Raw genomic sequence first — 55563 nt, 5'->3', positions numbered from 1 at the left:
GGTTTAAGGCCTGACAGCCACCTTCTACTGGGAGGCTATAATTGGTGGCATCCCCTCCTGGGCTGTTAGGGGATGGGTGCAGGCCAGAAACTTGTGATGGTTTATTTTCAGAGATCTCATTTCCTGGAGGCAGGATGAAGCAGTGAGACAGCCCTCGGGGGCTGGGCAGATAAGAGGCCTGAATGCTGCTCTGCCTGGCCTGGCTGTGATGGTGGGCAATATTTAGGGGAGAAGCTCCTACAGCCCTGGGTTGTTGGGAAAACAAAACAAGACTGAGAATCAACCCCAACCCCTCCCCATAGCCCCTGAGGCCCTGCAGGGTGGAACTTTGTTGACCTATCCCTATCAACCTTGAAAACACCAGGATTGATCCTGCCCCTGGGCCTTTGCACCGACCATGCTATTGCCCAAACACAGGGCTGTCAGCTCACTGCATAGCCAGATCCCTATGGTAGGTGAGGTCTCAGTGCAGTCCCCAGTTAGGTCCCATCAGGGTCCCCATTTTCAGATGAGACAACACACAAGAGGTGGGCTAACAAGCATGGCTGGGTGCCCTGAACACATTGCCCCTCTTCTTCAGGCCTCAGGTCCCCCCCCATCAAGTGGGTCTACTGTGGCTGGAAAGGAGACACCCCCACTCTATAGTCCTGGCTCAGCCACATCCATGGTGCTGCATGGCCCTGGTTGTGCCACAGGCACAGGCTCCAAGTGACAGTGAAAGAAGGCCCCAGAGCCAGCAGAGTGCGGGGTGGAAGGCTTTATTTCATTGATGTGGAGGGTGGGGGTGAGAGGGGTGGAGGGTAGAGGGCAGCAGGCTGGGCAGGAGGGGTTGGTGCTTGGACAGGGACTGGGTTGGGGAAGGGCTGCCTCCAGGCCTGTTGGGAAGGAGAAACTGAGGCTGGCCTTTGTTGAGACCTAACCCAGTGGGGTCAGGTCCGGGTAGGAATTGAGTCTGGAGGAATGAGGGCCACCTCCCTCTGGGCTGGACGTGGGGCCCGGGCCCTGCCTCACTTTCCTCTTACAGGGCCTTAGTCCCTCTTGCTCACTGGGCCATGTGAACCCCAAACCTCACTGCCCCCACCCCAGAGAAGGGGCCTAGGCCAGAGAGGGCAGTGGACAGGGAGTCTGGGGGAGTTAGGGAGCATGGGGTGGGGTCCATGGTGTGTGGAGAGGGTGGCAGCCATCTGGGTGGTCAGTTCCTGGCAGCGATGACCACAGAGAGCGCCACGCCCCCCAGGGCAATGGCAGTTGCCCCAAACAGCCACTTCCATGGGATAGACTGTGGATAAAGGGGAGAGATGAAGGGGCTGGTGAGCAGTCAAGACTGATGTCTTAGGTCTCAGCTACCAGTATGGTCCAAACACACCTCCCAGCAAACCACAGCCTGACAATGCCTTTCCTGCCTCCTGGCAAACTCCTATTCATGCTTCAAAACTCAAGCCAAATGTCCCTTCCTCTGGGACACTTCCCACTTCTTCTGCAAGAATGATCATTCCCTACTCTGAGCCCTCCAGATTGTATTCCATCTTCTGTTCTAGCCCTGATCACACAGGGCTGGGGCTTCTCTGTGTCCTCAGCATTGTAGTTCAGCCCAGTTGATGAGGACATCAACGCTTGCAAGATGAAGAAAACTCCCCCAGCATGGTGTACCCTTCCTACAGTCCCTGGCCCTTCTCTGGGAGCTGCCCTGTGCCTATCAGCCCCAGCTCACCCAGGCACCCTTGCCGGGACACTTGGCAGGCAGCCGACTGGGGTTGCCCAGCATTTTCCGGTACAGGGTGGTCTCTGTGTTCCTCTGGGCTGCGTACTTCTTCACCAGTTTTGAGAGCTCTGTCTGGATTGTCTGCAAGAGGCAGTGCCAGCTGGGCTAAGAGCATGCATGCGGACAGCCAACCTGACCATCACTGCTGGTGCTCTTGCTGAGGCCTTGGGTTGCTTTGGGGCTGGGACCAACGGGGGTTCCGCCAGCCCCTCTCTGGGCATCAGGAAAGTGGTGCTGTCTCCATCCCCCTAAGGAGCCAAAAGATGGGGCAGAACACAAGGCGGCCAGGAAAGACAAAGGTTCTGGGAGGAAAGCAGAGGCCACTGGCACTGGACCAGGTGGTGGCACTCTCAGTCTCTGGGGCTCCTGGTGGGGTGGTGGTGAGCCTAGACCATCTATGCGGAGGTCATGAGGGTCTCAGCAAACTGACGGGCCCTTCAGCCACTCACCCCCTGCTACTGCCCAAGTAGGAACACCACAGGGAGAGTCACAGCAAGAAAGACAAGGGCCAGATCACAGGAGGGATTTCCCGGACAGGCTGGCAGGGCAGGTCCCCAAGGCGCCCCTGCTCTGCTCACCTTGTTGGAAGGTTCCAGCTTCAGGGCTGCCCTCAGGATGATGATGGCCTCACCGTACTCACCTTGCTGGGCCAGCACCTGAGGGAGGGAGTAGGCGGCATCACTCTGGAACCACACCGGACCATGCTCTCCTTCAGGCAGGAAAACCAGCCCTGCCAGGCACCTGGCCACCCTGACTGGTCCCATATCTATCTCCAACAACTGCCCTAGGGGTCCAGCCACCCTCATACAGCTCCCCTGCGCCCTCAGACTACACAGGCACCCCACGAGGCTTGGTGCTGTCCCCAGTCTGCTCCATCCCTATGTGCCTGTCTTGGTCCATGCAGGAGAATGGGCAGCTCGCCTCATTGCTCTTCCCTTGCCACCTTGGCCAGCTCAAGAAGCCAACGGGATGTTTCCAAAACCCTGGCCACAATGAATGATTCAGAGCCAGGCATGTGACTCAAGCCAGCCAATGGGATCCAGCCTGCTATGCTGGTATCACAGGGAGGTTGCCTGCTAAATGGGGATGGAAGCCTGGAGCTTTTTTTGTGGGGGGCAGGAGAGAACATCTTGGTCACCCTGAGAGAGAAGCATGCCTGAGAGGAAAATCCACAGCAGACGGACACAGCATCCCCACAACTTTGCTAACGCCTGGATCCAGCCATGCCTGAAGCCACCACCCTGAGCAGCAGTTCCGCAAGCTGTCAATTCCTCCTTTTGCTTGAATCTATTTTGAGTACATTTCCATCACCATCAACCAGCAGATTCAAATATGTGAGGCTACATAAGCAGACAGTTCCATTGCCCTCATGAGGATTATAAATCCCTGAAAAAAGGGATAATATCTTTTACATACATCAGGTGCTTAAAAAGTGCTGGCTGGACATAAAAGTAAACAAATCCTACCATTTGCAATAACATGGATGGAACTGGAGGGTATTATGCTCAGTGAAATAAGCTAGGCAGAGAAAGACAAGTACCAAATGATTTACCTCATTTGGGGAGTATAACAACAAAGCAAGACTGAAAGAACAAAACAACAGCAGACTGACAGAACCCAAGAAGAGACCAGCAGTTACCAAAGGGGAGGGGTGGGAGAGGGTGGGTGGGGAGGGAGGGAGAAGGGGATTAAGGGGCACTATAATCAGCACTCACAATATAAGCAGGTCATGGAGAAGGCAGTACAGCATGGAGAAGACAAGTAGTGACTCTACAGCATCTTACTACGCTGATGGACAGTGACTGCAGTGGGGTGGGGGTATTTGATAATGTGGGTGAATGTTGCAACCATAATGTTGCCCATGTGAAACCTTCGTAAGATTGATTATATATCAATAATACCTTAATTTTTAAAAAAAGTGCTGGCTGGAGGGAGGCCCTACTCAAGCCTCTCACAAACACACCAGGTGATCCAGCATTTACTTGTACCTTGGTTTCTTCGATTTACTACTAAAAAGTGCTGCAAGTCCCCCAAACACACACATACAAGGTGGGGATGAACAGGGGTAGGGGTGAAAGCAAATAGTCTTCACAGGTCAAATTCATGTCTATGTTCCACCAACACTTACTGAGCACCTGCTGTGTACCAGCCCCTGTTTGCAGGGTTAAGAGTTAGCTGAGTAAGACAAAAGTCCCACCTTTCAGTATGAGAAACAGATGAGAAGCAAGACAGCTATCTGTGCTGATGGCAACATGGGAAACACAAAGACTAGGCAGGGGTGGCAGGGAGGGCTTCCCAAGGAAGTGACATCAGAACAAAGGCCTGCAGGAGGCAAACAAGGGCCCCATGGGGGGCAATCTGGGGTATGGATGTCTCAGGCAGATGGCATAGCCTGTGCAAAGGTACTGAGGTAGGGGTGGGGGTGGACAGCAAGCAGTGAGGAAGCTGAGCAGGATGGAGAGAAGCAAGAGGAGGGGTGGAAGTATCACCTCACGCCACTTAGGATGGCCAACATAGAAAAGAATAGAAACAATAAATGCTGGTGAGGATGCAGAGAAAGGGCAACCCTCCTACACTGCTGGTGGGAATGTAAGCTAGTTCAACCATTGTGGAAAGCAGTATGGAGGTTCCTCAAAAAAATAAAAATAGAAATACCATTTGACCCGGGAATTCCACTCCTGGGAATTTACCCTAAGAATGCAGCAGCCCAGTTTGAAAAAGATATATGCACCCCTATGTTTATCGCAGCACTATTTACAATAGCCAAGAAATGGAAGCAACCTAAGTGTCCATCAGTAGATGAATGGATAAAGAAGATGTGGTGCATATACACAATGGAATATCAGTCAGCCATGAGAAGAAAACAAATCCTACCATTTGCAACAACATGGATGGAGCTAGAGGGTATTATGCTCAGTGAAATAAGCCAGGTGGAGAAAGACAAGTACCAAATGATTTCACTCATCTGTGGAGCATAAGAACAAAGCAAAAACTGAAGGAACAAAACAGCAGCAGACTCACAGAACCCAAGAATGGACTAAGTTGCCAAAGGGAAAGGGACTGGGGGAGGGAGGGGTGGAAAGGGAGGGAGAAGGGGAATAAGGGGCATTACGATTAGTACACATAACATAGGAGGGGGGCACGGGGAAGACAGTGTAGCACAGAGAAGACAAGTAGTGACTCTATAGCATCTTACTACGCTGATGGACAGTGACTGTAATGGGGTATGTGGTGGGGATTTTTGCTTTGTTCTTATGCTCCACAGATGAGTGAAATCATTTGGTACTTGTCTTTCTCTGCCTGGCTTATTTCACGGAGCATAATACCCTCTAGCTCCATCCATGTTGTTCCAAATGGTAGGATTTGTTTTCTTCTTATGGTTGAATAATATTCCATTGTGTATATGCACCACATCTTCTTTATCCATCTTTGATGATGGGGGGAAATCTAGTAACCACAATGTTGCTCATGTAATTGTATATTGATACCAAAATAAAATAAATAAATAAATAAAATAAAATAAAAAAAGGAGAGGTGGAAGATGATAGCAGGAGAAAAAGACCAAACAGCTCAGAGCCCCAAGGGTGCAATGAAAATGCAGCTTCTGCTCTGAGGGTAAGAGGAACCACGGAGAATTATATACAAGGAGCAGTCAACAATGACCCATAGGGCAGTATTGGGGAGCAGAGAGAACCTAATATCTACAGTTCGAGTCTAGCCTCAATGAACTGCTATGACCCGGGATGTACCCTACACCTGCCTGGGTGCTGGTTTCCCCACCTGTACTCAACAGAGCTTGGCTGGCTGATAGCTATGCCCTTGTCAAATACAGAGTTCGGGACCAGCCCTGCTGCCTGGGGTAGGGGGAGCCAGCTTGCCCACCCGCCCGCGATCTAGAGTCCCTCCACCTGAGGCCTGCAGCTCACCTTGCCCTTGCGGAAGAGCGCCTTGATGTTGTCAGGCTGGTGCTCAAGCACAAGGCTGCAGGAGCGCAGGGCTGCGCGGTAGTGGTCCAGTTTCAGCTGCGAGGCCGCCAGGTTGTTGAGACACTTTACCTTCAGCTGCAGGAGCTGCTCCTCCTCCTCGAATGTCATGTCCACTGTGAGGGAACAGTGCTCAAACATGGCAGCCGTTGTCACTCTGCAAGCCCCCACAACCATGCATCTGCGGAGGGCTGGCCACTTTTTGCCTTGGGGAAATGCCCCGCACCCACTGTGTGACCCGGGCCCAGGTGCACCCCTTCTGCACCTGGTGATGGAAGGGATCAGGTGCTGGGGGGCTAAGTCTCCGAGTGGCCCAGTCACAGCACACGGGGCTGCTCTGAGCTCATGGTACTGGAACCTCCACCACCTGTGCTTCAGAGGACCTCAAGCCTCTTGATGGCCTGTTCCCCCACCTCTAACACAGACCAAGACCAGCACCTGAAGAGTTTCTGAGGTGCTCCTGAAGAGTTTACAAAATGGAGCCTAAGCAAAGGGACAGCCTAACCACAAGGCACATGGATCGACACTGCTGGCAGTCTTCCCACACCTCCCTGTGAACATCCTGCAATATCCCACTGATCTGGGCTACACAAGTCTGGAGTGGACCTTGGCCTAAAGGTTAGGGATGGTTGCGTATCTGGAATATTCTAGAACATTCTGAGTCTGCAGCCCTCTGTGGCTTGAGATTTCTGGCACTAGAGGATGCCTTTGTAGGGGAGGTGGTGGGGTTTGACCTGGCAGTAACCTTTGGCGCTGGAGGTGATGGCCTTGATGGCGAGGTCGTAGGAGTTGGCGGCCAACACAAAGTCTGCCCGCTGGTAGTGGGCATTGCCACACTCCCGCTTCCTGTTGGCCAGGGCCACACGCTCCTGCCCTGTGAGCATCTCCAGGTCAGGCCCGTCCACGGCAGTCTTCAGGGTCACCTCTAGGCACAGGGCTGCGTGCGGGGGGATGTATGGGCTCCTGCTGGGGGGTGGGGCAGGAGTAGCACTCAGACCTAGCGGCCACCGTGACTGAACCCCAGGAATACTAGGGTGGCTTAGGAGCAGGCAGGAAAGGGCTCAAGTCTTGGAGCTGGCCTGACCATCAGGTCCTCCTCAGTAAAGCACAAGGTAAGTAATTCATGCCACCCTCAAATTAAGTGACTTGGTGAGTGAGTTCCCTTCCCTGACTTTCCTTTTCTATAAAATGGGCAGGCAGACCGTCAAGATGAGGGGGGCATCCATCCACCCACCTCCCAGACCCGGCTGGGCTGGTGGCAGCTTCTCACCTGCCTTGGGGGCCATAGCAGTACTTGGAGTCAGCAGTGACCATAGCCGTCTCCCCCACTTCCATGAGTGGGACACTGAGATCCAGCGCCTGGGAGTCAGGGGACAGGAGGGGGTCAGGCCCAGGTAGAGTGACTGGCACCATGTCTGCACCCTGCCCCACCCCCACCATCCCACTGCTCTGCCAGAACCACTCCACCCCTGATCCTCCTACCTGGATGACATCACAGTCACCCAGCGTGAATACCAGCTCAGATTCCTCCTGAACCCGCGTGCCGTTTTCCAGCGATGTCTGCAGTTGCACAGTGACCACCTGGCCCTGGACCGGGAGGCTTGAGCCAGGCAGACCCGGGACCAATGTCTTCTTCCTCAACAGCCCATTTCCTGCCAGGGACCAGAGACAAGCAGCCTGTCACTGGGTGGCTCAGGTAGGCACCTACTCCCCAAGCATCCCTGCCCAGCTACCCAAGTCCCGGGGGTGGCCCAGCAACAGGGCACAAACTGAGCTTCAAGTGGCTGCTCTGTCACTTCCTAGGCAGGTGACCCCAGCCTCGGAGCGTCAGCATCCATGGCTAGATACTAGGCACGGAAGGATGGATTTGGGGGGTGATCTGGCTGGTCCCAGGGACGGGCTCAGTGAACACTGGCCGGTCTGACCTTTACCTTAGGAAAATCAAGGCTTACGGAGGGCAACCGGTTGAGAAATGTCATCCTGCCCAGTTCAGGAAGGGTGGCAGGGATCCCAGCAAAGAGACTCGGAGCCACCTGCCTCTCCCTCCCGATTTCAATCCCAGCCTGTGACATTTGGGCCTTGATTTACCCAGCTGTGAAATGATAGCCAGCAAGCAGTTTGGTTAGCAGAGTGCCTGTAACACCAGGATGTGTCCCTACCAAAGCCAAAGCACCATGTTGCTGCATTTACAAGTTAAATAAAGCCAAAGGGCCTGTAAAAGTAGCCCAAGATGCCCCCACTGGAGGGGACCACTGTATTTCCCTCCATAAGCCAAGAGATAGCATGAAAGGCCAAACAGCTATACCCAGCCACCTACTCAGAGCCAGGCACAAGGCCCAGGCCCTCAGAATTCACCCAAGGAGCCTTTACAATGACGACACCCACTGTCATCCCACAGCAACTGCTGGGGCAGCCAAGGGCTTACTCCTGTGGGGCAAGTCAAGCTGACATCACCTGATGTCACCCACGTTCCAACATGTACCTGTGTTCTGTAATATTCCACTGCTCTGGAATATACCACAGGTCTGAGCAGACCCTACTATGAAGGGCAGGGGCAGGGAGGTACCTATTCATGTTCTGGAATATTCTAGAATGTTCCAAATTTCTGTGCTGCTCCCAGACAGGTCCCCACATCCAGTCCGAGAACCACTGATCTACTGAATCCCAAGGGAACCCTGGATCACAAACAGACACTGCCTCTCATCAGGATGAACTCTGGGCAAATCACGTCCCCTCTAAAGGCCTCAGTTTCCTTGTCTAGAAACCCAAATTCTGACCTCAGAAAGTGGCTGGTTCAAATATAAATGGACAGAGCCAGCCTCATGCTCAGAAGGGGAGCAGGACAGCCCTTAGTATCAGTAGGAAGGAGCCTCTCAAACTCTAATATACCCAAGGAGGCTGTGTGACGTTGGGTAAGTGCCTCTGCCTTTCTGAGCCTCAGTTTCCCCATCTTTAAAACAGGGATATGATAGAAATGACATCACAGGCTTGTTGTGAGGATAAAATATGATGATACACAGACTTGGTGCAGAACTAGTGCTCAGTAAATTACCTGGTGTGATTTTCAGAAGCAGAAACATTTTACCAATGTCTCAGTGGGGATGGTATCAGCAACACAATTCTGTTGTATCAGTGTCACTATTATTTGATATTACTGCTTTTTAGCAGTAATAATGATATTACTACTATTTAGTATTAACAGTAGAAGTAATGATTTTTTTACTGTTACCTCTGTGGACACTAGCATCATTTAGCATGTTAGATATCAGAACTAGTAGCAGTATGTTTCACCTAGCTGTGAAGGGGTACATGGGTGGAGGTCATGCATTTGAGTTCTCCTAGTTTCTTCCCTGGAGGACCTCTCTGAGCGATTCAAACGCTAATAAATACTGCAAACCAAATGGATGAGCAAAATGGGATGTTCTCTAGATCTATGTGACCTCAGGACACATTTTTCAGGGGCATTTGTCATACAAATGGCGAGAAAAGAAGCAGTGGGGGTTGGGACCTGCTGGTAGCTGGCATGCTGGCTGTGTGGTCCTGGGCAGGTGACTCAGCCTCTCTGAGCTGCGGTGTGCAGCTTTGGGAAACAGAATTATTAAGGCGTATGCGAGACAATGAACATGAAGTATCTCAAAGCAGTTGCCTGTGGCCTGTGGTTACCACAATTTACTTCCAAACTCCTTCACAGCAGCGATGGGAAATGAGGCTCAGGGAAGGAGAGGGCCTGGGCCAAGGTCACTCCTGAACCTGAGCTGTCTGGGCCCTGTGGGTCACCCCGAGCCACCCCTGCTCCTTACCCAGGATGTCCAGCCACTCATCTGGGGTTGGGGCAGGCTCCGGCTCGGGCTCCATGGCAGCCAGGAACTCTCGGGCCAGGGCCCCAGGCGGCTCAGCCTCCTCCAGTGGGGGCTGCCCCAGGTCCTCAAGTGGCGGCAGCTCACTCAGGTCCTCCTCCTCCTCCTCCTCTTCCTCCTCACCCTCTGCGTCTTCCACCCCATCCAGCACCTCGAAGTCTTCAAGCGGTGGGACCCCAGCAGGCGGCAGGGCAGTGGGCTCAGGGCCCATAGCAGAGGGCTCAGCACAGGATGCCATGCTGCTGGGGGGACGGGAATTGGCCCTGGTTGGGGGTAATGGATGGGAGTCAGAATCCTACCCAACCTTGCATCCATTCACCACACTGGCAATCACTTGCTTTGTGACTCCGATGCTCTAAGCTTCAGAGCAACAACCATGCCACCAGACCCTGGGCATCAGGCTCAAAGAGTGATAGCTATTAATAGAGCTAATTTCTCAGGAAATAGGGAGCATCCCCCACATTTTGCAGAAAAGGAAACTGAGGCCCAGAGGGGCAAAACCATTTGGCCCAAGATCGCTGAGCAAGCCAAACACAGGGGTAGGGTTTGTACCCAGGGCTTTATCTGATTAAATGCTCAGAGGGGGAACTGGGATTATTTTAGGGAGGATAGCCCCTGAGTTCTCAGGGAGGTTATCTTTAAAGCCTAAGGGAAAGGAAACTGAATCTTTACCAGGACTCCCCACCTCCAGCTTCCTCTACTCCTAAGAGGAGCCACCCAGCCTTTTCCTTCCATACCCTGAACCTAGTTTTTCACCCCCCAAAACCAGGGACCCTGACCCAAACCCTTACCTGGGAGCCTTCTCTACTCAGGCCTCCCGACCACCCTCTGGAAGTAGCCTCCTCTACATAAGTGGTCGAGACCCCCACTACCTACTACAGCCTCTCCCCTGGGTCATCAAGAACTGCTCCCCTCCCCCAGGCTCGGAGGTCGTAGAGCCTTACTGCATTCCCCCCCAGCCCTCACCTGCCTGCTCCTTCAGGGATCCGGCCCCATTTTCTGAGACCCTTCCAGCTCTTACCCCCACAATCCCCTGCGCTCTCATAAACCGCCCTCCCCCATCCCCCCCAACCGCCCCCAGCCGGGACCGACTCCGTCGCCCCGTAAACACCCCGGTGTCCCTAGACGCCCCGCTCCCGATCCCATAACACCCTACGCCCTCCACACGCCGTCACCCCACCGCCCAGCCCTGGCCCTCCGTCAACCTCCCATCCAGGCCCCCAACGCCCCACGCCAGTTTGACGCCACCAGACTGGGGCACCCGACTCCCCACAAACCGCGGGCGCCGCCGGCCCTGCAAGTCTCTGCTGGCAGCGCCCCCACCTGCTCCCCTCGGACCCCCGTGGCCCCTACACACGGCCGCGCCCCCTCTGGCACTCCGACCCGGGCGCCCCCGGGCTCTCCTCCCCCGCGGCCCTTCGCCCCGCCCATCAGCCGCAGCCCCCGCCGCGTCGGCCCCTGGGCCAACGCAGGTCCAGGCAGCGCCACCGGCCGGCGGAACCCCGCCGGCACCCCGGGACACGTGCCTCCGGCTCCGGGACCCCCGCCTGGGGTCCTGCGCCCCCCTCCCCGCCCCCAGCCGCGGCCGCCGCGCCTCGGGAACTAGGCTTGCGCGCCCGGCACCGCCCCCACCGCGCCTATTTGCAGCCGCCGCCGAGACTGCAGCTCCCATTGGCCCGTGCGCACATCTGTCTCGGGCTCAGGCACCGCCCCCTTCCTGCTTGTATTCCCGGAGCGTTCTTAAAGGGGCAAAGGCCGCAGTGCCATCCGGCGGGGGCGGAGGCGTCTGGAGTCGAGTCCCATTAGCCGGTGAGCTTGCGCAAACTGGCCCAACTCACCGCTTCTCATCTGCGAAATGAGGATAAGCACCGCCATCCACGCACTCTCACCTCGGGGGCTGTTTGGAGAACAGCGCTAAATGGTGTTTCCTTAAGGAATTCAGGCATGACGGTCAGGACAGCTCGGGCCCTTCGCCCTGACGCCCTAGTCACAGACTTGGACCCAAAGCCCAAGTAGGGAGCGACGTGCACAAGGGTACATACAAGCCCCGCACCCCGCGTGGTCTGTCTAATCCCCAGAAGGGTGCCTAGTGCATACAGGAGGAGCTCAATTAGGGCTAGTGACCGACTGAGCAAGCGTGGTCGCTGGGAGGAGTTCCTTCTCCCTGTAGTCTGCTGGAGGATGATAAGAGGCTCAAGGTCCTGGGAGAAGGTGACGGGATCGATTAGACGGGGTTTTATGGATCTTGTTTTGAAAGAGGGAGGGGGCACTTACTCCTCGCGCGCTCTGTTTTATTTCCTTCCCAGCAGTTACCCCCTTCCAGAATGATATTACTCATCGTTTTGCTTCTCCCCCTTCCCCCTACTCTGCTCCATCCTGTTAAGAATTTTGCCTGTTCTGTCCCCACTACTTCTTTGAATGATGCCTACCACCTATGGGAGTTCGATAATGAATGAATAAATGAACGAATGAATGAGGACGCTGGCTTCTGGAGGTCGCTAACACTGGAGAAAGAAACTGGCTTTGTGAGATAACCAACTTGTCTGATGGGAGCTCTGAGGTTACCTCCTACAGGAAGCCTTCCCTCACCTCCCCAAGGTAAAGCCAGGTGCCCTGGTTAGCTGCCCTCTTGACAAGATGAACCCCCACTTCAAAACTGATTTACTTGTGTCTGTGCCATCATTTGACTTACCTCTCCCTCCCCCTACTAGATTGGAAGACCCCTAAGGTCTGGAAAGGGTCTGTTGTTTTCCATGGTTTTAGCCCTGAGGCCAGCACAGTACCAGGCACAAAAGAGGCGGGGGGAGGGGAAGTGGGGGGGATTCAGAGAAATCATGGAAGGGAGGGAGGCAGGCTGGCTAGAACATCAAATAAATCCTGGGCCACTTCTGGTTCTGAGGGAATTGGACTATTCCCTGTTTACTTCTGAGCCTGTTTTATCTGCATAGCAGAGTTACTTGCCTGTCCAGCCCCACCTCTGTTATAGGGGCTGGAGGAACTGTAGTAAACAACTTTAGTAAATAAACAGCTAAAGTAAGCAAATGTAAGAACACCAGCAATTATAATAATAATACTGTCCCTCAGGAATCAGAGGTATAGGCAAACACTACACGTATTTAATCTTCACATCGGCCTTGAGACAAATACTCTGATATTTGGAGGTCATGTCATTGGCTGTATACAGAGTTGCAATTTTCATATTTTCCTGGTGGACTGAACTTTTTATTGTTGTGACATGTCCTCTTTATCTCCATGTTCTTGTCTTAGGGTGGACTTTATTGACATTAAGATTGCACACCTGTCCTCTTTTGGTTCGTGTTCTAAACGCTCCATCCTTTTCCATCATTTACCTTCCACATTTCTGTATCCTATGTTGTACATGTGTCTCTTGTAAGCAGCATGGAATTGGGTTTTGCTTTATGATCTAGTCTGCCCTTCTTTGTCTATAAACTGGGGGATTTGATCTATTTACATTTAACATAATTATGGAATCTATTTGGACTTAAATCTTCCTTCTTATGTATTTTTTTTCTCTGTCCCACCTGCTCTATGCACCTTTTCTCTCTTCTTTCTTACCTTCTTTGGGATTGGATGCTTGTGTTTTGGTAAGACTATGCTCATTTTACAGATAGAGAAACTGAAGCACAAAGAAGATAACAACCTTGCTCATGACCACAGGGGAGAAGGACAACATAGGCCAGGTATTTTTCCCTATTAACTTCTATTCTAGCCAGGGAATTGGATATTGCCCAGTGATGCAGGTAAGTATCTAACTGCAGCTGTGATGGGTGCCACATAGGAAATGAAACTGGAAAAAGTGGCAGAGAAAGGCTTCCAGTCCCCAATCTTAGTCCTCTTACCCCACCAATGTCTTTATCACTGGGCTGACTGAGCATTCCCATCACTTTCCACCCTCTCACTTGAACACAAAGAAGGAAAATATTTTGTCTTCACTCCTCTGTGCACAAAACATCTGGGGCCAGCCAAGTCCCTTTTGGCCTCGATATGCAGTCTACACCCCTTCCAGGACCCTCATCAATGTTTCCTGGCCTCCAGTAGAGCCCAAGGGACCTATAGAAAAGCTTGGTTTCTCCATCCTTGGCCTCTTCTGCTGTAGCCTGCAGAAAGAGGCATGGTTCTGCTTTTCCCAGCAGCCCCACCTGGGCTTTTCTGTCAGTGGCTGCTGCTTGGCTCACTGAGCTCCACAATTCTTACAGAGATCATGTCTACATTATATGCATTCCCACCATCCTGCCTTTGCTCCTAGGATTCACTCAGCCCTGAGTAATTGTCAGCAACTAGAAAACTCCTAATCCTACCTCAAAACCTCACCCACATGTGCCTGCTTCCTTGCCCTTAAAATGAGCCCATACCCCACTCTTCAAGTTCTTCCAGCCTTGTGTCTCTCCTTTCTCTAGTCCAACACTGTTCCTCTTGGGATTGGCAGGATCTGTTTCAAACTCTGTCTCCTTTCATCCTCCAGGGCTAGACAGAGACTGAGTACTTGCTGGATCCCCAAAATATGGGTCACACCCAGAGTGGGTGGCTAGAGGGTATACTGAGCAAATTTTAAAGCTGCTTGTTGAACTAAATATATAAGAATCCTGGTTCTCATTAACTTCCCAATGAATAAAGACAGCAGACTATAGGAGTACAAATACAATTTACTTTCAGTTTACCAAGGGCTTACAGTGGGTCAAGCCTTATAAAAATTAACCTGAATGATTTCATAAGGTTAAGACACTTGCCCAAGACCACACAGTTAGGATGTAAGAGCTGGAATTAGAACTCAGATGTGCCCGATTCCAGGGCTATTAAAGACTCTTCCATGTGCTCAAGGACATGAATATATCTTCCAAGTTCCCAACAACTACAAAAAGCAGACATTGTGAACATCCAGCATCAGAGTTAACAAACTGAGACCCAGAAAAATAAGACATATAATATGTAAGACCTCAATAATTAATAATAATTGTGAACATTGAGTAATTACTATTTGTTTCATTTTGTTCTTGCATTTAACTTGAATTATCTCAATTAAAAATGCAACCTCATATTAGTATGAACGCATGGTTCTCTGTATGTATACAAGGGTACATATATAGAAGTAAACAGAGATGTGTGTATGCATGGGTTAGTAGTCATACATGTATTCCCTAACTCTGATTGCCAAGAGGGTCTTTAAGTAATGGCACTCCAGTAACAGTGAGCACACCCAGCATCCAGATCTTGGTTTCTAAATATCACTCTTCAAGAAAAGGAACCAGGCTCCTTAGAAACATGGCTGATTCCAGGGATAGTCCAAAGCAAGCCTGGAACATTTCGTAGTGTCCAAAGTAAAAGTACTGAGAGAAAGGTGAAGACATATAAAAGGACAGAGTTACAAGCCCTAACTTAAAGGGGCATCAGAAGAAATAATATAAAATTAATTATAACCCACAGAATAAAATAAATATTCGTGAGTTTGTAGTGATATAAATACTTGCATAAATATGTAATTGGAGAATGGACAGCTCTTGTTTGTGACAGAATTGCAATTACCAATTAATAAACAAAATCACCGTTACACAAATACCATAGTAATTGTTGTTGGCAAGAGCCATGGATGGATACTAAAGCTAGTAGGCGAAAAATATGTTAAAAACAAAACAAAACTAGGGTATCTGCACGGTATTTTAAGCATCTCCCCATAATATATTTAATTATTGCAAAGGGGAAAATTGTAACTTGAGTTGAGAAACTGGCACATGCTTTAAGCAAGTAATCAAAGTCAGCATCACCAGTGATGAGACACAACAACACCTGTACCTCCTGATATGATGCCCTGAGGACACAACATCCCTTCTGGGGGATCCCGCCCAAACTGTTCAACTTCAATCTCATCAGGAGGAAACACTGGAAAACCCATATTGATAGGTATTCTACAACAGTACTCGTCATAAGTATTAAGCTAATGAAAGATTAGGAAAGGCTGAAAAACTGTCACAGAGCGGAGAACGAGGAAGTATGACTAAATGCAACGTGGTATCCTTCTGGATTAGAAAAGGTCACTAAAAGTGGATCAGGTATTTTCGAACCCGGTAAGTCTGACTCCGAGCCTGGAAAACAGGATACCTGAGTCTGAATGGACCATGGGCCACTCCAGTATTGTGTGAATTGTGGGGAGTGTCTGCCGTTCTCGTATCTCAGTCTTACCATCAATTAAACTGGATAACTTTCAGCTTCTCCGACCCCTTCCGAGTTCGAACTTTGGAAACTACGGAGGCGCGAGAGAGGCTGCTTGATTGGCTCTTCTCTGATACGTACATGCAAACTGAAGAGGCGTCTAAGCCCCGCCCCTTCCGGCCGCGCCTCCATTTACGCAAATCGTCCCGGGCACTACCCCTCCACACTCGCTCGTACGTATGGGGCGTGGTGACGTTGCGGCTGCTCGGGCGCCATCCCGGAAGCGCGAGCAAGGCCGCCAGATGTGCAGGTGCCGCTGTCACCGACGCCGGGGCCGAGTTCAGGGTTGGGCTGGGGCCGCCGGGTCGCTGGGGAGCCGGGCCGGGTTGGGCGCAGCCTTTGGGCTATCGCGGGTGGGGCGCGCCGCTGGCCACATCTGGGCCCTCCTCCTGCGCACAGATCTGTTTTCCCGTCTGCTCAGTGGAAGCGCGGGCAGCGCCTCAGGCCGGGTCCGGATTCGAATTCGGGGTGTTGGAGCTTGGGTCTGTGTTCAGACTGTCGTGTGTTATCCTGTAACCGAAGATCAGGCGTTATCCTGCTTGGGTCTCAGTTTTCCCACTTGGCAGGGACGGGGCGTGACGGGATTCGCGACCCCTCCGTACTTGGGGGTTTTGCTGAGCTTGGGTCACCAAACTAAATTATGTAAATGGACTCGGTGGGATCGCGGCGCCTCCCCGCCTGGTTGCCGCGTGACTTGATAAACTGAACCCACCCTTATGAGCTTTAGTTGCTGTCGAAGATGATAGTGTCTGCCTCCTGGGGGTGATTGTGGATCAAATGAAGCCTTATACAAGTGTTTGCTCATATTCCTGGAAGCACCGAGCAGTCCCTCGTAAAAAATGACGACTCCCCGTCCTTGGACTTACATCTCATTCCCCCTTGGAGAAACAGCCTGCTCGGAACCCAGCTTCTTACCCCTATTGGTTTCAGCCCCACTGACAGCACTGGTAGATTCTGATTCTTTGTTATTCCTATTTTCTGTATAAGAAAACTAAATTCAGGAAGGTGAGATGACTCTCCCAACGTCTCGCAGCCTCCCTCTGCGTATTTCCCTCATAAATATATTTGGTGCAGGGACCAGAGACCTTGCTGGGTCATTTTCCTGTATGTGGGCCAGACTGTTAGGGAAGGCTTCCTGAGAGGCAGCTGGGCTGGTAGTGTGCCTTGAATCCCTCAGCCCTCACATCTGGCAGCCAGAGACAGGAAAGGGCCCTACTTTGAGGCAGAACTGTTTCCCACAGGTCCAAATCCTGTGCTTGCCAGGCTTTAGCTGTGGGCTTCCCCCCACATGACTTTGCCCTTTCGTTCAACTGCTCTTTATACATGATCACACTTTGGAAATGTGGAGACCGTGGGTGTCCATACCTGGCACATAGTGGGAGCTCAATAAACTGATTATAGATGAGAATTTCACCAGCTGTGGTTGCTTCTATCGAGAAGGCATGTAGGAGCTGCAAATTGCCAAACATATTCAAGGAAAGATGACCTTGGCCTCTGATGTTTGAGGGAATAAAAAGTATTAGCTGCTAACACTTGTAAATGAGGCAATTTCTCACGCACAAAAAAACCATATTTCCAGGGTTTTTTTTCCTTGAAAAATTAAGTCTGGCAGAAATTAGTCACCGTAAGAAGCAGCTGCCTTCACGTGGGTGGATACTGAACACCTGTTCAGATTCACACCTTTGTGGATCCTGGGGAACATGGGCATTTGAATTGTGACTCAGTGTCACTGGCTGTGTGACAGTGGCCCAGTTTCTCAGAGTCTGTTTTCTCAAAAAAATAAGGAGCATAAAAGTTCCCAGTGCATGAAGTTGGTGCCTTGTTTAGCATATGGTAGGTGCTCAATAAAGAGGGTAGATTAAGTGGGCTCAGAAAGCTCTTCTTGATCCTATATGTCTATCCTAACCAGTTTCAGGTGGGTCTTTCCATCAGCTATTTAGTATGTGGATCCAAGAGCCAAGCTATGTCAGGATTCTGGGTTTTTCTTAAACCACCCTGGGAGGGTCAGTGCTGAAGCTTTTTTCTGGAACACTCCCACCCTCCCACCAGGTTGGTCATCTGTGTGCCAGAGAAGCTGGAAAGTACAGAGCCATATGGGTTCCTAGGGCCCACAGCCTGGCTTCGAGTGCCTGGAATTCTTGGCTTTAATTTCCTAATAAAAGTCTAGTGTCAGAGCTTAAGTTAGAAAGGTTCTGTTTGCCCCTGCCAAACTAAATTGTGGCGATCCCTTGCCAAGAGGCAGGTTCTGGGCTGGACTCTGGAGACAGCATCAAGGGAGAGAAACATGCCTCTGCTCTCTTGGAGCTTAACATTGCTGTGGAGCAACAGACAAAGGGACAGCTGATGGTTAAGATCATTTCCAGAAGAGACAAACAGTGACACAATAAAACATGGTAAGAGTGAATGGAGGAGTCATCAAATGCCCCTTTGTAGAGAACAGGTAGTGATGTTTCTAGGGGGCAGCCATGTATGTTCCACCAGCAGGGATGGCAGGTGCAAATGCCCTGTGATAGAATGAGCAAAAGCAGGGGATGTGGGAGGAGCCTGGCAGGTCTATGCAGGTGGAATGTTCCTGTGGCCTTGGGTACATGGAGAATGGGGGCCTTGGAGGTAGGCGGGGTGATGGGATTCAGATATGCTTGGGTATAATTTACAAATTTGACATCCTGTAGGTTTTCCAGCAGCCCCAAATTCTCATGATGACAAAGTGAGACCCAGGTAACATGACGGACTCATGGTCATGCAGCCTGTGAGGTTTCCGGCTCCTCTGTCCCACCTTCTCCAGTGCCTCATGCAGACTGAGGACTCTTTCTTCCTGCCTGTTTCAGGCAGTGGAGGAGGAGAAAGAGATGGACCCCCAGGACTCGGCCTCAAGGGTCTTCTGCAGCCGCATCCTGAGCATGGTGAACACAGATGATGTCAACGCCATCATCCTGGCCCAGAAGAACATGTGAGTGGTGGCCAAGGGCTGTGGGCCCAGAGCGTGGGAAGGAATCCACTTGCTGGCCAGCATTCTTGCCCTGCCTGCCCTTACCCTGGGCCCACACTGGTGATAAAATGAAGGAAATGAGCAAATCTGCCTTCTGGCTCCAGCAGAAAGTGAATTCCCTCCTGGCCTGGAGGCGAGACCTTGGCACAGGAAGCAGGGTTTGGGGATGGTTTTGCAGCTGTGGGAGGCTTGGTGGGAGCCTTAGCAGCTTCTGTCCCAAGGGAGAGTTGGGAGGGATAGGAAAAGGCTGCTGGGGAATTTGAGGGAGCTGGGGGGCTGACTCCATTGGAAGGCTGATCTCTCAGAACGCAGGTGTTTTCTGCAGCGCACCCAGGATCTCTTGGAGAGGCTGTGAGCAGCCTTTGTCCTCCTTGGGGCTTGGCACTGTGGTCTTCACAGCCTCACCTTAATTCCTGGTTGCCCTGTGGGGAAGAAGGGCTGACACAATCTTAGGATGGAAGCATAGCCTCCTGTGGCTTTATATTTGGTTCTTGAAGCTGAAGGCTCTTCCTTCCATTTACAACACAGCACAAACCTGATACCCTTACATTTCTTTCACCCTGTGACAGGGGTGGTGGGTGTGTCTGGCCTGGGGATTTCAGTCCTGGCCTGGGGAACTCCAAACTGAGGGTAGACTAAACCAGACACAGACCTTCCTGTCCCCATGGTATCAGGATTGGGCCAGAGGAACAAGCTGGGGCTAGGGAAGTCAGGGAGTCAAAGAGTCTGCTTGAGGAAGGGGGTGAAGGCCACATGAGGACACAATGAGTAGGGTTTTGAAGGTTGAATAGGAGTTTTCTAGTGGACTCACATAGCAGGTAGAGCTCTGCAGGATAAGGGAACAGCACATGCAAAGGCCATAAACAGGAAAGAGCTTAGTGTGATTATTTGGTAGGGCATGGTCATTAGTAGGGCCCTGGAGGCTGAGCAGAGGAGCTGGTGCCCTCTCTCTGCCACTAGGCTGGACCGCTTTGAGAAGACCAACGAGATGCTGCTGAACTTCAACAACCTGTCAAGTGTCCGCTTACAGCAGATGAGTGAGCGCTTCGTGCACCACACGAGGACCCTGGTGGAGATGAAGCGGGACCTGGACAGCATCTTCCGCAGGATCAGGTGGGTGCTCTGGCCTCTGAGCCTCAGGTTCCTACACCCTTAAAGAAGGGCCGTCTGCTCCACGTAACAGGGCAATGGGGAGATTTGGCTCATTTGTTTTAAGATGCTTTATCATGTACTTAGCATCCAAGATCTGAATTTTGGGATAAAAATTTTGAAGTTTCTGAATTTCACTTTTATTTATCTTTTAAAAAATGCAACATAGCACTGGATGCATAATTCAAAAGGTAGGCAAGAGCAGACAATGAAAGGCAAGCCTCAGGTCCCCCTTACCTCCCAACCAATTTTTCTTTTAAGAGGTAAATGAGATTGCTGGTTTCTGTGAGAACAGCCAAAGAAAGATGATGTCCAAGGAATAGGCCAGCCCTGCAGCTGTATTTCCAGCTGACGGTTGCTTCCTCTGTCCTGGGGGCAGCTGGACCTGCTGGCCGACTCGGAGCAGCTGCCAAAGATTGAGTGGAGTATGTTTCCTTGAGCAAGCTCTTTGCAGAAATCATGAGATGGGCCATTTAAGTCCTTTATAAAAGCACATCTTTTCTGGGGTGTCTGCCAGGCTAGCTGCCCAAATGTGGCATGGGGGGCAAGCAGGAACCCCAAGTGTTGGCACCTCTTACGTGTATCTGTATCACCCAGGAAAGAGGTAGGGGTGTCCACCTAGTCACCTCATGGGCAGGGGCCCAGCATTGGTGGTACTTCTGGAGGGGGACTGGCTGGCCATGGGGTGGGAGACTGTTATTAAGGCCCCTTTGCCATTCTTTGTAAAGGAGACTGCGTTACTTTGGAAAAAAAAAGAACATCTGGTTAAAAACGGAAGTGCATCTTTAAGCTGCTGTGAATTTCAGTATAACAAGTCCCAGTAGTCAGTGTTTGGGGAGTGGTTAGACACGAGGCAGGTAGAGGGCCCAGCCAGTGTCCAGCCCCAGTACTGAGGATGTGAAGAAGTGTGTGACAGCTGGGTGACTGGCATCCACCCTGGGGGTGGGAGGTCCGTGGGGCTGAGTGCCTGGGCCTCCTTCCAGCCTGGCAGCAGAGTGTGACGAGCAGCAGTGGGGAGTTCCCACAGCCTGCCTGCCCGGAGCTGGCAGCAAGGGTTCCAGGCGTGTGCCAGGCCCAGCCTGTCCGCTCAGCAGGTTCAGCCCTGTGTGCCTTCCCTTCCCCCACAGGACACTGAAAGGGAAGCTGGCCAGGCAGCACCCGGAGGCCTTCAGCCGTAAGTGTGACTCAGGGCTCCTGCACCCACAGATGCCAGGGCCCTCAGCCCAGGGCTGGCTTGCAGGTCGTCACCTCAGGGCTGATATGGCCCTGGAGAACAGTGGGTCCAGAGAAGCAGGGGGCCAGGGAGGGGTCTTCCTGGCAACCTGTCAAGGTTGCACTGGGGGACATGGACAAGAATGATAACAGTCCTTGCCTGAGTGAGTGCCTTGTACCCCTACAAGCCAGACTATTGCTGACAACCCCCCATGAAATGGGGGCTATGAGTATCCCATTTCACATGGGGAAACTGAGACTCAGAGGGACAGTGACTTGTTAAGAGGAAGCACAGTGTTCTCCCATGTTGAGCCTCAGTTTAACCCCTCTGCCAAATGGGCCAACAGCTCCCACCCCAGGGCTGCTGACAACCACAGGCACAAAAGCAATACTATCATTAGCTCTGGTTTATAGAGCAGGGAGTTGAGGCAAGGGCAGGTCGGGCCTGACCCTGGTGACACAGTCAAGAGGGCAGAGGTAGGCTTGGGCTCACCCCCAGGGACCATGTGGGCTGGACCCCAGAGAACCTTACCTCCCCTCACCTTGAAGGGAGGCCTCTTACATGCTTGGGCCTCAGTTTCCTTGAAAAATGGGCCAAGCCCCATGTGATGAGGGTACTGCCAGGGGGTCCCAGGCCCAGTAAATCCCCTGATGCCCAGCACAGCAACGAAGCAACTCCTGGAGCCTCCTTTCCCTAGACATCCCAGAGGCATCCCTCCTGGAGGATGAGGATGAAGACCCCATCCCGCCCAGCACCACGACCACCATCGCCACCTCGGAACAGAGCACAGGCTCCTGTGACACCAGCCCAGACACCGTCTCGCCCTCCCTCAGCCCTGGCTTTGAGGACCTCTCCCACATCCGGCCTGACTCTCCTGCCATTAATGGCCGTAGCCAGACAGATGAGGAGACACCGGATGAGTAGCCCTGCTCCCTGGGCCCCAAGGGCTCTCAGGGCAGCAGTCCTCCCCTGGTGTCTGATGTGGCAGCCAGTAACCCTGCCTCCAGCTTATCAGCTTTGCCACCCTGGTCTTTTATCCAGGGCTGCCGGGGGACAAGGCACCCTTTCTGGGGGTGTGGAGTTCTGGGGGTGAGGGTCCTTTCATTCCCATTTCTTCCTCACTGAGAACACCTGTTCTGCAGATCCTCTGCTAGGCTGCAGGAGGACCAGCCCAGCTGGAGTCGTTGGGCTGAGCCCAGGGGAGCTTTTCCAGAGCCAGGTTCAAGTCTGCTCTGAATAACACTTAAAGGGTCCCAGAGCAGGTGACCCCTGCCCCAGCACCCCAGTCAGGACCTCCTCAAGGCTGACAAGCACCATCATGTCTGAGTTCACCCCAGCCCACCCCTACACCTACTAATAGTCATCTCTCTGCCCCTTCCTCCAATGAAAGTATTGAATACTTTCTCCAATGAGTATCTCTAAGGAGGTTTCTGAGATAGTTATAGAAGGCTTGAGACAAAGGCTGGCCATCCACTCATTCCCGAGCCTAATGAGGCCCACGTTTCTTTGACCAGAGGTGTGAACCCTGAGGGTCTGCAGGCCTCTCCCAGTGCCTCTATGGAGCAAGACAAGCCACCTTGGAAAACAGTTAAATGGAATATTTTTGTACCCGGTGTTTACAGATGCTGTTTGGAAATTATCAATAAAAAGACTGTTACTAAAAAGGGAAGGGTGGGCCTTGTCATGGCTTCCTTCCATCCTTGGGCCATCAGCCCAGAAGGGGGAACAAATGCTGGTTATAGGACAGGAGGGTTATGGACAGCCAGGAACCACTGGGTTAGAAACATGTTGCTGCTCTTAGTGGGAGTCGCTCTTGGTGGAAACCATTATAACCTAAGTTCCTATCACCAGGTAGCCCCTTGCACATGCTGTTGTGACTGCTTACAACATTGTTCCCTTACCTTCTTGACTAATTCCTCCAGATCTCAGCCCTAGCATGGGCCCCTCAGGGAGCCAGACTGGGTCCCGTTCCCATTAGACACTCTCACAGAGACATCTCATCTTTCAAGCGCCTAGAAATTACGTAATTAAAGGCACCTTAGTAGACCTGCTTTTCCACTTTTGCCTGGTCCATAAGGGGTGCTGGGAAGTGTTCAAGGAAATAAAGACAGGCTGCCAAGCCTACAGGTAACTTATCTGTCCCACATCTTTCCCGCGCCTGGCTCTTTTTAACCATCCACAAGTTTCCTTGGTTTTACATCCAAAACAGACCCTGGCTTGCACTCTGTTTTCTTAAGTGAATGCACCAGCCCCATCTGCTGTTGCTGTCACTTTAGCTACGGCCTGAAGGCCACCTGCGCAGAGCGACCAGAGTTTTGAAATAACTGACTCGGGGTGTTTGGCTCCCAGGGTGCCCTCACGTCCCATCCCTCCATCCTGGACATGCAGACGCTGTGCTTAAAACAAGTCTTCCCTATTCTATTCAACAAGTATCCTGGAGCCCCCGCTGCTTGCCAGCCCAGAGACAAAGGGTGTAAACACCTGGAAAGGTGCGGCCGCGTCCTCGCGTGGCCCACCTGGAGGCAGGCTGGAGACGCTCGCCCAAAGGTTTGCGACTTCATTCACCAGCCTCCAACATGGCGCTTGGGTAGGGCGGGGCAACGACACGCTGTGACGTACGCTCGCAGTGTGATCGGTGCGCAGGCGCGCTCAGCGGCGACTCGGTGGCTTCCGGTTCCGTCGCCCTCTTTGATCAACGAGGCCGCCGAGACGGTTTGTGGTAGCCCCCGTGCGGGTCGGCATTGGGCCGGGGATGGGCGGGAGCATGTGAGAAGTCGCGGGTGGAGGAGGGGGCGGCCCTGAAACTTCGCATGGGCCAGGTTCCGCGGGACGGCCGGGGCTGGCGGAGCAGGGAGCTTGGGGCCGGAGTTTGGAACCCGGCCTGGGCCCAGGGAGGCAAACCGACCTTTGGGAGAGGGGGCCTGGCCGCTCCTCCCTCCCCAGCTGTCCCACTAGGCCTCGGGGCTTGGATGGGAGTTCTTGGGCCGATCCCAGTTAATAGGGGAAAGGTATTGAGTAGCTTTTCTCTGTGATGGACACCGTTCCTTACCTTCTAAATGTACTAACCCCCCGCAAGCTGGGTCTCTGTCTGCCTCCCTTAATATGTCAGTAAGGACAGGCTGGTAGAGGAGTCTATCTCGTAGGCTTCTTGTTTTCTTCCTTTGGAAAATTAAGTGTTACGTGTGAATAAGGACCTGGCACGTGACTGGCAGATACTATTTATAGGTTAGAGTAAAGGCAATAAGTGTGTTCTGGCGAGTTTGGGCATAACCGAGAAGGCAGCCAGACTGTTGGGTATCCAGGTTGGAGTTGGAGAGGAAAAGAAATAAAGGGAGGAAAGTGTATTGGGATTTTCGCTGAGGCTGCAGGAAGCTGTGGAGCAGCTGGGGGGAGGGGGGAGGGGGGAGGGGACCTCCAGACCACGCTTGGGGAAAATGTGCTTGGCAGGATAGTGCCCTAGCCCTGTACTTATCCATCAGCAAAGTTGACAGTCCTCCTCTGCCAGGCCCAAGGAGCATGACCACAGTCCTTATTCCCATGAAGTACAGTCGTGCCATGGGTCCAGGGAGAACGTGTTTGGGCTGCAGGCTCGGTAGGTGGAAAGAAACAGGCATTGAGAAGGGCCTGCAGTTAGGACTGTTGCAGGCACAGGTCTGGCACTCAGGGCCAAGGGTGCCCAGCTCCAGAGCTCCAGCTGCTCAGACCTGTAATGCTCACAACTCCATCCCCTTTTCCTAGCAGACGCAGAGATGCAGATCTTTGTGAAGACCCTGACAGGCAAGACCATCACCCTTGAGGTTGAGCCCAGTGACACCACTGAGAATGTCAAATCTAAAATCCAAGACAAGGAGGGTGAGTTGGGCTGGGCCTAGGGGCTCTATTGAACCTCTCAGCCCAGGGGAGCCACTCTTGTGTGCATAATGGGTGTTGGGCTTGGACAGACCTCAGCCTTGCCAGTGCTTCCCCTGTGTAATCTCAGGAAGGCTCTTTTCTCTACCTGTTTCGCTTTTTGACAGATTGGAGCTAAAGCCTGAGCAGTCCTGCAGGCAGGAGTAGGGAGCTGCCAGTAAGTAATATGTTCGCCAGAGCCTCAGTAACTTGAGTTTCTCTTTCTCCCCAGGCATCCCACCTGACCAGCAGCGTCTGATTTTTGCAGGCAAACAGCTAGAGGATGGCCGCACTCTCTCAGACTACAGTATTCAGAAAGGTACTACAGGTGGGGTGGCTGGACAGGGCCCCATGAGACTTATGACTGGGATGGAGCAGATAGCCTCATTAATACGAGGAGGTTGTGGTGTGGGGCAGCATCAGATGAGGGCGGGGAAATCTTGTTTTATAAGGTAGTTCTCATTCACAAAATCTAACGATCTTAATCTGTGCTTCTAACTAGTAGTGGTTTCTCCATTCTTCATTATTTTTTAAAAATATTTTATTGTTTTAAAACATGGTAAGGGAAATTACTGCTATTGTAAAGGAAAACAGTACATGAGATTTTTTGAACTATTTTGTCTAGCAAAATAAAAGGTCATGTTTACACTACTGAGAGATTGCCTTCCCTGTCAGGAAACCCAGATGGATACCATGGTTGGCACAGATTAGCCTTAGACCCCCTGAGGGCTGGTGGGAAATGACAGTGAGGTGCAGGTTCTGTTGGGTAGGCCAGTGTGTCCAGGTACATGTAGAATACCCAGGGGATTCTCTTGTGTTCGTTCGTCACACTTGAGCTCCAGTCTACAGGGAGCTGGAGGGCCCTGCTCTGTGCCTGTGGGACTGCGGTGCTGGGACTAGGCTTAGACACTGTCTTTCTGACCCTCTCCCTGTAGAGTCCACCCTGCACTTGGTGCTTCGCTTGCGGGGGGGCATCATCGAGCCTTCCCTCCGCCAGCTAGCCCAGAAATACAACTGCGACAAGATGATCTGCCGCAAGTATGAGCTCAGATGGGGGAGGCGGGCTTGACTGGTTAGGGGGCGCGTCAGGGTTGGGATGTGCTCTCACCAGTCCCTCCTGTCCCTGCTAAGGTGCTATGCTCGCCTGCACCCCCGTGCTGTCAACTGCCGCAAGAAGAAGTGTGGCCACACCAACAACCTGCGCCCCAAGAAGAAGGTCAAATAAGCCTCTCCACTGGCTCTTCCTTTGCCCTTAGGGCGGCCTCCTGCCCTTGCATCATGGCCTTGGGGGCTCAATAAAGTTTCTCTTCGTTGACTGCAGCAGTAACTAGTGTCTGAGTGGCTGGTTTGTGCAACGGGGAAGTGGCTGAGTTGTGGGTATCTCCCTTAGGGACTCCTTGCCATTCAGTTCTGTGTAGCCTTAGGGGGGGTCTTCTTTTGGGTCCAGTTGTCTTAACTGTAAAACTTGCTGTGGTCCCTGCCTTTAACATCTAGCAGGGTTTGTGACAATGGCAGCATTAACAAGTTTCAGTCCTAGCCCTGTCACATACCCCATGAGCCTGCACATCAGGGTTTTGTCATATGCAACACGGGAATAAAAACCCTCAGCCCCAGTAGAGAGAAGGGGGAGATTCTGAGGAAGGGTGTCCCGAGGAGGGGGCGGCCATGGCAGCTGCGTGGCGGCTGCGATAGAGCGCGCGCCCAGCTTTGAATGAGGGGCTAGGACTGGACGCGCAGAGCGCGCGACTTGTGGCAGCTCAGAGTTTCTGCCGGCTGGGCGGGGAAGGGGCAGGTTTTGATTCCCACCATGCCTATCACACAGTTTTGATTATATTTAAAGTTTATACCTGCCTAGCAACAGTTTTCTTCCTAAAGAGATTAATATGCAGATCTGGCAGAGGACGAAAATTAAGTGGAGACCCAATAACTGCGAACTACAATTTGATGATTCCTCAGTTCCAAAACAGATGTTGAAGAGTGGACTTCCTGGGATGAAGACACACCCACAAGTGTAAAGATTGAAGGAGGGAATGTGAGTGTGCCAACACAACAAAACGCTTTGGGACAGTTGGAACCTGTTTTGACATGACACTAACTATAAGGAAAACTCGGAAAATCATTATTAAGAAGAGAGAACCATTAAATTTTGGCATCACAGATGGTAGCACAGGCTTCTCTAGTAGATTAGCAGCTGCACAAGATAATGCCTTTTATTCATCAATCTTCCTGCATTAGGTGACTTAGGTGCCTGGCAGGAAAATACCAATGCATGAGAAGAAGATGCAGCCTGGCAAGCAGAAGTTCTGAGGCAGCAGAAGATAGCAGACAGAGAAAAGAGAACAGCAGAACAAAAAAGGAAGAAAATGGAAAAAGAAGCACAGAGGCTAATGAAGAAGGAAGAAAACAAAATTGGTGTGAAACTTTAATAACAAATTTTCTTTAAATGTCATAGTGCCAGTAGGAGAATATGTGCTCCACAACCCAAGGAACATTTATGTGGACTTGAGAGTATTTTCAGATTACAGAAACACTGCTTCCTTTTAATGCACTCATCAGATCATCCAAGACATGAGAACTCTCTCACAGTACCTTGAATTCTCAGTGATTGAAACTCAAAACAAAAAACTTAGGAGACAATATTTTCTTCAACATGCTCCAAGTGTAGGACAATTGTTTGCTGTAGAGAAATTTTGCAAGTTGAATATACCAGTACCGCTTCAAGCTAGTGTTTCTAGCTCAGTAAATGGGTGTAAATAATTTTATGATGGGAAAGAACTCTGCTGTCTATAATGCTTTCCTTCAGTGTGCATAATGATAAAATAAATAATTTTAAATATTCTTTTGTTTCCATGGTTATCTGACCTAAATCAGACTGCAGAGCTTGAACTTTTTATTTTTGTTGTCAGAAGCTGATTGGCATATGTTTCCTCTTGTTGGAACTGGTATTGTTTATGTTTGATACAACATTAAGGAATTTCATGATTTTGGTTTTCAAGAAAATGACATTAAATGCAATAATTTTATTTATAAAGTTTTTGTACATTGTTTTACATGGTGTAATGTTATACTTGTAATTTATATTGCATGTATAAACATTGAAAATCAGTTAAAATGACAAATTTGTTTTACACTGTTACAACTTGTGAGTTTTAAAAACTACAATTTGTAGTTAATCCCTTTTGTTGTAGATTTTAAGATGTATGGTGTCCTTTAAGTACCTTAGTTCCTCCCCGGCAAAAGCCATTAATTTAAAAATGCAGAAAGCCTTCAGTTCAACTGGTGGTGTTGGTTAAGATAATATTGATTCATTTAAGTATAAACCAAGATAGGAATAGTAATATTTTTATTTTGGGGTATTGAATGACTCCAAAATAGTTTTAAGGAAATAGATACATATTGTATTAATAGGGAAAAACAGATTTGATAGTTTAAAATCCCATTAAATTTTACTCTACAATTAAAATACTTCTAGCTGATTTTCTATGGCTTTAGGATTTTTAAAGATTTTTACTTTATTAAAAATTATTGCCCAAAAGTAACATTCTGTTTTTAAAATGTCATAGATACTCTATAAGACAAATACTGCTAATATATTTGAATTACAGTGATATTTCATAATAAAATCACAAACTATACAGTGGAAGTCCCCTAAGTCCTTAGCCTAGGCTTCCCGAGGAAATGCGACTGTAGAATCAGTTGAAATTTAACTTTGTAAAAAGCCTCTTATTACAGCCCCAAGCCACTTTTTCAGTTACCATGTTAACTAGAGTTCCTGCCATTAAACTCCCAATGAAGTAGAATTAGACTCAAATTTTTAATAATGAATGTATTCTCTTTCCTTATTTGTATCTATTTTTAGTTATGGGAATGCTACATGATTTGTCTAAATTTGGAGTTCATAAAGGATAACCTTTCTATTAGCACAGTAAATTTTACTGCTTTTTGCCATCTAGTTGACAAATAATTTAAGTCTGCTTTGGTCACGATTTTCAAGTGTGTGAGATTCTGGTTTTTGTTCGTCTTTTTTATTTTTGTTTATTTAGAGATAAAGACTGGTTAGAAATTTCAGTTTGTATGACTAATTAGGAAGATTTTTCTCATGGAAAGAATAAATAACAATTTGGGAATTAAAAAAAAAAACCCAGCCCAGACTCCAGTGCAGCTGTGTATTAGCCATATCTCTGGCTGGGCCCTGGTTACGTTGATGACCCTCATGCCTGTGTCCTAGAAGTGTCCAAGTGTGGGTGGGTGGGTGGGTAGAAGGGAACATCCCGAGCATCTGTTCTCAAGTGTAACTTGATACTAGCACCTGGGCCCCACCTGAGACTAATCATGTCAGTCTCCAGGGTGCAGGTCTTGGGGTTAATAAAATTTGGGTTGCTGCTCCTTGTAGCACCCTGGATTGGCCCTGAGAAGGCCATAATTTTGTCTTGGAACTAGGGACTTGGTGTAGGTAATGACTCAGGCCTGGACAGTTCCAGGGTCCTGCCGAGACCTGGAGTGCCAGCTAAAGGCTGGTTGTGTCACTGCTTCAGCTAGTTCAGCTTTATCCGTCAACTGCCCCTGCTCCTTAAGCCTGGCCACAACTTTTTTCTAATGTTCCCCATGTCTATCCCAGAGGAGGAAGCTTCCCAAAGCTCAAACTAGGTGGTGTATCCCCAGCAGAAAGCAAAGGCCTCGCCCTGCCCCAAATTCCTACCTGAGGGCCTTTGCACAAGCCATGTACACAACTCATTTATGAGAAAGTCAGTACCTGCCAAGTTTGTAAAGAACTGAGTTCAGCCACTTGAGCTCTCCAATGTCAGAACCTGCATTCATGCATTCATACCCCGCTCTGACTGGTTATCACCTCTTGGACTCCGTTTTCCTTGTTTGTGGACAGGATGAAGGTGGAATGAAGTTGATACTGAAGTAAGTTGAATACAAACATGGAAAAGGAGAGACAACCTTGCTGTGTTTACAGAGCCATATGTTCCACGACAAACATGACAGGAAAAGGCAGGCACTAGACGGGAACAATCAGAGGGGGCCAGTGGGTGGAAGTCCTGAGAATCCCCTAGTCTTTCCCCTTTTCTCTCCGGAGTTTCCAGGTTTTCGGGTTGGTTGGCCACAGGCTGTGGTGGGGTGACACCTCCGGGCCTGCAGGGGGCGCAGGCGCAGAGAATCAGCCTAGTACCGGGTGGGGCCGGCGCTGCGCAGTCATGATCGTCGCCGAGGTGGCGGTGGAGTCCGCGGTCCCAGTAGTGGCCGGTGCTGAGACGGCCGCCGTTGTCCCGGAGCACGAAGAGCGGCTGTGGCCCTGGGTGAGCCCGGGCCCGAGCGGGAACAGGCGCGGGGCGGGTGGTGCTGGCCTAAGAGCGCCGGCTTCACGCCACAGCCGTGCCTCCCGCCCCGTAGAAAGATGCCCCGATCCCGACGCTGGTGCAGCGCATCCACCAGTTGCAGGCTGAGCGTGCGCAGGCCTTCCGCCGACTGGAGAAGTGAGTGAGGGCGCTGGGGCGGGCATGGGTCGCAGGGCTCAGCCCCTAGCCCGCTCCAGGGTGGGCTGCCCAGGGACGGAGCTGGGTCCCTGAGTGGCTGCACTCTCAGAGGTGGGGCGGGGTTTGTAGGGAGACCAGACCTTTGCTTTCCCTCGCTGGGACCCAGAACGCGTCCCCACTGCCCGACGTCCCACTCCGCATGTAGCCTCTTTTTTTCCCCAAGCGCATAAGAGGTGGGCCCGTCTCGGATTACCCTGCGGGAGTCAGGGTGTCCTCCACACTCTGCGGTCCAGGGACTCTCCCTGGGGGGCTTTCAAGTGGTCGATGCTGGTACAGGGCCTGAGAGCCTGGGGGCGTAGTCTCAATACTCCCACCTGCCACAGAGGCCACCGCCAGTACCTGCGCAGCGGCCCGCCCCACGACTTCCCGAGCTATCGGAGCACGGTGCACGAGGTGACCCAGGCCTTCGCCGCCGCCTCGCGGGAGGTACTGGCGGTGGAGGCAGAGCTGGCCGGGCCCCGAGCGCAGCCGCTACTTTCGAGCCATGTGCGAAGCCTGCAGAAGCTGGAGCAGACGCGCTTGGCCACGGTGAGAACCCGACCCCCGGCCGCGTGTACCCTGTTCCATTACCTGTCTCTCTAGCGGTGGTCCACCTGGAGCCCTTTGGGGGAGGGGCTAGACTCCCTTCCACCCAAACCCTGCCCCGGCGCACCAGACCCCACCTCTTCATGCTTCACCTCAAACCTCCACCAAGGTTTTACTTGAGTCCGTGGTCGATTCCCCTTCTGTTCACTTTCACTCAGATTTTGAGTCCCAGAACACTCCCACCCCACCCTTGCCCTCAGTCCCTATGAGTCCAGGATGCCCAGACCCCGCCCAACCAACGTTCCTCGCTGTCTAGAATTTGTTAGCGCTTCAGATGTCGTACATAACCCCCTGCAGATTGGGGGCGTGGATTTCCAGACCACGACCCCTTCCGAGTAACCCTAGATCCTAGTCTAGGATCTGGGCCCACTCCTCCCTTAGGGCCCCTAAGCCCCGCCTACTCTGCCTCTACAGCCAATCCTGGCCGAGATACCCCGGTATCTCACGCCACGCCCACGTGCGGCCACGCCCACGTCAAGCCGCTAAAGTTATGAGCACCCCCAATCCCAGTCTAGGTTTTTAGTCCACTTCCACTCTGGGATTATAACTCTTTACTCCGTCCCTGAGACTTTGACGCCCTGCCTACTCCAACTCTGCCACCAATCCCTGGCTGAGACTGCCGCTCTTCCCACGCCACGCCCACATGCGGCCGCACCCATGTCGAGCTCCGCACTGAAGCCACGGCCTGCCCATTCGACCACTCTTCCTCCAGAGCCCTTCTAAACTGAATCCTGGACTCCTCCGGTGCGAAGCTCAGCCCCTCGCAACTCCCCGCCGTGGCCCCACCCCTGTGCTGCCTGTCTGGGTGTTTTAGGGTCCCTTTCTCTCTGAACTGGGTGGGAGGGCAGGGGGTGGCCTCTGCCCGCTGTGACACCCAGCTGCCCACCTCCGCAACAACAGGTGGCCCTGCTGCAGCTGATGGGGGCGCCAGAGCTGATGGGGCAGGAGGACACCCTAAAGATGTGCCGGCTGAAGATGAAGTGAGCCCTGCCTCCCAATGGACTGACCATGCTAGCTTTGCACATGCACCCTCCAACAAGCATCTATCCCCAGCAATGTGTGCCCCAGGGCTGGCCGGGTCAGACCGGGCTGACCCTCTGGACTTGAACACAACCCTTAGGGTGTGCACACTAGAGTCCTCACCTGGTGGCTCCCAGACATACAGCACACATTCCCCCAGCACTCACACCCTGCAGTTACCCATCAGACTTGCTGTGCATTTCTGGGACCCAGCTGTGCACCTCACAAACGCTAATCCCCATCACCTAGCTGGACTTGAAGCTTGGACACAGTTGCCCAGGGCCCACCAAGCACACACATGTGCATACCCATGCAATATCTGCCATGGTCACATTGCACACTCTCCTGATGGCACCCACCCACCCAAAATGGCCTTTCTCCCCACTTATTCTGACCTATGGGACCACCCACCCCCCATTCCAGGCACCCAAGTGATCTTCCCAGCTGCTAGTGCTGCCTAGAGGTTTGGTGGGGGGCAGGAGGGCCCCGGGGCTTTCCACAGCCCCCTCAGAGCAGCACAGCAGCAGCTAATTCACCCCATCTGGGTTTTATTTATAGTTCCCATCCGTTCTTGTAGGGTAATTAAAACCATGGAGGCGATCAGTGAGGTTCTCCAGGACCTCAGGTTTGATTCGGAATCTGCCGAGTGATGGTGGCTCCCCAGGGACATGCAGAGGGAGATGGGAAATGAGGTGGATGGTGCCCAGCCCAGCCCTGACCACCAGCTGGCTGGGGTCATGGCTCACCAGGCTGCTGACCCTCCTCGAGCTCACAACGCCTCCCACAATAAAGAACCCTTAGTCTACAGCCACTCCATGTCTCAGTGTCCTAGGGTGCTGGGCTGTGTGCCTGCGGAGGGGGCTCCATAAGGCCAGGGATGCTGGGTGCAGGACTGCCCCACTTCCCTGACTGTAGAAACTCTAGTGTTTTGAATCACACCTCCAAGGAGTTTAGAACCAGATATTTCAGGCACTGGAAAGAAAAAGGCTGAAATTCTGGGAGGCAAAGATTCCAATCACAAAAGGTAATTAGGATTCCTCATGCCTCCCCTAAACCCCACAGCCCCCACCCCAGGCCATTCCCGCCCCCAAACACCTTCACAATCGGGGCACCTAAAGAGCTTGTTTATTTACAGACTCTTTGGGTCCTGGGTAGGGGGAGTAATGAGCCCTCTTCACCCCTGGCCCTGGCATGGGTTCTGGGGTGGCTTAACTGACCCTCACACACACACCCACCAGAGAGCACTCGAGTGTGGTCTCACATGGAGGTCAAAGATGTGACCGTCAGAGCACCCACCCCAGCTCCTGCTGAGGGTGCTCTGGCGCCCTCAGGTGAGGGTACAGAGGTGGCCCCAGTCTGGGTGCAGCCCCCAGGTCTCCACGCAGCAGGGAGGGTGGCCCCAGCCTCTAGAGCTTATCTGGCAGGACCTGCAAGCAGAGGGGAAGCCAGGCTAAGCAGGGAGCCTGGGAGGGGTCAGCACCACAGAGCAATTGAAGCCCTTGATCAGGTCCTGGCCCCACCACTTTCAGCTGGGTGACCTTGGGTAGGGTACTACCCCTCTCTTGGCCATAATTTCTCAATCTGAGAAGAATATCCACCCCATGGGGGTGAAATATGTTCACTGATTCCTGAGGATGACATTTCATTTTGGGTATTTTCAGGGGTTCAGACTCTCTTATTAGGCTGAAGGCCACAGGGCCCGGCACACAGTAGGTGTTAAATAAATGCTGATAAATAGATGGAGAAAGGTATTCCATCTCATACTCTAAGATGAGGGTGGGGGCCCGTGGCCTGTGACCACAAGGAGTGTCCTCTGTCCCTCCCTGCCAGTCCACCCACCTGGGCCCCCTTACCTCTCGCCGCGCCCCGTCTGCCCGAGAGCAGGATCCCCTCGTCCTGTGCTTGGAAGGAAGGAGGCAGTGTCTGGGGCTGAGGACCGTTCTCCCCGCGCCCGCCACAGCAACCCCTCGCCCGCCGGTCTCTCCTTCCTACCTGGTTGCGGGTCTTATGCGACTTCTGCATCCAGGCTCGCCACTGATCGTAGAGGCGGAAGCTGAGGTTGGAGCAGTACGCGTGCTTCTTGAGCCAGCCCAGGAACTGCTTGAGCTCGCGCCGCACCGGCCCCGAGCTCGGCTCCCCGCCCCGCGGCTCGCACGCCCCGCCGCCCGGGCCCGGGCGCTCTGATGGGGGCGGAGCGGCAGCGTCAGGGCGAGCCCGGCAGAGGGCGCGCGCGGGCAGGAGAGGGAGGGTGCCCAACGCGGCGGGCCGTGTACCCGCTCAGGCGACACCCTTCAAGATTCCCCGGGACCCGGTCCTCCCCGCGGCCCAGCACACCAGCCCTGCTGCGCCCCAGAGGAGGTGGGGGGCAGGAGAAGGAGGGGAGCTCCTCTTGCAGACCTCCTCCAGGAACCGATTCCTGTGGCCTGAGCCAGGTGTTAGTGGAAGGGAGGGGGCAGGCAGAGAGTGGCCAGGGCCAGAGGGGTGGGACGCAGAGACAGAGCAAGAGGCAGGGAGAGGGATAGAGAAACGGAAAGATGGAGACAGGAGATGCAGGGAAGAAAGCAGTCCCTGGCAGTCGAGGAGAGGAAGATGAAGAGAGGGGCTGGAGCAGGGACGTCGGATCCCCCTGGGATGTGGGGCCACAGAAATCGAGAAAGGCAGCAATACGGAGAGACTCAGAGGAAGGGAGAATGAGAGATGAAGGGAGACAGTTCGAGGAGACCCCGAGGACAGTCCCTAGGACAGGCCTGAGTGCATGAGCCGTTGGGATGAGGCGTGGGCCGGGACGGCCAGGTGGGAGGCCAGCCTGCAGGTCCAGCTGCTGCAGCCAGCCCCAAGCAGGCCGGCAGATAAGGACATCGGCCTCACGTCATAAATAACGCCGGGAACCTGCTGACAGGCCCTGGCACGGCCCCGGCCCCCACCGCCCCTGCCGGCCTCCCCCGGCCTCCCCTGCCTCCCCAGCGGACACAGCCGCCTGCTGGCTCCCGTGCAAGAATCGCAGGTGCTGGGCACGAGCAGGGGCCAAGGCTCAGGCCCCTCCCAGCGGTGCTAGCTCCCGCCTACCCCTGAACCTGGAGGGGCCCTGAGCTGGGGGCTGGGGAACTGGCTGGAGCCCAGCTCTGCCCCTCCCTTGGCTCTGGGAGCTTCTCTGGGCCTCAGTTTCCCCATCATCCTGTGAGTGGGGGCCTGGACTTCCAGCGAACTAAGTTGGGATCCCTGTGTGACTCTAGGGGCTGGCTGAACCTCCTGGGACCTCAGTGTGCTATCCTGAGAAAAGGGGGCCTCTTTTGGGGTGAAACCATGGTTGGGGGGAGGCAGGGGATGGGAGCCTCAGTAACTCCTACTGGCAAACCCTTTGGTGGTGCCCACCCATGGGGGCACTTTCCAGGGGATGTCTTATCTGACCCTAACAAGAGCCCGAGACAGGCCTGATTATTGTCCCACTTTCCAGATGGGGCGGCTGAGGCCAGCCATTTCAAATAACAGATTTCATACCATTTCACAAAGGCGTGAAAGGAGGTCCACAGGCTTAGAGAAACCCAAATGACATGGTGGAGGTTGGACCCAGGCCCTTGACCATACCCAGCCCCCTACCTTGACAGAAGGGAAACCAAGCCACGTCAGCGGGAGAGTTGGCAGCCAATCTGCCTCAGAAGCAGGAGTCTCAAACTTGCTTGCCCTTAGGGGCTGAAGAGGGGGTACAGGAAGGTGAAACAGGCCAGGTGGGGTGGGGCAGCTGGAGAGTGAGGGCCCTGCCTGAAGGGGCAGCCTTTGCTGATAGAGCAACACTGGCTGTGTCCTGTTACCTTTTCTAGACAATTTTTCTAGAGAATTGAGGATATTTGTATTCATACTTCTTGTTTTTAAACCTCTGCAAGTAAGTCTAACATTTTTTTCAAATGATGGGCCTAAGAAAATACATCCAGGGGCCATATTTTGGCCCTTGGGGCTACCCGTTTTAGACCTTTGCTTTTTGGAGGAAACAAGGAAATACAGGTGCCGGCTGATCTGGGGCACCTCTCCGACCACTCAGCACTGTTGGGGTGCTCACCACTGCGGGGGGTGGAGGCAGCCGTGGGGTGGCTCCATTCACTCCAGATCCCAGCTTTCTTAGAACCATAGATGCCAAAGGGGTTGCAGCGCACTTGCACAAAGTAGACGGTACCTGGCTTCAGGCCGGCCAGGCGGCATGAAGTCTGATTGCTTACATCGTCCACCACCTGGGTGTCAAGGGCAGGGTCAGAGGCTGGGGACAGAGGGAGGGGGATAGGGCAGAGGGAGGGGCGGGCACCTTCCAATCCACGCTGTCCTCCACTCGGTAGCGGATCTGGTACTTGGCTTGGAAGAGGAAGTCCTTGAGGGCAGGCGGGGAAACCCAACGCACACTCAGCTGGTCCTCCAGGCCCCCCACGCGGCTCACGTGCACATCGGGTGGGGGGTCGGTGGTCACTGCAGGGCAGGGTGGGATTTAGTCCCCTGGCTGTCCTAAGACCTGGCCAGCCTCTGTCTACGTTCAAATCCCTGACCAGCGTGGCTTAGGTGGCACCTGGCTCCATTCTCCCCCTTGCAATTCCAGGACGGGTGGATTACAATAGATAATATGGGGAAACACTCAGCACCTAGAAGCACTCAATTAATGTTAGCTGTTATCACCATGATTATCTGTGACAGGAGAAACATAATCCTATCTTCAGGGAACTATGTAAAAACAGACACTGCCTGGACCGATGACATTATTATTATTATGCCTAGGAGGCCAGGGGTCTGTCAGGCTGCCAGACCTCTGAGAAGCAATCCCTGACTCCCTACTGCCCACCTCCAGCTCCTTCCTCCTTTACAAAGGTCCTCAATAGGAGAGCCTTGCTGGCTGCAGAGGGACAACTGAAACTTAGAACATGCCCCCTGCAGCTCCAGGACTTGAGGAAGCAAAGCCAGAGGGCTGGGATGGTTGGATGGTCACAGGCCTTCTGTAGATCCTTCAGGCAGCCCTATGGGCGGCAGGGCGGGCTGGCTTCTCCCCCGAGGCCTTGGTGAGGGGCTGAAAGGGTTAAGGCACAGGCCTGCTTGGGGCTGAGAAACACCCTAATTAGATTAGGCCCAATTCTGCTCACAGATCATCCATTTCCTGCCTCCAGCCTGCACACACACCCCCTCCACCCAGCTTCAGGCCGTGGCTTCCTGGGGTGCCTCCTGACCTGGGCGCCCCCTCCTAGCTCCCCTGGGGCCCCCTCCCACACACCTGGGCTGCGGAGGGGGAGGCAGCCAGGCCAGGTGTTCTCTGCAGAGCCGGAGTATCCTGGCTGCTTCAGGAGGCTGGGGACAGATGGGTGGATGCCTAGTTCAGGGGTGGACCTGGGAGCTGCAGCCACGGGCTGGGCTGGGGGTGGGTGGCAGGGCAGGATCCCTGGTAGGCCAGGCTGACCCAGGGGTTTAGGGGAGCTCACCCACATCCAGGATGTCCAGTGTGAGCACATCGGAGCGGGCTGAGCCTAGACGGTTGGTGGCCTCCACCCAAATTTCATAGGGTGTAAAGAGAGCCAGGTCTTTGGGGATGTGGCAGGAGTGAGGTCCCACTGTGTGGTACTCCTCACACGTGTTGTCCTGCCCATACCACCTGTGGGGGCAGGAGGGAGGATAAAGATGTATAAGGATCCCTTTGGACCCCCAGACATCCCCATGGCAGCCCCAGAGTGCAGACAGGACACCAGGCTCAGAGGGCAGGCTTGGCCAAGGCCACACAGCCAGGCTGGAACACAAGCCACCTAAGGGACACCACCAACCTCAGCTTGTATTTGAGTGAGTAGTTTGTGTGCAGGAAGGTCTCTCCATGGGCACCCGGTGTCCAGCGGCATGTCAAGTCCTTCATGTTCTTGGACCAGCAGCTGATGTTGAAAGGTTTCTCTGGGGGCACTGGTGGCGAGGGTACAGGGGGCTGAGGGTCTGGACTGGCCATGGACAGGTGGAGGAAGCTGCCAGCCACTAGCCAGGCCCACACCTTGGAGTGGACAGAGTGGATGCTGGCATGGCCACCTGCCTGGCTCTCTAGGGAATGGTATGTGTGTTGGGTGGGGGGCTGTCTACAGGCTCTCATTCCCACACCAGAGGCCCATATCTCTCACCCCAGGCCAGTGTCTTCAAGATTCCTGTCTCTCTCCAGAAGAAAATGCTCCTCCCAAGAGTTAGCCCTGGGTGTCCTGGAGGCCCACTTACAGCCAACATAGAGGCAGGAGCCAGCCAGGATGCTGCCATCACGGGCGTGGCACACGAGGTTGTCCCCCGACTGCTGCCTGGATCCGTTGAGGTTGGCCAGAGCGAGGGCCAGGGTGGAGGCGTTGAGCACTCGGGAGAGCTCGGGGGCTAGGCGACGCCCATTGAGGGTCCAGTAGAGGCCCTCCACAGTGGTGCCTGGTGGGTCCCCGTGCACTGAGCACGTGGCCTGCAGGGAGGAGCCGATGAGGAGTGTGGGATCCTGGGGGCTGATCACAGCTGTGTCTGGAGTCAGAGAGGAGTGAGCACCTGTTAGGTATGGGATGGAGTTGCCTTGAGCACCCCCACCATGACAAGATCTCCAGGACTCATGGCAGTCTGGCAAAGGAGCTATTATATATAGATAAGGAAACTGAGGTTCAGTTTGGTCACATTGTCGGCCCAAGGTTCGCAGCAAAGTGGAGACATACGCCCAGGATTGTCCGATGGCACAACTCAGGGCCTTCGAAGCCTGCTCAAGGCTCTGGAAGTAGTTACAAAACTCAAATTCAAGTGACTTGCTTTGCACATAATTCTGACAACTACTAGTCTGCTTTTTATTTTTTGCTTCAACTCCTTTTATTTTTGGCAAGTAGGAATAAAAGATTGTGAGTCCTTTCTCTAATACACCCAGAGCCTCACATATAGTGGTATCTTTGGGTGGGGAGGCAATTTGAAAAAGCAGAGCCCTCAGAGAAGACACGTAATGACTTGATAGCATCTTACTATACTGATGGACAGTGACTGCAGGTGAGGACTTGATAATATGGGTGACTGCTGAAACCACAGTGTTCATGTGAAGCCTTCATAACATTATATGTCAATGATACTTTAATTTTTTTTAAACAGCTAAAAAAAGAAAAAAAAAGAGGTGCCCTGACCTCTCCTAGAATCCTGCTTATTTTATGAAGGAAAAAACTGCATAATCAAGTCCCTTGCTCAAGGTCACCAAACAGGGGAAGGGCACATAAGTTAAACTCAGATTTGTCAGTCTCCAAAGTTCCACCACTGGCACTGAAGGAGGCTGGGGTGAGTTCTAGACCCCCAACCCCCATCCAAAGGGACCGCCATAATCGTTCTTTCCCTTGACTCAGTTTTCCAATTCTGCAAAATGGGAATAAGAGAACTCATGTCACCTCCCCAGGGCCCCTGTGAAGATCAGATGAGAAGTGACTTCCTAAACTGGGTTCTGTGTGAGTTAGGTTCTGGATACTGGGCCTCAGGGATGCTGTGTTGATGACTTCCCTCCTGCCTGCCACTGGGGCAGCCCAGGGCTTCTCCTTCTGGAGATTAGAACCAAAGAGAAGCCTGTTTTTATCCAAGGGGAAACCAAGGCCCAGAGAAGGGGATGAGGATGCACATTCCAAGCCCCTGCCACCCTATCTTAGTCTCAGTATCCCCATCTGGGAAGTGGTCATGATGGTATCAAGCCCATGAAGTTGAGAGGAATGAAAATTTCGTCCTAAGGACAACTCTGTGGAATCACTAAGCCAGGCTGACCGGGGTTTGAAAGTCTCCAGCTTACTGTGGAAGCTTGGGCTGGTCACTTTACTTCTCTGAGTCTCCGAGAAAGGACCTCTGCCTCCACCAAAAGTGGTTGTGAGGATCCATTCATGGAGCATTCTTGTGCCAGAAGCTAGGGGCACAATGGTGACCACGACACCCAAAATTCCTACCCTAGTGGGCCTTGAATCCAAGAGAGCAGCAGGAAACAGAACAAATAAAATATCTAAGAAAAATAATGAGGGAGGAAGTAAAGCATAAAATCAGTAGTGGCAGCTCAATGGCAATGGAGGCCTGACTGGGGAGGTGACAGTTGAGCTGAGACCTGAATAAAGTAAGAGAAGTAGCCATAAAAATACCTAGGAGAGGGTATCCAGGCAGCAGGAGCAGCAAGTGCAAAGGTCCTGGGACAGGAGTAAAGAAATGAGGTCTAGGAGGTCAGCAGGGCCTGACCTGCAGGGAGGAGTTAGTCCTAGATTTTGAGCAGGGAGGGGTTTATATTTTAAATATATCCGCAGGCAGCTGTAGGAGGGACTGCCATGGGCAAAGGGGTTGGGGGTGGCTCAGCTCCCCTGATGGCAGCCAAGGACAGGGTGATTCTGGCCCCCTGGAAGGCCCGCTGAATGCTAGCGGCTGCCCCATGCTGGCCCTCACTGCCCCAGATGGGCGAGGTGGGGTGGACACAGTTCCAGGAGCCGGCCCTGACAATTTTCCGGGGCAAACTTGGCTTGAGGGCCATTTCTTGCTGGAGCCTGGGATTGCAGTTGTGTTTGGGGCTTGGCCCAGGGCTCGCTGGAGGTCTCAGCATCCGTGCGAAGGAGCCGGCTGAGCGGGCCAGAGCTGAGGAGGCGGGGGCGGCCAGGGGCGGGGGGCCAGGGGGCCGCCCCGGAGGTCCCAGGCAGCCAGCCGCCCGCTAATTCAGAATTCCTGCAGCATGAACTCGGGCGTGCCAGCGTCTCTGCCCTGGCCCACCCACTGCTTCCTGCCTGGGCCCCCACCCCCCAGCATAGTAGGAGGCATGGCCAGGCCTGCCTGGACCCCAGGCCCACTCTCTACCTTTTGGGGGTGGGTCACACCCTTTCTGCCCCTCACCCAAAGGCACAGCCGAGCCAGGAAGGGGTACTCTAGGGGGTGGTCTTGGCTGGGGGCATTGCCCCTCTGCCACACCCACCTGGCCTGGGCTGGCATGGCCTGCCTGCCTGCCAGCTGCTGCAGCTGCCCTCCCAGGGATGGGCCAGGGACAGGGCAAGAGGGCAAAGCCAGGCGGGTCTGGAAAGGCCAGTCCCCCATCAGGAAAGTTCAGAGGTAGGCTTTCTCCTCCTGGGACGAGGGTGCCAATCCCAGCTGGAGCACCTGGGTACTTAGCTTCACCCTCCCCTCAGTTTCTTCCTCCATGAAATGGGAAGAAAGTACGTCCTACCTGCTGGGGAGATTAATGAGATGAGATCACGATGTCCTGAGAGTCCAACACACTGCAGCACCTAGGAACTATTAGGATTACAGTCCCTCCCAGCTCTGGAGTCCTGACTGACTACGTACTCCCTCCAAGCCTCCCAAACAATGGGCCCAAGCACTTGGGACTGGGGTGCACACATTTCAGGCCAGGCAACACAGCTGGGAACAGCCCACTGACGTTGTGGGGCCCTTGGCCTGGTTTTGGGGGACCACTGAGAAGGCTCCCCAAAGCAGATCCCTGAGCTAGGCTTTTGGACAGTCCTCCCTACCCCCACCCCCACCTTTCCCGTAGAGCTGGGGCCTTTAAAAGTTTTTTTCCTTCCCCCTTCCCAATCTGGAGCCACTGCCGTTATTAAAAAGGAACACCATGTGTTTTAAAAGGGAAAAGTGTGAGATTCTCTGCAAGCAAGGCAGGAGGGTGGCCTCCATCCTGGTGTCCCTGTGGGGGTCCCCATCTCCTGTGTGGCTAATACCTGCAGATACTTTACTACCCACCCGCCTGCTAGTCAGGTGCTAAGACACACCGTAAGTAGAAACATATTGCAGAGGTGTGAAAATCTTTTATTTAATTTCTTTCCCCTTAAAGTAAAAAACACACGCACAACAACCAACCCCTCCACCCCACTTTCGCCTGCTGCTCTACAGGCTGAGAAACAAAGCCGGCCACTAATGGTGGCATTCACAGGCGCTGCTCACTGTCTGGCAGAGCTATCAGGGACCCAGGGAGGGCCTGGAGCAGCCCCTTATCTGCCCAGGCACATTGGGCATGCTGGCCCTTCAGCAATTTCCCTTGGGGGCTGCCCAGACCCTGCCCTTTCTAGAAGAGCACCGCAGGGAGCCTGCAAACAGCTCTGTGTAGTGTGGGACAGCCCAAGGGGCAGTGTGTGCCCGTCCCAGGCGACCTGTGCACCTGGACAGCGTAGGTGGAGTGACGGCGAATGTCCAGGGCAGGCTGTGCCTTCGAGTGTGCCCCTGTGTTGCCTCCACTGAGGAATGAGTGTGTGACCACGAATGTGTGTGTGTCAGGGATGGAATGTGTGTGTGTTTCGATGGTGTGCCAGCGTGCATCTGGGATGCAGTGTGTGTGCGTCTAAGGGCGAGGGTGACGGGCCACAAGCCAGTGTGAGTCTTTGTGTGTCTCTGGGTGTGTCCCAGAGCGGGTCTGGTTGTGGAGATGGTGTCCTGGCAGGGGTGTGCTTCGAGTCGGGGGCTGGAGAGTGCCGGGGGCCAGGAGGTCCCAACAGGACGGGAGTCCTGGCCTGCCCGGCTGTGGGTTCCCGGCGGGCCCCCCTATCAAGGCTGGGCCCGCGGTGCCGGGATTCACTGTCTCCCGCTCCTTCTTACCCACTCTCTCACAAAGATTTTTTTCGTTGGAGACTCTCAGCCCGGCACAGCCTGGCGGGTAACTGTTCCGAGCCCACTGGTGGCGGGGACTCTGAGGACCTCCACGCTAGGGGTCCCATCAGGGGAGGGGTGAGGCGCCGGCCCGCGGAGAGGCGCGTCCCCGGGGACCCCGGGCCGCGCGCCAGGCGGCCAGAGCGGCCCCCCTCCCGCCCCGCCTTTCTCGCGGGGCTCATCTCTCCACTGGGTGTGGGGGGGCGCCCGGGGCCGGCACCCAGCGCGCCTACCGCGTGCGCCCCCGCCCGGGAAAGGTGCCCCGCAGACTCTGCCGCGACGCTGTCTCGTGCGCCCGCTGCGTCCCGGCGGTTCAGAGGGTCCCAGGCCGCGGTTCCCCGACCCCAGGGGGCCAGGCCGGGAGTCCTCGGCTGGTCGGCCCAGGTAAGAAGGCCTCGGGCACAGAAGCCAGACCCTTGGACCGGGGGACTGCGGCGCCATGCGCCCCGCAGGTGAGGACGCCCCGAGGGCCGCGCCGGGGGCGCCTTCCTTTGTTCCCGGCCGTCCAGGTGGCGCCCGCACCCCCTCCCCCCGCGGCTGCCCCCCGGGCGCACGCTCTCAGCCCAGGCGGGAAGAGGGGAGCAGGGCGCCGGGTACTCACGGGCTCCTGATCCGGCTCGCGGCGCCCCGAGGACGCAAAGCAGCAGTAGGGGCAGCAGCGGCGGCGGCCGCCGCGCGGATTGGGCGGCGGGGCCCTGGCTGCCGGCGGGCATGGGGCCGGCGCTGCCGGGGGCGCGCGGCGGGCGGTGGCGGCGGCGGCGGCGGCGCGGGATGCGAGGCTGGCGCTGGAAGGCGCGGGCCGGGCAGCCCGCACGACGCTGGGCGCGGGCGCGGAGGCCGGAGCAAGTCTGAGCAGCCGAATTGACAAGGCGCTAATGCGCCGCTGGCCCCGCCCGGCCCCGCCCCCGGCCCGGCCCGGCCCCGGGGGGGCAGCAGGCCCCGCACCGGCCTCCCCGCCGCCCGCCCGCCCGCCCGCGGGCACCGCGCGCCCCACCCGTCCGGCCTCCGCCCCACCGCGCACCGCGCGCGCCCTGTCCCGCGGCCCAGAACCCCCTACTCAGCCCCTACCAGCCTGAGACCTCCCTTTCCAACCCCGCCCGCTCCTTGCTCCCCACCCCCAACTTGGGACCTGGAGCCCCCAATCCTGTTTCCACACCCTCGCCCATTTCCCTGCACACTGCTCTCAGCTCCGTGCCTCTTCAGTTTCCCCTGCGGCCCCCAGTCCCGGCCCGCTGTTCCCCCCACCAATCCTCTGTCCCCGCCCCTCACTGAATGGTCCCTGAGCCCGGTCTGCTTCCATCTCCAAACCCCACTTCTTCCCCAGGGGCCCGAAAGTCGCCTCCGAACCCGCGTCCTCGGTGCGCTGGTTCCACCGGTCTCTGCCCAGCGCCCCCCTTTCGCTTCATCCCTCCTCTCCTTGGTCCTCCGCGCGCAGCCTGGGCACCAGGTTTTGCTGGAGGGAAGACGGAGAAAAAGCTGGAAAGCAGAGGCTCCGGCCCTCGCCCTGTCTCAGCTGTCCCCGTCGCCCGGGACGGGGCTGAGGTTCATTGCAGGCTCCCGGGCGCCTCAGGGCGGAGCACCCGAGTGGGCAGACGCGGAGAAATGGGCCCCGGTGGGTGCGGGGATCCGGGCCTGCGGGGTCCCACAAGCTGACAGAAGGAATTCCCAGGAGGAGGGCGGTAAGGAGGCACCCCCCCGGACTCATTGACACCCCCCCACGGAAAAATCCGCTCAGCGGCCCGCGGGTGGGGTGCGCCACGCAGTGAGTAATCGCTCCGGCGGCCGCCGCCCGCTGACTTCAGGTAACGCCGGCTGCCCGGAGCGGCGTATAGTCTGTCTTCCTTTCCTTGCGCAGGGATCCTTCCCCGTGTTATTATTTTTGGCCACTGCTTGGGTTTGGGGACCCCTCCCGGCCCAAGCGCCTCAACCCCCTCCTCTCAGTCCCTACCGGATTCGGGCGCCTAAGATAAAAAGGCTCCTGGCCTCCAAGGCCGCGATGGAGGGGGGTCTCAAAATGAGAGTTCCGGGCCGTCTCCACCGCGTGGTTTGAGTCGCAGCCCCGCCTCCAGCCGCGAAGTCCTGGGAGAGGAAGGGCTCTAACCGCCCCTTCCAGGGGTTCCCTTAGAGGCCTGGACTCTCCCTCCATGGCCCTAACCAGCCAAGGGGTAGAAGTGGCTGAGGGGGCTTAGGAATTCCCACCTTGTTTGCTCAAGGCTGCCCTGTTCCCAGCTCAGACCCGGGACTGTCAGTAAAGAGGATTGCAGGGGTAGCTGTGCACATCCCTCTCCCAATCTAGACTCTGGATGGGTTTGCGAGGGGAAGGAGAGTAAAGCCCTGGCCTGGTACACTGCTGTTTATTGGGACAAACCAGGCCTCTTGGCCTCAGTTTACCCCTGGGCACAATGGGTGACTCCCAGCCAGCTTAAGGGTTTCTGTGGGAACATGGCAGAGCTGTAGAAGGTTCTACAATCTAAGTGCTTAGCACAGTGCCGAGCGCCAGGAGCATCTTCATTTAGAGCAGGTGGTCCCCAGGCCTCAGTTTGTCACATCTGAAAAATGGGGCCATAGTCCCACCTTGCCAGGTGGTCCAGAGGGTTAAGTGGAGGGGACAGTTCTTGGCTGGAATTGTGTTTCCAGTATTCACACCACCCCTCCCCCAAGCCCCTCCTCTGCACTGTTGGACTCCCTCTGAGGACAGGCTTCTGAAGCAAAATCTTAATATCCCCCCCACCATCTCTGCTCCTCCCCAAGTCATTCCCAGGCCTGGGAGAAAGGCTCCCCCATCCACCCAGGTGCTCAAGCCAGAGAACCTGGAGGCGTGTGTGACAACTCTCTCTGCTCATCCCCTACGTCCGATCCATCAACAAATCCTGTTGGCTCTGATTCCAAAACACATCCCCATGCGGAGATTCTGACCCCTTCTTCGTAACTCATATGGGTCTAGGCTCTACAGTCTCTTTCTGGGATGCCACCCCAGCCACCTCCCGGTGACCCTGAAGCCATTGTCTGCACAGCAGATGGAGGGAGCTTTTAAAAGAAGCAAAGCAGGTCTTCTCTGCCCTAGCACCCTCTCCCCCCTTGCCTTTTCTCTTTCCTTCTGTCTTCCCCTGCTCTCCCTCCCTGTGCTCCAGCCACTGCAATCCCATCTCCCCCAAAGTCTCGCTGCTATCACAAGGGCTCTGCACATTTGCTGTTCCCTCTGCAGGGATGCAGTTCCCCCAAGTCTTCCCCCAGTTAACTACCTTCTCTTCCATCAGGTCACAGGTTAAAGAATTTCCTTCTCAGAGGGGCTTCCTGCCCTTCCCGGTTACCTTCCATCCCCTACAGACCTTTTAAAATTGTCTTTCAAACACAGCTCTTCATTTTTCTCTTGCAATTTATTTTCTTTAGGCTGAGCACCCTCAGAGCCATTGATACCCCATGCTGGGCCTAGTTAGGGCTGCAGGAGAAGAGCTCAACGAGCAAAATGAAAGGATGGAGAATTCACAATCCCCCAAGTAGCAGGAAAACTCAGTCGCAGTGAATCCTGCTGCCTGGAGTCCCAGCCAGGCCCACGCCCCTGACTTGCTGTGTGACCCAAGCTGGTAGCCACCCTTCTCTGGTCCTTACCCATAGAAGGATATGATTGCCCAGGCCCATCCTGGAGCATGCTCTCTGCCCTCTGCCCTCTGCCCTCTGGGTGGCTTTTACCTTATACCTTTGACTTTAAGGGAAAAGATTTGACCCCTAAGTGCACCCTTCCTTGTCCTTGGTGCTCCTAGAAGCTTAACCCCTTCTTACCAGCCCCATCACGTCTTTGCACAGGAAAGTGAACCAGCGTTGACAGAACTTTGGGCAAATATTGACCCAAGTCCTTGAAGGTGGCTGGGAATGTACTGAGGGGGCAGATGGAGAGAGGGCCCCACATGAGCTAGGGGAAGGGCTCCTCATCAGTCTTGCACCCTCTGAAAAGGTTTAGGTTGGGGCAGAAACCCCAGCTCCAGCTCCCTGTGTAATTCTGTGGCACTCAGGGGTTTCTGGGGGAAGGGGCAATGGTAACAGCACCTTCAAGGTCCCACAGGTACCCCGAGCCAGTGGGAGTAAGGGGGGCACAGAGCTGCCTCTCCCATGCCCAGACCCCCATGCTCAGGCCCCTGGGTATAGGGTTTAGCTGCTTTGTGTCCAGGCCAGTGCTCCCAGGAACCATGGGGCAGTGAGGCCCTAAGTGGACATGGCACTGGGACAGCAGAACCCAGTTTCAGGACCTGTGTGCTGGAGAAGGTAAGGCTTTATCGTTTCCACCCTGGAGGTTAAACCTAGGGAGCTGGGCTGCCTGGGGCCCAAGCTTTGTGGATTCTGTCCTTTAAATTTTCGCACCCCATGGGCACTGAGGGTGGGGCCTCCTGGTGCAGAGCTGCCTAGATCCAGGTTAAGGCCAGTGTGCATCTGGCCATGGAGACCTGGGTGCCCTGCCCCTCTGCATTCTGCATAACCTCTGATTTCTGGGGTCCAGGAGGCACCAGCTGCCTTGGGGAGGGACAGCAGTGCCCCTTTCCCCTCACTCCATGTTAGCAATTGCCGGCGCCATGGTGACTTGCCTCCTCCCCAGCCTGTACCCAGCTTGGGGGTAGGGGTCAGCGGGGTCGTGGTGAGGGCGGCAAGGGACAAAGGGCGCTTGTCCGATACCCTCCCTGACCTCGGCCACCGCTTCCCGGACGCCTGCCCAGCCGGTGATTCACGCCCAGACGGGTCGCAGTGCCCCCAGCCTGCCGCCCCCGCCAGGCCGCCCCGGGGGGTAGGAAGTGAGGGGAGGGGTGCCGAGGGGCGGCGCCGAGTCAACTTTCCCTCTTAAGCCCCGAAGGAATGTCGGCGGATTTCCTGAAACCCGACCCCGGCCGCCCGCCGGCCCTCCCGCCCCTCACCTGGACCTGCTCCCTCGGGAACTGCAGGAGGGGCTCGGGGCTCACCTGGGGGACCCGGGTCAAGTCCTCCTTCCGCTCCCGCCCCCAGCGGCCTCGTGCAGCGGAAACGGGGGTGGGTGGGCTTCAATCAAACCCTCTTATTCCTGCTTTCCGGTGAGCTAAGCCCCCAGCCCTACCTCTCTAGCCTCAGTTTCCCCTTCCGCAAAAGGGCGCTGGGCACCTTCCTTGTTGCGCTTTAAGCAACGCCTCTGATGCCCTATCCTCTCCCTTGACAAGGCTTTGTCTACCTCTTGCTTCTCTCGCTTGTCACCTGGGCCAACCCCTCCCTCCCACTCTTCCACCGCATTGCCACCCTGAGCCTCAGTTTCTTCATCTGTAAACTGGACAACGCTACCAGTACTTCCTTATGGTCTATTGCAAGAAAATACCTGGGAAGTGCTTTGTTTGGAATGAATGAAGGACAGTAATTGTGGAAAGCTTAAGCACGCAGGGGCTCTGGAATTGACATGTGTGGGCTTGAAGCCTAGCTCTGCCCAAGGATGCTAAGAGGCCTAAGTTTCCCACTTGTGAAATGGGGGACATTATCGGTCATACTCAGGGACTTTTTCCCAAGGTGCAGGCCTGGTGCGCAAAGGGTTAGACGCGGGATTCCGTCGCCCTCCTGCAAACCGGAGGCTGGAGGCCCTTGCCGCAGGGTTGTCCCTGCCTAGCCCGGGAGGGGCGGGGCGGGGCGGGGGAGGGGCCGCACCGGGCTCCAGATGTTCAGGGTCCGCCAGGCACAGCCGCGCCTGATTTAAGCCACGTGGGGGCCGGCGAAGGCAGCGGAGATGAAAGCGCGGCGGCCGGCCAGGGGAGTGTGGGGGCGCCAGGTCCCCCAGTGTCCTGGACCCCTCCTCCTCTGCAGCGGAGCCTGCAGCGCCCTCCGACCTAGCGCCCGCGAGCGGCTGCCGCCCCGTCTGCGGGGGCGGAGCGAGGAAGGGAGAAGCGCCGGCTGCAGCGCGATCTCGGCAAGCACCTGCGCAGGGCCCGCCGGCGAGAGGGGGGTCATCTTTGCAGGGCACCGCTCTCATGCCTAACAGAGAGGAAGCGCGGGGGACTTCGTAAGGCGAAAATCAAGGGTCTAATCTGTCACCTAGAATGTGGTTGTTATGGAGGCCAGGAGGGCCTCTTCGCCCCAAGTTTTCCTACGAGAATTATACATTTTAGCAGCACCCTTCCCACCGCGCCGATCTGTGCCCGTCCCACTTAGCTCGGGGCCGGGAGCCCCTCAGACCGGGGAAAGGGAGCTAGATCCTTCAGGCCCATGGATGAGCGCCAGGGGCGATGGCCCTGAAGCTGCTGGGGAGAGCTTGCTACAGCAGGCCAACTGTGCACAAGTCACCGCCCCTCTGACTTGGGTGTCAAAGGACCAGACGTCACAGACCTTCCTAAGAACTTGGCTGACCCAGCCTTGCGAACCTCATATCCCTCTATCTCCACTGTGGCTGCAGCCCCACCGCCCTCCTACCTCTTCTTCCAAGAGGCTCCTCCCCGCCTCAGGGCCCTCCCCGTGTGGTCGACTCAGACGTTGCCTCCTCGAGGAGGCCCTCCCTGATACCCCCCGGCAAATAGAGCCTCCCATCCCACCCTCCTATTTATTTCCTTTTGACCCCTAGCGCTGGCTGAAGTCTCCGCCCCCTCGGACACCAGGGAGGGACCACGGCATCCCGACCCGCCTGCCCTGCCGCCCCGCATTCCGACGGCGCCGCAGACCGCTGCCCCGCCGGTTCGCCGCATCTCCCGCCCCCCCTTCCCAAGCTGCCTCGCTCGGGTGACGTCAGCGACCCGGTCCCCGCCGCCGCAGCCTCCGCGCGACGACCGGCGTCCCGCGCCGCTCGCGCCCGCTCGGCCATGGCTCCCGTGGCGCTGCTCCCGCTGCTACTGCTGCTGCGGCCTCCGCCCGCCGTTCCCGCGCCCGCGCGAGACCCCTTCGCCCCGCAGCTCGGGGACACGCAGAGCTGCCAGCTGCGCTGCCGCGACCGCTACCCTAGCCCTCAGCCCTCGCAGGTGAAGCGCAGGAGACACCCGCGCGAGGACCCACATCTCTCCGATGGGGGAGGGGCTGGGATGCGGTTCCTCCGCTGGGGGCGAGACAGGGGTTCCCCGGAGGTGGAAGGGGTCAGAAATGGGGGGGTTCTCCAATGGGGGTGGGTCCCTACAGTGGGGGAAGGGCTGGGGTCCCTTCGTTGGAGGCGAGCGCAAGCATCGGGGATCCCTCCGATGGGGATGTTCTTCCACCCCTGGGGGAGGCCTGGAGGGTCCTGATGGGGAGGGTTTGGGGATGCGGGTCCTTCTGATGAATGCGGGATTGTGGGGGATCTCTCCAAACGTAGGACGGGGAGGGGGCTGAGGCTGTTGACGCCACCGTGAGGGCTCCAGCTGCACTCTGCTGCGCAAAGACCCTGGGGCACCCACCCCCACCTCCCTCAGGCCTGACAATCCTCTTACTCCTCCGTCACCCAAGAGGCTCCCCGCCATAGCTGCCAGTCCCCACTCATACCCTCACTGCTCCCCCACAAGCCAGAATGCAATTTTCCCAGACCCCAAGGGTGACAAAACCTCCTCCCTGAGCCCCCTTTCCTTCCTCAGGCCTGAGCGTCCCTCTCCATCTCCCCCTTCCTCCCAGGAGTCTTAGACGCCCCCCATTTCCCTGTCTTCCCCGTTTTCACAATCATTGCGTAAACCCAGTGTCCTCCATAGCCCCTCCCCCTCCCTCCTCAGAGCTAAGAGCCACTGTTATTCATGGCCCCCCAGCACATCCCAATCTCCCTAGATCTTGGTGGGGAGCCGAATTTTCTCCCTCTTCCCTAATCCTTCTAACGCTGATCTCTCCTACCCCTCCCCCTGGCCTGAGCCCGTGTCCCTGCTCCCAGGTGGAGCTGGAGGAGGAGGCGGAGGTCCCCACCGAGTCCCAGCACGAGTTCGACAGGGCCGTCCTAATCAGCGCTTGTGAGCGTGGCTGCCGCCTCTTCTCCATCTGCCGATTTGTGGCCAGGAGCTCCAAGCCCAATGCCACCCAGGCTGAGTGTGAAGCAGGTGAGGGCTATACAGGTGGGCCAAGGTGGGGAGAAGGTGGCCTGGGAAGTGGCACCCCCCCAGTTACTCCCCGCTGCCTCCTCCCTTCCCACTCCCCAGCCTGTGTGGAGGCCTATGTGAAGGAGACAGAGCAGCAGGCCTGTGGTGAGGGCTGCTGGAGCCAGAACCTGGAACCCCAGCCGGAGCCAGAGCCGGAGCAGAAGGTGGGCACCCTCCCACCTGTGGCCCTCTGCCCATTCCCCCTCCTCCCAACTCCTCTAAATCTGCACTCAGTCCAGCGTCTCCCAGACTCTGCATTCTATTCTGGGTCCAGTGGGTGTCCTCAACAGAGTCACGTCCTCTCTCAGTCATCATCTCTGTGACTTGGGAAGTACTGCCCCTCACTGCCTGCCACCATGCAAGAATTAAATGGCAGAAAGCAGCCACTGTATGCGAAGCATTATCCAAAATTCCTCATGCCACCAGGAGGCACCTGGGACAGTGTCACTCCTGTGGCCTCAGAGCAAATCCCCAATATCACACAGAGCAGTACAGAGGTGGAATTTAAAGCCAGTGCCACCAGGACTTGTGACCATCCCTCACCTCACTCATCCTCAGTGCTACCAGACCTAACTTTACTGGGCACCTATTGCACTCCAGGTGCTGGTCTAAGTTCTTTCCTTGCGATGAACAGGTGGCCACTGTCATCTAGGGGGGTGCAGAACTGGGTTTCAGGGAGGAGCAGCCTCCCAGGCGCACCTACACACAGTGCCCCTGCCCCCAGGGAGAAATACTGCACACCTGTCATAGTCCACGAAGGAGTGAAAGGAATGCTGCATCAGGGGAAACTGAGGCACAGGAAACCATTCATCCCAGCCAGAGACCCATGGACTGGGATTCCCCAGAAAGCCCTTTCTATCTTTCACCCATCTCCCTCCACACCCTTTGGCTTTCACTATTCATAAAACCCACTGTTCTCATTCCTTCCTATTAGGAGTTCTCTCCTGATGCCATCAAAATGAGGATGATGATGGTAAAAATTTTAATAACAGCTGCTACTACATGTTAGGCACTTGTGCTGTGCCATTGTCTAGCTGAAATCTTGTAGCAACCCATGAGGGAAGAGAATCATCCCACTTCAGGGCTCAGACAGGGCAATCCACTTCCCCAAGGGCAAACAGCAAGTCAAATGCAGCACTGAGGTCTGTGTTCATTGTATGAAGCCCTGTTACCCCAAACCACTTAGTGAAGCCCAATCATTGAATTCTGCCAGCTCCCCTCCCACTGATGAATGCCATACCTTGGTGACATTTCTGTGCCTTGGGCCTCCCTTGGCAGAGAAAGGTTCTGGAAGCTCCAAGTGGGGCCCTCTCGCTCCTGGACTTGTTTTCCACTCTCTGCAATGACCTTGTCAACTCGGCCCAGGGCTTCGTCTCCTCCACCTGGACATACTACCTGCAGACTGACAATGGGAAGGTGGTGGTGTTCCAGGTGAGGGATCTGGCAGGGACCTCATAGGAGTGGTGGGTGAGTGATTAGGGTAAGAAGGTGGAATACACTAGTTCTTGGCACATGGGATGCAAAGTCCTTCAGGCACAGCTAGATCTAGAGGCTCAGTGTATCATTCCACTCCTTGACTCTGCTTTCTTTTGTGGTGGCTTTGTTCCCAGGCAAGCACTTCCCCTCCTGATAGCAAGGTGGATGCTTGAGACTCTAGATCACTACCTCTCTGGAGTTTTAACTAAGCTTGAATTTACTCTGGCCCTGATGTGACCACCTCTCAGCCAATCCATGTGATTCTATTGGATTGGCCTAGATCATGTTCCTACTTCAGGAGCTGGAGGATGGTGTGAAGAAAAAATGAAAGGCCCACAATAGCAGGGAACAACATCCCTGGTGTCACAGCCCATGGCCCCGGGGAGGGTGTCCTCCCTGTAGCCAGTGGAACAACATGTCAGCTGGGAATGGGACAGTATAGCCCTCATGGGTCACAGAGAGGTGTAGCCCAGGGCCAAGGTGGTGCCTTTCTAAAGGGCTTCTGTGCTGTTTTGTTCCCCGCCCAGACCCAGCCTGTGATTGAGAGCCTGGGGCACGAGGGGGCCCATCTGCAGCGAGTGGAGGTGACTTGGCGGGGGTCCCACCCTGAGGCCCTGGAGGTGCATGTGGGTAAGGTCCAAGCTTAGACAAGAGTTCCTTCCACTGCTGGCCTCTTGCCGTAAGGAGTCCTCCCAGCACATGAACCCTCTAAGCCTGGGATTTCTGTCTCTCAGCTCTGAGTTTTTTGGTTCATCTCCAGGATTCCAAGATTCTTCTCCCAGGGTTCCATGGTCCATCTCCCAGGGTTCCATGGTCTGTCTCCCAGGGTTCTGGGGTCCATCTCCCCAGGTTCTGGGGTCTGTCTCCCAGGGTTCTGGGGTCCATCTCCCAGGGTTCCATGGTCCATCTCCCAGGGTTCTGGGGTCTGTCTCCCAGGGTTCTGGGGTCTGTCTCCCTGGGTTCTGGGGTCTTCTCCCAGGGTTCTGGGGTCCATCTCCCCGGGTTCTGGGGTCCATCTCCCCAGGTTCTGGGGTCCATCTCCCAGGGTTCTGGGGTCTGTCTCCCTGGGTTCTGGGGTCTTCCCCTAGGGTTCCATGGTCCATCTCCAGGGTTCTGGGGTCTGTCTCCCAGGGTTCCATGGTCTGTCTCCCAGGGTTCTGGGGTCTGTCTGCCAGAGTTCAGGCCTACTCTAGGACTCCATGCTCCATTGCACCAGGTCCTGGTCTCCTTTCCCCTCTCCATGGCTGCTGTGGCCTCTTGGGGAAGGCCTGGAAGCCACTGAGAGGTGGTATATCTCAGACCCTGCAGGCCCCTTGGACAAGGTGAGGAAGGCCAAGATCCGAGTCAAGACCAGCAGCAGGGCCAAGGCGGGGTCGGATGAGCTGCAGGATAATGACTTCCTCAGTTGCATGTCCCGGTGGGTGGCAGGACCCTCGTGGTGGGGTGGGGTTGTGGCTGGAGGGATGGTCTCCGGACCCCACCCGGGCCACTGAGCATGCCTGCCGGGCGGGGCAGGCGGTCGGGGCTGCCGCGCTGGATCCTGGCCTGCTGCCTTTTCCTGTCTGTGCTGGTGATGCTGTGGCTGAGCTGTTCCACCCTGGTGACTGCGCCTGGCCAGCACCTCAAGTTCCAGGTGGGTAGGGCCGGTGGGCAGGGCTGGCTGGGAGGAGGGCTGCTCCCTTGTCATGACTTGGGCCACCCCCTCTCCCATGGAGTCAGGGCCCCCTGACTTGCTGTGTGACACTGAGTAGCGTTTCTCCACTCCCTTATGAAACGCAGGGAATAGTGCCCACCCTTAACTGGGGTAAACAGAGATAGGGGTGCCCTCCCTCTTCCTTCTCCCGCAGCCCCTGACCTTGGAGCAGCACAAGGGCCTCGTGGTTGAGCCAGACTGGCCCCCATACCCTCCCCCATCTCACGCCTTTGCCGACAGCCCCCCACCCTACAAGCTGAAGCTGGGCCTGACCAAGCTGTAGGCCTCCATCTGTCCAGCATTGCCAAGTGCAGGGCTCCCTGGGCCTCACTTGCCCTGTGCCCAGGAGTCCCGGCCAGGGTGGGACCCTCCTCGGGCTCCTCTACCCCCAAACCCTTCTCTCCCCATCCCGCCCCTTTGGGTCCTGAGCTCTTCACGCCCCCACCGGTGGGCCGTATCTGGCTTTGGTTCCTCCGGGATCCCTTTCCCTGGAGTGTGCTACTTTTGTCTTCTATCGTGTAGCTTCTTGAGTATTTGAACCCCAGTTCTGTGCCGCCTTCCTCCCTTCTCTCTCCCCTCTCTGGGGGGGCAAGGTCACAGAGAAGCTGCCTTGTGCTAGGGCTCCCCCCACTTTCCCCACCACACCTCTGGAGATCCAGTCCCACCAGAGAAGGCGGTGGGCAGCTCCACCCTGGGAGGGCGGCTGAGGCTGGGTGGCAGCATGGGGGTTGGGAGGAATAAACCATGTATATAAAATGCATCTTGGACTGAGCCTGCTTCTGTTGTCTTTTCGCCTGACCGTGAAGGAATGGCCTGATCACGGCCATGACCCCTGCCCCCAAGGCCCTTTCTGAGCTGGGGAAAGCCCAGGGAACGCCTGTGACTCAAGGGGTATGAACCAGTGGAAGGACAGCCCCTCTGCTGCCCAGCTTATGTCATACTCCTGCCTGAGGATGTCCCTGAAAAGTGGCTTGTGCCACTGCTTGGCCAGGAGGTGTCAGAGCCCCTTCCTTCTGTATCCTGGACCCCTGTGTAGTCCCTGTGAAATGGACAGGTCACATCTTGAAGAGGATGGTTGTTCGTTTTGTGACCTCCTGGCTTCCATCCCCCTTTCTTTTGGGGATGGAGTTCTGGCTTGTGAGCAGTCCTCACTCCGCTTCCCTATTCAAGGGGACCAAACTTGGCTTTCTCTCCCTGCACTTTGTATTCGAGTGCAGTCTCATGGGATGGGGCAGCCTGCCCTGATGAGGCCGCAGCCATGGCTGTCCATCCTTCCTGTCCATTCTGCAAACTCACCGAGATCTTTCCAATAAGGGCCTTTCAGCTTCAGTCAATTGCAGTTGTTTCTGTTGCTGGCAGCAGGAGATTCCTGGCTGGTGGAACCTTATCTGGGGGGAGCTTGGGAGGAAGGGCGTTGTGGTCAATGCGTCAGAGATTTCCAGGGGATGATGGGGTCCTATGGGCAGTGGATAGGTGGGGGAAGGGGAATTAAAGGGAGCCCAGGTGGGCTGGGTATCAGCCCCTCCACCCTGCCCTGTGTTTGGGGAGGTTGATGCCTTTAATTTC

At 55.0% G+C, this 55563-nt stretch overlaps 6 protein-coding genes and 1 pseudogene across 17 annotated transcripts; 5 read left to right on the top strand and 2 right to left on the bottom strand.

Annotated features, from left to right (window-relative positions):
• Positions 1 to 742: 742 nt before the first annotated feature.
• FKBP8 (FKBP prolyl isomerase 8) lies at positions 743 to 11228 on the bottom strand. Of its 3 annotated transcripts, none has more exons than XM_036893207.2 (9): positions 11129 to 11228; positions 9546 to 9865; positions 7228 to 7397; positions 7016 to 7104; positions 6491 to 6711; positions 5689 to 5861; positions 2341 to 2418; positions 1712 to 1843; positions 743 to 1279 (listed from the first exon to the last, which is right to left on the bottom strand). In XM_036893207.2, the coding sequence occupies exons 2-9, from the start codon at positions 9838 to 9840 to the stop codon at positions 1193 to 1195; spliced, it is 1245 nt and encodes a 414-aa protein (XP_036749102.2). In that variant the 5' UTR covers positions 9841 to 9865; positions 11129 to 11228; the 3' UTR covers positions 743 to 1192. The 3 variants fall into 3 exon arrangements, with proteins under 3 accessions (XP_036749102.2, XP_036749109.2, XP_036749127.2); XM_036893214.2 differs by lacking the exon at positions 11129 to 11228 and adding an exon at positions 10880 to 10996; XM_036893232.2 differs by lacking the exon at positions 11129 to 11228 and having other exon boundaries at positions 6491 to 6708; positions 9546 to 10506.
• A 4742-nt stretch (positions 11229 to 15970) lies between these two features.
• Positions 15971 to 22847, top strand: KXD1 (KxDL motif containing 1). Of its 2 annotated transcripts, XM_036893626.2 has the most exons (5): positions 15971 to 16077; positions 18656 to 18777; positions 19777 to 19929; positions 21093 to 21139; positions 21837 to 22847. In XM_036893626.2, exons 2-5 carry the CDS (start codon positions 18677 to 18679, stop codon positions 22100 to 22102), a joined length of 567 nt encoding a protein of 188 aa, XP_036749521.1. In that variant the 5' UTR covers positions 15971 to 16077; positions 18656 to 18676; the 3' UTR covers positions 22103 to 22847. The 2 variants fall into 2 exon arrangements, with proteins under 2 accessions (XP_036749521.1, XP_036749544.1); XM_036893649.2 differs by lacking the exon at positions 15971 to 16077 and having other exon boundaries at positions 21876 to 22847.
• Positions 22848 to 23823: 976 nt separating this feature from the next.
• UBA52 (ubiquitin A-52 residue ribosomal protein fusion product 1) lies at positions 23824 to 26393 on the top strand. Of its 2 annotated transcripts, none has more exons than XM_036893597.2 (5): positions 23824 to 23912; positions 24917 to 25030; positions 25299 to 25385; positions 26002 to 26104; positions 26198 to 26393. In XM_036893597.2, exons 2-5 carry the CDS (start codon positions 24928 to 24930, stop codon positions 26289 to 26291), a joined length of 387 nt encoding a protein of 128 aa, XP_036749492.1. In that variant the 5' UTR covers positions 23824 to 23912; positions 24917 to 24927; the 3' UTR covers positions 26292 to 26393. The 2 variants fall into 2 exon arrangements, with proteins under 2 accessions (XP_036749492.1, XP_036749497.1); XM_036893602.2 differs by having other exon boundaries at positions 23838 to 23912; positions 24920 to 25030.
• Positions 26394 to 26574: 181 nt separating this feature from the next.
• On the top strand, positions 26575 to 27905 carry LOC118916560 (receptor-binding cancer antigen expressed on SiSo cells-like; annotated as a pseudogene).
• A 2307-nt stretch (positions 27906 to 30212) lies between these two features.
• On the top strand, positions 30213 to 33022 carry REX1BD (required for excision 1-B domain containing). Of its 4 annotated transcripts, none has more exons than XR_008993036.1 (5): positions 30213 to 30369; positions 30464 to 30546; positions 30930 to 31134; positions 32092 to 32248; positions 32789 to 33022. XR_008993036.1 is itself a non-coding variant. In XM_036893677.1 (5 exons), the coding sequence occupies exons 1-5, from the start codon at positions 30268 to 30270 to the stop codon at positions 32859 to 32861; spliced, it is 543 nt and encodes a 180-aa protein (XP_036749572.1). In that variant the 5' UTR covers positions 30213 to 30267; the 3' UTR covers positions 32862 to 33022. The 4 variants fall into 4 exon arrangements, 2 of the variants coding, with proteins under 2 accessions (XP_036749572.1, XP_036749582.1); XR_008993037.1 differs by having other exon boundaries at positions 32770 to 33022; XM_036893677.1 differs by having other exon boundaries at positions 32092 to 32171.
• A 297-nt stretch (positions 33023 to 33319) lies between these two features.
• CRLF1 (cytokine receptor like factor 1) lies at positions 33320 to 43641 on the bottom strand. 3 transcript variants are annotated; one of them, XM_036893176.2, is made up of 9 exons: positions 43415 to 43641; positions 38425 to 38706; positions 37995 to 38124; positions 37659 to 37828; positions 36506 to 36663; positions 36266 to 36434; positions 34204 to 34391; positions 34065 to 34112; positions 33320 to 33638 (listed from the first exon to the last, which is right to left on the bottom strand). In XM_036893176.2, the coding sequence occupies exons 1-9, from the start codon at positions 43524 to 43526 to the stop codon at positions 33618 to 33620; spliced, it is 1278 nt and encodes a 425-aa protein (XP_036749071.1). In that variant the 5' UTR covers positions 43527 to 43641; the 3' UTR covers positions 33320 to 33617. The 3 variants fall into 3 exon arrangements, with proteins under 3 accessions (XP_036749071.1, XP_036749079.1, XP_036749089.1); XM_036893184.2 differs by having other exon boundaries at positions 34065 to 34107; XM_036893194.2 differs by lacking the exon at positions 38425 to 38706 and having other exon boundaries at positions 34065 to 34107.
• Positions 43642 to 44439: 798 nt separating this feature from the next.
• On the top strand, positions 44440 to 54755 carry TMEM59L (transmembrane protein 59 like). 3 transcript variants are annotated; one of them, XM_036893447.2, is made up of 9 exons: positions 44445 to 44615; positions 49370 to 49760; positions 50627 to 50789; positions 50889 to 50992; positions 52107 to 52259; positions 52832 to 52934; positions 53604 to 53721; positions 53820 to 53937; positions 54152 to 54755. In XM_036893447.2, exons 2-9 carry the CDS (start codon positions 49605 to 49607, stop codon positions 54278 to 54280), a joined length of 1044 nt encoding a protein of 347 aa, XP_036749342.2. In that variant the 5' UTR covers positions 44445 to 44615; positions 49370 to 49604; the 3' UTR covers positions 54281 to 54755. The 3 variants fall into 3 exon arrangements, with proteins under 3 accessions (XP_036749356.2, XP_036749342.2, XP_036749349.2); XM_036893454.2 differs by lacking the exon at positions 44445 to 44615 and adding an exon at positions 46818 to 47073; XM_036893461.2 differs by lacking the exon at positions 52107 to 52259 and having other exon boundaries at positions 44440 to 44615.
• The last annotated feature ends 808 nt before the right edge of the window (positions 54756 to 55563 follow it).

The sequence above is a fragment of the Manis pentadactyla genome, chromosome 12 (assembly GCF_030020395.1).
Source record: "Manis pentadactyla isolate mManPen7 chromosome 12, mManPen7.hap1, whole genome shotgun sequence".
NCBI classification, from domain to species: Eukaryota; Metazoa; Chordata; class Mammalia; order Pholidota; family Manidae; genus Manis; species Manis pentadactyla.
The sequence above is the reverse complement of the archived record's forward strand: the minus strand, read 5'-3'. Positions and strand labels throughout refer to the sequence as shown.

Bases quoted from the DNA above. Each gene is read 5' to 3' on its own strand.
- UBA52 (XM_036893597.2), top strand. From the start codon at position 24,928: ATGCAGATCTTTGTGAAGACCCTGACAGGCAAGACCATCACCCTTGAG. The intron at 25,386-26,001 runs GTACTACAGGTG...CTCTCCCTGTAG, and splicing joins AGACTACAGTATTCAGAAAG to AGTCCACCCTGCACTTGGTG. The intron at 26,105-26,197 runs GTATGAGCTCAG...GTCCCTGCTAAG, and splicing joins GACAAGATGATCTGCCGCAA to GTGCTATGCTCGCCTGCACC.
- KXD1 (XM_036893626.2), top strand. From the start codon at position 18,677: ATGGACCCCCAGGACTCGGCCTCAAGGGTCTTCTGCAGCCGCATCCTG. The intron at 18,778-19,776 runs GTGAGTGGTGGC...CTCTGCCACTAG, and splicing joins ATCCTGGCCCAGAAGAACAT to GCTGGACCGCTTTGAGAAGA. The intron at 19,930-21,092 runs GTGGGTGCTCTG...CTTCCCCCACAG, and splicing joins AGCATCTTCCGCAGGATCAG to GACACTGAAAGGGAAGCTGG.
- TMEM59L (XM_036893447.2), top strand. From the start codon at position 49,605: ATGGCTCCCGTGGCGCTGCTCCCGCTGCTACTGCTGCTGCGGCCTCCG. The intron at 49,761-50,626 runs GTGAAGCGCAGG...CCCTGCTCCCAG, and splicing joins CTAGCCCTCAGCCCTCGCAG to GTGGAGCTGGAGGAGGAGGC. The intron at 52,935-53,603 runs GTAAGGTCCAAG...GGTATATCTCAG, and splicing joins GGCCCTGGAGGTGCATGTGG to ACCCTGCAGGCCCCTTGGAC.
- FKBP8 (XM_036893207.2), bottom strand. From the start codon at position 9,840: ATGGCATCCTGTGCTGAGCCCTCTGCTATGGGCCCTGAGCCCACTGCC. The intron at 7,105-7,227 runs GTAGGAGGATCA...CCTGACTCCCAG, and splicing joins GTGACTGTGATGTCATCCAG to GCGCTGGATCTCAGTGTCCC. The intron at 2,419-5,688 runs GTGAGCTGCAGG...TCCCTCCCTCAG, and splicing joins CGCTCTTCCGCAAGGGCAAG to GTGCTGGCCCAGCAAGGTGA.
- REX1BD (XM_036893677.1), top strand. From the start codon at position 30,268: ATGATCGTCGCCGAGGTGGCGGTGGAGTCCGCGGTCCCAGTAGTGGCC. The intron at 30,547-30,929 runs GTGAGTGAGGGC...CACCTGCCACAG, and splicing joins GCCTTCCGCCGACTGGAGAA to AGGCCACCGCCAGTACCTGC. The intron at 32,172-32,788 runs GTGAGCCCTGCC...CCGTTCTTGTAG, and splicing joins ATGTGCCGGCTGAAGATGAA to GGTAATTAAAACCATGGAGG.
- CRLF1 (XM_036893176.2), bottom strand. From the start codon at position 43,526: ATGCCCGCCGGCAGCCAGGGCCCCGCCGCCCAATCCGCGCGGCGGCCG. The intron at 38,125-38,424 runs GTAAGTGGGCCT...CCTCGCCACCAG, and splicing joins CTCCTGCCTCTATGTTGGCT to TGCCCCCAGAGAAACCTTTC. The intron at 36,664-37,658 runs GTGAGCTCCCCT...CCTGCCCTGCAG, and splicing joins ACTGGACATCCTGGATGTGG to TGACCACCGACCCCCCACCC.